This window comes from Vigna unguiculata, chromosome 2 (assembly GCF_037176805.1).
Source record: "Vigna unguiculata cultivar grain cowpea cultivar isolate G323 ecotype 2 chromosome 2, ASM3717680v1, whole genome shotgun sequence".
NCBI lineage: Eukaryota > Viridiplantae > Streptophyta > Magnoliopsida > Fabales > Fabaceae > Vigna > Vigna unguiculata.
Genome location: NC_140793.1, coordinates 8492491 through 8564579, shown reverse-complemented (window position 1 = coordinate 8564579; position 72089 = coordinate 8492491). Strand labels below are relative to the sequence as shown.

The 72089-nt window shown below is 34.8% G+C and overlaps 2 protein-coding genes and 3 pseudogenes across 2 annotated transcripts; 4 read left to right on the top strand and 1 right to left on the bottom strand.

Moving 5' to 3' along the window:
* Positions 1-13013: 13013 nt before the first annotated feature.
* Positions 13014-37677, top strand: LOC114173647 (ARM repeat superfamily protein). The gene is made up of 9 exons (XM_028058148.2): positions 13014-13326; positions 14537-14887; positions 14976-15191; positions 16034-16683; positions 20719-20815; positions 20914-20953; positions 21053-21149; positions 21278-21474; positions 36872-37677. Exons 1-9 carry the CDS (start codon positions 13138-13140, stop codon positions 37510-37512), a joined length of 2478 nt encoding a protein of 825 aa, XP_027913949.1. The 5' UTR covers positions 13014-13137; the 3' UTR covers positions 37513-37677.
* A 2229-nt stretch (positions 37678-39906) lies between these two features.
* On the top strand, positions 39907-40751 carry CRR3 (chlororespiratory reduction 3). Its single transcript, XM_028058814.2, has 3 exons — positions 39907-40143; positions 40221-40351; positions 40448-40751. The coding sequence occupies exons 1-3, from the start codon at positions 39938-39940 to the stop codon at positions 40570-40572; spliced, it is 462 nt and encodes a 153-aa protein (XP_027914615.1). The 5' UTR covers positions 39907-39937; the 3' UTR covers positions 40573-40751.
* A 13874-nt stretch (positions 40752-54625) lies between these two features.
* Positions 54626-56471, top strand: LOC114174425 (uncharacterized; annotated as a pseudogene).
* Positions 56472-60461: 3990 nt separating this feature from the next.
* Positions 60462-62108, bottom strand: LOC146888301 (serine/threonine-protein phosphatase 7 long form homolog; annotated as a pseudogene).
* A 3831-nt stretch (positions 62109-65939) lies between these two features.
* On the top strand, positions 65940-68673 carry LOC114174424 (uncharacterized; annotated as a pseudogene).
* Positions 68674-72089: the final 3416 nt, after the last annotated feature.

Sequence of the window (72089 nt, the reverse complement as noted above, 5' to 3'; positions counted from 1 at the left end):
TATGTTCTAGCCACACGACATGGATCAACCTTCAGTTGCTATAAAATTTTGGCTTTTTATGCTAGAGTTGGAAACTCATAAACCAATAATGTTCATACCCCTCTCAAACTTTTGACATTTCCACACTTCGACAATGTTCTGAGTATAAAATCTTGTTATATATTCAAACCTAGCAACATAGAGTTGTGCATGAATATCCTCCCTTGATGCAAGGTTATGAACTATGTCCCTCTTTCAAATTTAATGTTGTTTGGAAAATACATCTCCAAGAATATCTCATTGAAGTTTCCCCAATTTAGATTCTCGCCTTGAGCTTCTATCATTTGTTGGATACCGACCCACCAAAACTCAACTTCTTCATTTAGAAGCTAGGACGCGAACCCCAATTTCCTTTCTTCAAGGCAAGATATATGCCTAAATATATTCTCTATCTTTGTGTTTTAGGAATAAACCTAGTTTGTAGTTATAGGACCCGTAAAATTTAATTAATTAAATAAATAAATAATTAATAAATGTAGGTAGTGGAAGCCTTTATGGCATTAAATGTTAATTAATGTGATGTGGAAAAGTACTAACTCAAATGGTTGAGAGTACTTGATTGGGTGAAAGGACTTGGGTTCAAGTCTTATGTATGCCATTTATGCATTATTTAATTTATTATTATTTTAATAATATGTTGGCTCATGAAGAGTGATAAGACAATCTTATATTTATAAGAATTATCACGAAAAATGAATTGGTTAAATGGTTGTGCATTGATTTGACATTAGCATAGTTGTGGGTTCAAACCTTGGTGAATCCAAACTACATTCTCTTTGGTTGAGGGCTACCATTGTTTTGCATATTGGAGAGAAAATTCAGAGTGAAATTGGTGTTGTTGAGTGAAGTATAAAGGCTAAATTGGAGAGAACTAAGGCAAGCCATTGGGAGCAAGGAAGAATCAAAGACTATTCAAGTTTAAGCAAGGATTTCCAAGTTAGGGGTCTTGGAACCGTTCTTTTGGGTTCCTGAAGGGGAACCGCAGGGCGGCATGGCCTTGGCCGCTAGGCGACACGTGTTTGTCACCCAATTTTTTGGGTTTTATTTGAATTGCCTGGCAGTGATGAACACCCGTCAGGCTTGTTTGTGAGTGATTTAAGTCAGAATTTGCTGAATTATATGTAATTGAAGGTTCGATTGGATGAAAAATTGTATGAACATGATTTTAAGGTTGATGATTTGGGATTGTCAAAGTTGCACTAAATTAAGTGGTAAATGTTAATGGAATTTCGTATATTGGAGGTTTTAGGAATGAACCGTGAACCTAAACACATGAGTGCATCCTATTGGGTCGTAAATCGATTAAAACCAGAATAGTTGGGGTTGGTTAAGGTTTGCAGGTGCAGGGAGATGTTTTGGGTTCTTGGAACAACAGGAACTGCCTGGCGGCACCCAGTTTGCCGCCTGGCGCTATACCAAAGTTGTGACTTTGTGAGTTTTGGTGTATAGTGGTGGTTGGGAAATTAATCTGGGTCATGTGAAGTATAATTTTTAGGAGTTGGGAATATTTAGGGATTGGCCTAAGTTGAAAACTTGTGGTAAAGGTTACTAAGGTTTAGTTATGATGTATTGGAATATGGATGATTGTAAGTAATGGGGAATTGTACTTATGGGGGATTAGTCAGATGATATGGGTAAATCATTGTAATGGACGAGTGATATAAAAGGTAAGAGTTCATAAATACATATTGAAGAGATTAGATGGATAAACTTGAACTTGTTAAGCCATGGGATAGGTCAAGGTCTTGAGATAAATCAAACCATATTATGACTAGAATTATATCTGTAGTGTTCCTAATTAATTGTGATGTTGGGTTCATATCAGTGGTATAAGCATAGAATTAACTTAAGGTTATGTGTGGCTAAGGATCTTAATGATATGATTTTGATTGAGAAATTATTGATATAATAATTATGATGGTGGTAGTATATTGTAGGCACTCTTATTGAGCAAAGATATGATAATTGGACTGGTTGAGTGACTATGTGACTAAGGGTGTGAACAAACTGTACCTGAACCCAAATCAGAACCACTATTGCGCGAGTATTGGTGTGGTGCCTAGCGACAATATGGGAACCGCCAGGTGATAGCTACAATTTTAGAGGACAACAAGAATTTGTGGCGCCTAGCGGTGAAGGTAGTCCCGCCAGGCGATATCTGCAGAGGCAAAGTGTGTGGCGCTTGGCGCTTGGCGACACGTGTTCTCTGACAAGCGGTCTGGAAGCGTGGTGCGCTTGGCGATTTGTGAGCTACATCAGGCGATACTGTTGAGGCAAAGGTTTTTTGCTTGCTTTGGGTGTGCGTGGTGTACAAGGCTTTGGTGATACTTCAAAGGTCGGCTTGTTGGTGTTCCTTGAGTTGTGGCTCAGAACGTATCCCTTGAGTTATGGCTCAAGTTAGGAGTTAAGCACGTGGCTCAGGATGGTGGATGAACACGAGAAACTCTTGAGTTGTGGCTCAGGTTAGTGAGTGTTACCGATGTGAGTTTGCATGTTGTGGCGCGTACGTGTGGGTCCAGTTAGATTGCTCTCCTTGGTATTAAGTTGGCGAGGTTGGTAGTCTTGGGACGTTACAAATGTTATTCGTATTGGAAATTGCACCTGACATTACAGAGTGTGGTCCGTAGCATAGTTTCCCACACGTGCTCTACTAGTTGTGGCTGGTAGGTGTAGCAACAAGACATCTTGAAGTACTCATTAGAAGACATAGAACATGGGTAACATGGTGGTGGCCATGTGGCATGAAATCAAAGGATGGAATTCCTTTGGTATACTTGTATTGATATCTAAATGTCTTATATATATGATTGTTTGATTGTTAGCTCACCCTATCTGCTTGTGTTTGGGGATGATCGTGTACGCGGTACACAGGAGCATATGATGTTGCAGGTGGATCTGATGAGGCCTAGAGACAAAACGGGGATAGACCAGGATTTATCAGAATCATTATGATTTTACTATGTTTTGATTAGATTGTAACTTATCAGACATGGATAATTTATGTGAGTTTTATAAGTATGGATTTATGGTTATTTACAGTAAAATAAAGTTTTAAATTTCTCGCGTTTTTGGAAAATGAACTGAAATAAATGAGGTATATTTATTATGTTTTTCTTTTATTATTTAAAATTCGCAATATCTAGATGAGATGTTACAATAGTTGTCTTCTGATAACTCAACTTCTATACTTTCATATTGAAGCTTATTACACTCCCTTAGCATCTTTGTTTTTATTATCTTTCAATTTTAGCATAGATTTACAAATTTTAGGAAATTTTAGTAGTTGCAGCACTACCCAACTCCATTCATTCGCGCCTAATGCGTTTCTAAACCTTGCTCTCTGTCTTAGTATCACTTAGCGCCATTTATTGGCATCCAACGCAACTAAAAAGGGTGACTCCTTGTTTCTTTACCGCTCGGTGCACCCAAAGTGGCACCTGACGCAACTTAAAAATGCAGAATTTTGAGTTATGACCTTTGGTAATTGTTTTTCTCATAAAGTGTCCAATTGATTTGATTTTTCTCATTGAATTTTAAATTTAAAGAGTTTTAATTTGATTTGTAAAACATATTTTTTGGAGCTTTTTTCTAGTTGCAATTCCCGTTGGGAGATGAAAACATTTTGCAAAGGGAAGGACCAAAGTAACTCATTCTTGTTCCATTGTATTCTAGACTTTAAATACTTCAATTTGCATACTAGAACATATTTTTTTTGAGGTCCAAAAAAGACATAGTTTAATTTAGAAGTTGGTGGTAGTGCAAGAGGCTGACACTAATTAAGGATTTTCTTTGAAAGTTGTTGCAATTAGCAAGGTTGGGATAGACTTCTGTCAACCTAATGAGAAGATGAGCTTATCAAGCATTGGCCCAAGAAAGTTGAGATAGGGCAATGTAATCATCCATGCCAGATCAACAAACAACAAAGAAACCAAATCTATTTTTTGGCAGCAACTCACTCTCAGAAAAAACAACTTTTTGGCATATATATAGCAACTTTTTCAACTTATTTTCATAATTTTGTTAGGGATGTTTTATTTTTAGTTTTTAGTGCAAATATTCCTGAGAGAGGAGGAATGCAATAAGGTAGGGATAGTTGCTTTATTTTCGGAATGTAAAGAGGAGAAAAGACATGTCTCTAGCTTCTCTACAGGGCCATTTTTAATTTCCTAGTTTGACAATGTTGTAGTCTTGGTTTGTGGTTTGTTTTCAATTCCATATATTTAAGTTCTTTGTAAGCACCGCTGTAAAGTGAAGGACGAATAGATTCCAAAGATAATCTGCACTTGTATTATGGTGATGGGTTTCTTACAATGTATAAGAGGAAAGCTATAGCTTCATCAACTATTAGCTAGTACAAATTCAGAAACATAAGACTGAGAAAAAAAAGAAATGACTAGCAGAGAAAGAAATAGACAGTCAGAAAGGAAAAATTCTATCTGCCCCATCTCTCCCTATTCTGTTGCCCTATTTCTATCATGGTACCACAAAATCTTGCAGCAGAGAATTTGTTATTTTCTTCCTTCCAATCTTACGCACTCCCACGTGCCTTGGATCTTGTGCCAACTGTTTATTCTTTTGTTGACCATCATTTTTACTACTTTGCCCTGTCTCTAAATTATCCAACTCATGTTCTTTGTTAGAATTACTCATTACTGGATCTGTTACATTGCCCCCTTCTTTCCAAAGAACCTTGTCCTCAAGGTTAAGATTTGGATAATTCTGCTGCATCACTGCCAGATCCTCCTAAGTAGCCTCGTAGTCTTTTAGTCCCCCCCATTTAACAAATACTTGGGAAATATGCTCCCCACCTCTCAAAATCACTCTAGAATGTAGGATCGCAATCGGTTGCAGAACTGAGCTGTCCTCACTTGTTATCAATGATAAGGGAACATACAGATTAGAGTGGTCCCCTTTAAAAGGTTTCAACAAAGATACGTGAAAAACTGGATGGATTTTAGCTGACTCGGGTAATTGCAGTTTATAGGCCACAGAGCCCACCTTTTGTAACACCTTGAAAGGGCCAAAATAGTGCATGCCTAACTTGTTGTTTGTCTTTTGCAAGATTGACAATTGCCTGTATGGCTGGAGTTTCACTAAGACCATATCACCAATGTTGAATTCCAGGTGGGTGCGCTTTTTATCCGCTTGGAGTTTCATATAAGCTTGAGCCCGCGTTAAGTTCAATTTCAGCTGTGCCATAATTGTATCCCGCTGCTGCAACAATTCTTACAAATTGGGTGGATCCAGAGCATCCCAATTATACGTAGTTAACGTCGGGGGATCTCTACTATAGACTGCTTTGAACGGGGTCATTCCCAAACTGCCATGATAAGTTGTATTGTACCAATACTCCGCCCAGGCTAAAACCTTGAACCAACTCTTAGGATTTTGAAAGGTGAAGCAACGAATGTACATTTCCAAACATTTATTCAATACCTTTGATTGACCATCAGATTGTGGATGATATGTTGATGACATGGCTAATGTACTCCCCTGGGTTGTGAACAAATGTTGCCAAAATTGACTCAAATACTTTATCTCGATCGAAAACTATGGATTTGGGCATACCGTGAAGTTTCACAATATTTAACATAAACACCTCAGCCACTTTCTTGCTATTATAATTCGCTGTCAACGCTGAAAAATGTGCATATTTTGAGAGTCGATCAACTACCACCATTATAACTGAGTATCCAAAAGAAGTTCGTAATCCAGTGATAAAGTCCATTGCCACGTCTTCCCATATCAGATTTGGGATTGGCAAGGGTTGAAGCAACCCTGCAGGGGATGTGTTCATCGATTTCGCCTATTGACAAATAACACAGTGTTGAACAAACTTCGAATATCCTTTTGCATCCTTGGCCAATAAAATTCTCTTTTAATTCTTGTCGTGGTTCGAACAATCCCTGCATGTCCCCCAATTGGCAAACTATGAAACTCTTTCGATATATCCTTAATTAAGGATGCATTAGCGGGAATCACTAATCGTTTCTTCCAATACAACAGTTCATCTTTAACGGAAAAGTGAGGGTTGGTGTGTTGATTAGCCAAGCATAGTTGCAATTGTTTACTAACTTCACCATCATTTAGCACAGCTGCCTTGACTTTGTCGAGAAAGTCAGATTTGGTTTCGGACCATGCCAATAAAAACGAACGAGATAGAGAATCCGCAGCCACATTCTCCTTTCCCGGTTTGTACTCAATTTTAAAATCAAAGCCCAGAAATTTATACAACCACTTTTGTTGTTCCGGGGTTTGAAGGGATTGATCGGTCAAATGTTGGAGGCTTTGTTGATTTGTGCGGATAATGAATTGATGACCCAACAAATAATGGCGAAACTTGGCTAATGCTTCAGTGATGGCATACATCTCCCTGGCATATGCCGACTGATTCTGCATCCGAGAAGACAACTTTTTGGAGAAATAAACAATGGGGTGTTGTTGTTGACTCAAAATGGCTCCAATTCCTATACCCGAGGCATCTGTTTCAAGTATAAATGGCTGGGAAAAATTTGGGAGAGCCAGCACCGGAGCATGAGTAATAGCAAACTTTAATTTAGCAAAGGCATCTTGAGCTACTGCAGTCCAACAAAACCCATCCTTCTTTAACAAATATGTCAAAGGTGAAGCAATAGTAGCATAGCCTCGGATAAACTTTCTGTAGTACCCCGTGAGGCCCAAAAATCCCCTTAATTGCTTAACATTACAAGGTGCTGGCCAGTGTAAGATTGCTTCCACCTTAGTTTTGTCCATAGTAACACTTGTTCCAGTGATAGTGTGCCCCAAATAATCTACTTCGGTCAACCCAAACGAACATTTAGACAGTCAAGCAAATAATTGATGCAACTGGAGTACTTGTAAAACAAATTCGAGGTGTCATAAGTGTGAAGCCCAACATGGGCTATAGACCAAAATATCATCAAAAAAAACCAAAACTGATTTTCTAGATGCTGCTGAAAAACCTTATTCATGAGGCTTTGAAATATAGCTGGGGCATTGGTGAGCCCAAATGGCATTACTAACCATTCATAATGCCCATGATGAGTTTGGAAAGTCGTTTTCATCCTATCCTCAGGTTGCATCAATATTTGGTGATAGCCGGACCACAAATCCAGCTTAGAGAAATAATGAGCGCCACACAATTCGTCCAATAATTCATCGACTGTGGGCATGGGAAAGTTGTCTTTAATTGTGATTGCATTTAAAGCCTGGTAATTAGTACAAAATCTCCAAGTCCCATCCTTTTTTTTCACCAAAATAATTGGAGAAGAGAAAGGGCTTGTACTGGGCTGAATGAGGCCTTCATGCAACATATCTTGTACCATTTTCTCAATTTGTGTCTTTTGGCTATGGGGATACCGATAGGGTTTAACCTTAATTGGGTCTGAGCCTGAAATCAAAGGAATGGCATGGTTTTGCTGCCTATTAGGGGAAGGCCCCTTGGTTTAGTAAACACAGTACTGTATGAGCGTAGTAATAAGGCTAATTTGGTCGAAATATCTGTGAGGAGTTGTTGGAATTCCTCATCAATAGAATCCGACATGTGCCAGTGCATCATGAAAACTTCTGCAATGGAGTGTGTGTGGACCAGCCTCTTAAACTGATGGAATTCTGCTTGTTGGGCTTCCATATGTTGCTCTCCTTGCAAGGTCACAAATTTCCCCTTCATCATGAATTTAAGGGTCAAAGAACTATAATTAGCTACATGAGGCCCAAGGGTCGCTAACCAAGAAGCACCCAAAACTAGGTTGGCACCCGCAATCGGTAATAACATAGCAGATAATTCCAAGACTTGATTTTGCGCTTTAACTTGTAATTGTCTGACGCAACCTTCCGCCTTTAACACATTTCCATTCCCAACCATAACTTGAAATTGAGGAGTAGGCTCTATCGGTAGTTGTAAGAAATGAGCAATACGCGGCTGAATAAAGTTGTCACTACTGCCACTATCCAATAGGATTTGGAGGTTGACCCCTTGGATTTGGCGTTGAAACTTAATGATGCCCAGACCATTGGCTCCTTTTAATGCATTATACGACAGATGATGGTATGAGTTTAGCTTTGATTTGTTAACTGTGGCACTATCCGGGGGATCAGGGTCAGGATCTGCACCTTCCTGATCGTTAGTTTGGAGCAAAAACATATATTTGTTGGGACATTTATGAGTTGGGGTGAACTTCTCATCACATGTGAAACAAAGTCCCTTTTCTCTACGGATTTGCATTTCTGCATTAGTGATTCTCTTAACATTGTTGGATGTGAAAGGTTGGGAGAAAGGTTTAATCGAGGGTGTGGGTAATAAGGGTGGTAATGTGTTTGGGCCAATCGTTTGGGTGGTGGTGGTTGTCAAGGGTTGAGGTTTGGAATGGTTGGGTGTAAAGTAATGATATGGCTTCTTAACATATTTCTCCTCAAATAATCAAGCCAGAGATATGGCCTTGAGAATGGATTCCGGACTTAAAGCAAGAACATCATGGTGTAAATCTGGTTTTAAACCACTCAAGAAGCAATCCAACAACGCATCTGCCATTAACCCTGTAATGCGATTGGCTAAAGCTGTAAATTCTGCATAGTATTGATTAACAGAATTCGTTTGGCATAGTTTAAAAAGGGATGACCGAGGACATGCATACGGGGAAGGGCCAAACTCTAGCTCCAAAGCGCACAAAAATCCTTTGCAAGTCTGAAATGGATCTGTTTTAAGCCTCATTTGGAACCAGGGAACAACATCCTTGTCCATGTGCACGGCTGCAATAATTAAACGTTGCTCTTCCGGAGTTTTGTAATAATCAAAGAATTGTTCCGCTTTAAAAATCCAATGTAAAACTTCAGTACCGTCAAAACAGGGGAAATCGAGTTTAACATTGCGGACATGAAAAGGTTGGATTTAGGGTTGTTCTGTAACCGAGCTCGTCTCAGCATGGGACTTTTGTGTGTAAAGATTCGCAATAGCCAACTCCAAGTGTTCGAAACGCTTGGTGTTCTCCTCGTCACGTTTACGAGCTTCGAGATCTCGAGTATTCATCATCTCCAGTAGTTTTTTAATATCATTTTGAAGCTCTTTCAAACCCGTGTTGTCAGCCATGGCGACAATGAAAGCACCAATGTAAGCACCCCTGTAAAGTGAAGAACGGATAGATTCCAAAGATAATCTGCACTTGTATTATGGTGATGAGTTTCTTACAATGTATAAGAAGAAAGCTATAGCTTCATCAGCTATTAGCTAGTACAGATTCAGAAACATAAGACTGAGAAAAAAAAGAAATGACTAGGAGAGAAAGAAATAGACAGTCAGAGAGGAAAAATTTTATCTGCCCCCTCTCTCCCTATTCTACTGCCCTATTTCTATCATGGTACCACAAAATCTTGCAGTAGAGAATTTGTTATTTTCTTCCTTCCACTCTTACGCACTCCCACGTGCCTTGGATCTTGTGCCAGCTGTTTATTCTTTTATTGACCATCATTTTTACTACTTTGCCCTGTCTCTAAATTATCCAGCTCACGTTCTTTGTTAGCATTACTCGTTACTGAATCTGTTACATTCTCCCTTTTATTGTTCCATTGCTTTAAGAAACTATTAATTTTCAGCTTGGTTTGATAGCTTAAATTAGTGTTTCAACTAGTGTAGCTTATTTTCCTACAAGTTGTGTTGCTTAATCACCATCCATAATCAATTTATGGTTAACACAATGTCTCTAGTTTCCTAGTTCAACCCATTCTTCCAGTTTTAATTGCATATAGAATTTGTTCAACTGAAGCAAAAATCTATCTTTTTGCTAAATTCATATTAAGTCCAAATGGTTTTATTCATTGTAGTTTAACTACTACTTTGCATTTCTTAAGTTAGCTTAGCTCTAGTCTTTAGTTAATATGATGGTTTATTGCTTTGATTGTTGTCCAAGTTGTTAATTTCATTTAATTGCATAATTTTTAACTTCCCTTAGTATAGATTCTAACTCTTTGCAATAGTATTTTGCTATGTTTCATTCCTTGTACATTTTATTGGTCTATGTTGCTAGAGCTAGTCTATTTTTAATGTTGCAAAATTTCTAGTTCATTTTCCCCTCTTGTTTGTTCTTGTTTGCACATTAGGTTAGTTCACGCTACTTTAATTTATAGCCTATAATCTATTTCGTCGCTTGTTTTAATCACATTGTACTTACCTTAAAATCTTTATGCCATTACCTTTCTTATTTCTTTTTTTTTTACCTTCAAAAATCCCCCAAAACATTTTTTTTTTCATTCAATCCACTCGTTGCACTAGCATATTCTTGGATTGACCTAAGTTGAATCTTATACTACATTAGTAAGGGGTTTAATTTAATTTGTTTGGGAGTTTAGGTGAAAAAAGTTTGTCACCACCTTCCCATTAAACTTAGTGAGATTATGTCTCACAAATTCGTCTAAGTTAGGATAATCCTTAGGTTCAATAGTATATAACATTGGTCATCATTTCAAGCCTTGGTGACTCCGTACATCTCATGAGCGGGATAACTACGAGTACGATTTAGGTTATTACCTCTACGAGACTTACTGAATACACAAAAATAAAGTTAGAAGAAAAATAAGAAGCAAAGTAAATCAGACAAAGAAAGATGCACAACAAAAAAACAATGAGTTCAGTCCCAACAACCCTGTAGAGAATCATAACCTAGTTATGATACAAAAAACGTAACACTTTTATTAAGGTGTCACGCTAATTAAAAAATCACCACTTACTAACTCTGATGCCACCAACTTGATAACGAAAACTAAAAACTTTATTCATTAAATAAACTCAAATCTCAAAATGTATAAATTCTTAACAACAACTGAACCAAATGGTTAGACCAAAATAAAAGACATTAACTGTTGTTATTTTCTTGAATTGAGATATTTAATGATGGTTCACCAATAACCTTATTAAAATAATTTATAACAATATATAAAGGGGATTTCTCTTTTTTGTCTACTTTTTAAAATATCGATTTTACCCTTTAAATTTAACAATTTATTAAATTTTTAAAAATTAATCGTTACTTTTACAAAAATTTTATAAAATCATATGTTTCTGCTTCTTCTCTTCTTCTTTATTTATTAATGGTTATTTTTTTATCTGTTCTGATATATTTCACTTTATTTTTAATAAATATAATTTTAATATCTATAACAATATATAAAGGGGATTCCCCTTTTTGTGTCCACTTTTTAAAATACCGATTTTACCCTTTAAATATAACAATTTATTAAATTTTTTAAAATTGACCGTTACTTTTACAAAAATTTTATAAAATCAGATGTCTCTGCTTCTTCTTTATTTATTAATGGTTATTCTTTTATCTGTTCTGATATATTTCACTTTATTTTTAATAAATATAATTCTAATATATATATATATATATATATATATATATATATTAACTTAATAACATTATCATATTATCACCTACTAATATAATATCACGTATATTTAAAAAATATATACACACAGGTGCGATAGCGCCTGTGTTACGCTAGTTGTTTTAATTACAATTTTGTCATATTTGTTTTTAATAAATAATTTTTAATCATCTTTATTTATGATGGTTGAATGCTGATTTTGCACTAGTAACTCTATCATAAGTTGAGGGAGAGTATATAACAATTAGAAGTTGTTATATTTAAATTTTGTTGCTAAAATATGATTTGAGATTAGCTGATATTCCTTTCTCAAGTGATAATACTGTTTCGGGTACAGGGATCAAACACCTATCTCCAACACTTAATTTGTCCTTAGTCTTTTCGTACAATCCTCCACTGTTCGATCTCTCCTTTCTCCCGTTCGATTCCTCCTAGTTTTCATTCGCTCAGTTGTCTCAACAATCGGGGTACCTGTCTATAAGGCTCTGATGCTTAAGTCAGTTCAAGTTCGTTCGGGTAAGTACAATTAATGTTGTAATAAATGCGAAGTAAAAGTCTTCACCAACTTACATTGGACTCCTATTTATAATTTTTGACATGGGCCCATGATTAGTATTTTCTTAATCATAGCTTAATTGATTTTTAAACTTGATTACTGACTTGTATTACTTTAATTTACTTAACTTACTGATTTAGTTTTGGTGCAGCCGCTCGACCGGAGGGTCGTGCGTCCTAACGGAGGTCTTCATAACTATGATATGGAGACAAAGTTCAATTGGAATGAACGGCAGAGGTCGTTCGGTCGTGAGCTCACTTAAATTACTCCGAAGAGATTGCAACATCAATAACCCAAAGGATCGTCCGCCTATAGCAGACGACGTTGGACCACTTATCCTTGGATCGCCTGACCAACTGTCTGACTAGAGATGACAATAGGCCATACAGTACAAATACTAATGTTACTATTCTCATCAAAAATCTTATTCAACATTCTACAATCAAGTGTATGAAGTACTATTCAACATTGTACAACCAAACATTAAAAAAAAAAGTTTGACATTAAAAAATCGTGTTAAAGTGATTGTTATTGGATTCATTATTGCATGTAATTAATTAAATAATGTTTTCACTTAATCTTTAGCAAAATATGGGTTTTAGTAATTAAAAGTAATGAATTAAAATATTCGATAAATATATCATATATTGAATTAATTATAATGTCTCTATGCTTAAAGCGTCTATATCAAATTTGATTTGTGTTAATGTGTTGGTTTTGATTCAAAGTTAAATTACATCTTATATGGTCAATTTCTTTATCTTATTTAAATATTCATATTGTAATCATTAAAAATATAAAAAGTTTAGTCTTTCTTATATAATGTTATACAAATTCCAAAAAGATAAAATAATTTAATTAAAAATAACCCTGTAAAAAATCATCCCTCTACATAACAAACGAAAAGTTAAAATGTCATCCTTCATATAATATTGTAAATATTTACTTAAATATAAAATAGTTTAATTAAAAATAATAATAAAAAAAAAGACATGAAAGAATTTGATTCCCTTAGATGAATAGCACATCAAACAAAACAATATTGCCACAGTTCCAGAAAAATCTATCTTGTTTTCGCGAGGGAACCCCCGACACATATATTCCTTCTTCTCTCTTCACATTGGTTCAGGCAGTGTATCACAGTTATCCACTCTGGCCAAATCATGTTGGCCTCCACACTCCTACCTTCCTCCAAGCTCCACCCTTCTCATTTCGTTCCTCCCATCACCGTTGCAGAAGCTCCTCCGAGAAACAGAGTCGCAATCTTTTCCAAATCCACCCCCAAACTCGCTTTCGTTGCCAGGGCCACCAATGACGCTCGTGACGGCGCCGTTGACGCAACCTCTTCGCCGGTACGCTGCAGATACACACATCGTTTTGTTTTCACGTCCCTTTCCTATGTTTTTTGTTTAATTTTGTTATTTAACCGTTCTCTTGGTGCTTATTGGGAAGTTTTATTGATTTCTGATGTATGTGTGCTCCGGTCGATGATTACTGGTTGATATTATTTGGTGTTGTAATTGAATCATTGGGTTTAATACAGAAGATGCTCATGCGTAGATTGAGTGTGTCTGGGAACTTATTTTACAGAAATAATAAATGTTCTTTTTCCTCCTGCTTTAGATATTTTTTTGAGAAAAGAATAAATATTCGGTTTAAAAGGTTTGTCAAGGTTGTTGGATTATCTCATCGGTTGCGGTTTCGTAGCATTTCTTGATATTGTAGGAAGTTATGGGCAAGAGGAGTGCTTGGAAGACATTTTCAAATTTGAAATTGACTGGAAAAGACAAAAATAGGGGAGAGAGAGAGTGAGTCGTGTATAAATTGTAGGACCTACTGAATTTTGTGATTTCCTATAATTTCAACCAATGAGAGAGTCTCTTTCTAGATTTTTCTTATGGACAAATGTGACAGATATGATCATATATACACCAGCCAGAAATCTTGATGTAGTGGCCACAATTGCGGTTACAAGTGGTTTAAACCCTTCATGGTTTTTAATCCCTGTACAAATGGTTGTTGATGTAGGGTGTGCATATGCTTGCGACATCACTACTATAGGAGTTGCTTACAAAAATAAATTAACGTGGAGCAAAGCCAATACAACATTTTTTGAAGGATTTAAATTAAAATGTGTCGTTTTCGTTGTAATTAAAAGTGTTAGAAGTGAGTTTTAAGCCTAACTCAACCCCATAAAACCATCTTGTAAGGTGAGGTTTGAACCTCACTCATATATTATGAAATTGCTTTTTCTCTAGTCGACGTGGGACTTCCAACAAAAAGCATATTTACATAAAAAAGTATATCTCAAAAAAAAAAAAAAAAAAGACTTGCAAACATGTTCATAGTTGGGTTTGATTGTTGGTTGTATATTGTTTTGAAAGTAGTTTTGGTGACTTTTGATATTTGTCTGAGATGTTATGCTTTGTGACCATACAGGGGAAGCAGAATTTAGGCAGCTACAAAATAGATTTTCAGAAAACCTCTCTTGGCCTTGTATATTTTTATAGTTAGACAACAAAACGTTTCATGTGATGTCAAATGATTAAATTTTGCTTTCAGGGTGTTGATGCAGTAACAAGTACATCTTCTGGCCTTGGTGATGGTTATGTGGCCTTGTTTGTTCGTATGTTAGGCCTTGATCGTGATCCTTTGGATAGAGAACAAGCTATAATTGCCCTCTGGAAGTATTCACTCGGTGGAAAGAAGTGTATAGACACTATAATGCAGTTTCCTGGTTGTATTAATCTTGTTGTGAACCTCCTCAGATCAGAGTCTAGTTCAGCATGCGAGGCAGCTGCAGGCCTTCTGCGATCATTGTCTTCAGTCAATCTGTATAGAAATTCTGTAGCTGACAGTGGAGCGATAGAAGAGATAAACAGATTGCTGAGACAATCTTCCTTGACTCCTGAGGTATGGAATTGGGTATACAGAAATTTGGGTTCATGTGCACATATTTCTTTGGTGTAGAAAATTAGAATATCTAGAACCATTTTTGCAGGTAAAGGAGCAGAGTTTGACTACACTGTGGAATTTATCTGTTGATGAGAAGCTCTGGATTAAAATTTCAAAGACTGAGATCCTTCCTGTAGCTATTAAGTACCTTGAAGATGAGGACATTAAAGTGCAGGAGGCTGCAGGGGGCATTTTGGCAAATTTAGCACTGAGCCGTGTTAACCACAGCATCATGGTTGAAGCGGGTGTTATACCGAAATTGGTGAGGCTTTCTTTGGGTTTAGTAAATTGAAGTTGGTTATCTTTGCATGCTGTACTGGTTTACATGCTTATCTATCTACGAGCAGTATGTAATTTCTATTTAGATTAATTCTACTAGAGATAAAGCAACAATTCCTAGGTTTGGGCCTAAAACACTACGAGTTTGATGATATACCTCTTCATGTTGTAGCCTCATTGGTCAAGTGATGAGTCCCATTTCACATTAACCTGGGTTCCCAAATTATCTATGAACTGTGTGTGATTCATGTTAAGATGAATTCTGCTAGGAGTAAACAATAATTCCTGGATTTACACTAAACTATTAGGATGATACAGTTCTCAGCATGGTAGTCTCTTTTACAAATTGGTGGGGAGTCCCATTCCATGTCAACCTAGGTCCTCTACTACTCCTTAGAAACATGACTTAATTCTTTGCAGAAAGACACAAGTTACCTTATATTTGGAATTTGTGAAAGAATTTTCGGTCCTATAAAAGGAGGATATGTGTGGAAAATATTGAATAATTATATCAGATCAGAGATAAAAAAGAATGGCTCAACCTATTAAGTAAACAGTGAATAATTAATTACAATTATTCAGTTTCTCATTAGTATAGAAAGAAATATTATATATACTGTTTTTATTTTATTTTTTAGTCTTTTTCGTTAATCCCTAGCTTTCAACTTAGTAATGTCTTCCAATAAAAGTTGAACGGAAAAAGAAGGAAGAATTAGAAGGAATTACATATTGAAACTTATCGATATTTGCATTGTATTTAGCAAAGTTCCTTTCTCTTAATGCTTACAATAGCCAAGAATGTGATTATGTTTAATGTTACTTCAGGCAAAGTTCTTAACATCTAATCTGGAAGGATCTAAAGTTCTTAGGAAGGAAGCAAGGAACACATTGCTAGAACTTTTTAAGGACAATGATTATAAAGTTCTTGTTATGGAGGAAGGTCTGGTTCCTGTGCCATTAATTGGTGCTGCAGCCTTTAAGTCATTCAACCCAGGCTTACATTTGTGGCCCACATTACCTGATGGTACAGAAATTGAAAGGACCTCTAGACAGCCATCGCGATTTGGTGCTTCGGAATTACTTCTTGGATTAAATATTGATGACAAGAATGCTAACTTAGAGGAGGCAAAGATCAGTGCAATTGTTGGACGAACCCAACAACAATTCCTTGCTCGTGTTGGAGCCTTACAAATGGAAGAAAAAATTATACCTAATTCTGATTGCTCAAATGATCAGAGGTTTACACTTTTACCTTGGATGGATGGTGTTGCTCGTTTAGCACTGATATTAGAACTGGAAGACAAGTCTGCATCAATTAAGGCTGCAGAATCAATTGCCACTGCATGTATCAATGAACATATGCGTATTGCATTCAGGGAGGCTGGAGTAATTAGGCATTTAATAAGGCTTTTGAACTGTGATGACGAAGCAGTCCAGTTGGCGGTAACACAAGCTTTGGAAAGGCTGTCTGTTAGGTAAAATAATCAAAATATAGGTCATAGCTTTATAATTGCAGCTTTAAGTTTGTATTCATGATATTGAGAACTGCCTCTTGTTTTCGCTGAATATAAATCTGTTCATTACTATTTAAAATATATGATATTTTAGGATTCTCTTACTACAAAGGCTGTAAAGAACACCTTCCACTGTAAACCATGAAATTTGGGATATGATTGTTGTAGTTAGTGATAAATTATTGTTCTATTATAGATTGAAAATGTGTCAAATAGTTAATATCAGTGTATAGTAAGAAGTTAATTCCTACAAGGTACAAAATAGACCCTGTGGTAAAGTATGTAATTTTTGATATAGCATTTAGGAAATATACATGGAAAAGAAAATAGGAAAAAACCAAAAGTAACGTCATATGGATAATGTTCATGAAATGAGCAAAGCACAACTTTGAGTGGAATAAGACTTGCTTGTGAAATTGTTGTTATTAAACCTTAGGGAAGTGAGAAACATTGAGTTGAAACTGTGTTTTTGAGACAACGTGAGGGCTTTATTTATATTGAGAAAAATGAATCAGTATAGTTATTAGAATACAATAGAATAAAAGAAAATAAGAGATTTTTTTTTCTATCTCTGTATGTTTCTGTTACATTGTTTCTCTCTGTGGTTTGTTATTCCCAGCTGTCACTTTTTGGTGAATCTGCCAAATAAAATAATTTTACAACCAGTCTCTGATACATCTTTTTTTCTATTGCTGATTCCTCTTCAGCCTGACATAACTTGTGATTAGGATCCATTGGAGTTGACACCGGTCTGCACCCAAGTTTCCCAGTTACTACCACCAAATTAGTTATATACTTCTGTTGAGATATGAAAATTTCGTGGTTAGAGTAGGCTACTTCAATACCTAAAATATACTTTAGTCTTAGTAGCTCTTTTAGTTCTAATTCTCTTACTAGTCTCTGTTTCAAGTCTTCTTTCTCTTTTTCATCATTTCCTATCACTATAATATCATCAACACAAAATAGAAGTACTGTTACCCCTTTCCCTGCATGGTTAGTAAACAAAGTGTAATATCTTTTGACTTTGTTTATAGTCAAATCCCTTCATAGCTTTTTGTGAATAAACCAAACCAAGTTCTAGGGCATTGTTTCAGTCCATAAAGAGCCTTTTGTAGTCTACACACTTTATTTTTTGAGTCCTTCCAACCCAAGTGGAATATTCATGTAGATTTCTTCAAATTTTCCAAGGTGAAATGCATTTTTAACAACATATTATAGAAGTTTCCAATCAAAGTGGGCAGCTAAGGGCAAAAGAATCCATATAGTATTCATCTTAGCAACTGGTGCAAAAGTCTCCTGGTAGTCTATTCAATAAGCTTGAGTCTATTCCATAAGCTCGAGTGCATCCCTTGAGTCTATTCCATCAACCGTATATTTTGTTGTGCATTTCCAATTGCAATCAACAATATTCTCTTCTTTGGGTTTGTTAATAATTTTCCAAGTACTGTTCTTTTTCGATGCATCCATCTCCACTTTCATGGCATCTCCATTCTTTCTCTGTCAGAGCTTCAGTAACAATGTTAGGGATAACAACAAAATTCAAACTAACAGTAAACCTTTTATGGTTAGCCAAGAATCTATCTAGAGAAACGTAATTTGATATAGGGAGGTCGTTTTGTGCAGATTCTTGTACTTTTCTGATGGCTATTGACAGATCAAGGTCACATGGAGAGTTGAGAGTGTTCTCAATTTCTGGTTCAGAACTTGGGTTGGATTCATGGTCTTGCCACATGTCTGGAATGCTCTTCCTTCTTGTGTAGACATTGCTGAATCTTGGAAAGCTATATGTACTAAATCATGGGGCTGAATATCTAATTGTTCCAATACTTTATGGTTGTAGTTCAGTAGCATCAATGATTTTATCAGTTACAGTTTCTAATTGTGCCCTAGAATTAATTTGCTTAGCTATAGGTTCATTTTTGGAGGCTTTAGTTTGAGTATATGACAGAACAAAGGGTTCAAGGTGGTCATCACAATCTTCTGAAAGAACTTCCTGGGAGATTGGGAGAAGAAAAGATTTAGTTTCAATGAAGGTGATGATAGTGGAGATATACAATTTTTTAGACGATGGACTGTAACACTGCTAATCCTTTGAGTTGTTGAATAACCAAGAAAGACACATCTAACGGCTAGTGGATCAAGTTTGTCTCTATTTCGGTTGTGGATATGTACAAAAGCTGTGCATCCAAATATTTTGGGAATGATCCCATTTGTGATCTTAAAGTGAGAGAAAAAATTTCTTTAGGTTTCAAGAGGATTTTTGTTTGTCTAGTATATGTGAGGGCAGTCTATTTATCATATATGCAGCAGTGAGGACAACCTTACCCCAATAATTGTTTGGAGCTTTCCCTTGAAAGAGAAGTGCTTGGGTGGTGTTAACCAAGTGCCTATTTCTCTTCTTTGCCACTCCATTCTGTTGGGGAGTATAGGCACATGAAGAGTCATGAATAATCCCTTTGGATTGAAAAACTTAAGAAAAATACAAAGAAATTAGAACGAATTTGAGAGTGTGTATTCCCCTCACTTAGGTTTTCATATTTATAGTAGTTTGAGATGCATTAGATACAATGGATGAGAGGGAAAAGTAGAGAACACTAGAAGATGCTCCTAGGAACTAGGTCTAGCACCAAGCATGCTCCTAGGAACTAGGTTCAGCACAAAGTACAATAAGTCCTATTTAAGACTATTTATTCTAACATTCTTGTTCAAGCTAGAGCATACAAATTGAATGTGTCAAGCTTGGAACAAATAAATTCAATCTGAGGACCTCTCAAGGATTTGTTAATACATCTGCAAGTTGATCATTTGATTTGACAAACTCATTGCAAATTTCTTTGTACAACAATTTTTCTCGAATAAAATAACAATCAATTTCAATGTGTTTAGTCCTCTCATTGTATACAGGATTAGAAGCAATGTGGAGAGCAACTTGGTTATCACAATTCACCTTCATCGATTGAATGTCTCAAAATCTAGTTCATATCTAATTCTTGTAAGAACTGTATCTCTTATGGTCATAATAAGGTTCTGCTTGGTCAAGTACATGTGTGAAACTTGGATCCATTGATGTGTCTATAGAGACTTCAAATTTATCATCCTTTTTTCTTGTAGAATATTGAAAGTGTATTTTCTTTGAGATATGACCAAACCATCCTTTGATTGTGCCACTTCTATACTAAAGAATACCATAGGTGTCCGTGATGGTTTCGATCATATAGCATCGCGAGATAGATCTATACTCAAGGCAACTATCCTCTTCCATAATTCAGTGAAGACCAGGAGCAACAACCCCATTGGGAAACCTTTCACCGTGCCACATGATTCTTTTGTGGAGCACTCATTCAGAGGCACTACTGCCTCTGCATGCAAATAGGATTCAAAGATATTAGGTGACTGAGTGAAAGTGAACAGCTTTGAGCAAATCTTGTAGAGGGGATACAGAGCATACTCGTTGTAGCCAAAAAATAAATAAATGAACACATCTATAATTGTGGGCAGTAAAAAGATGAGGTTCTTTGGTTACTAATGGTGGTCAAGGATAAGATATTACTTTCAGTGGCCGACATTAAGTTTGCATGAGAAATCTGGGAGACTCCACATAGAATGTATGAGTCATTGACAATGTTAAACATGAAGTTTCTTGAGCATGTGGGTAGTAAGTCGCGCTGGAGAAGATGGTGGGGGGTGGGATAGTATTGAGGCACTGTGTGGAGGGATAAAAGAGAGTTAAAGAATCTAGAAATCTAATATCATTTAGAGAGGATTGGCTGTAATTGTCTGATCTGTGCATACGAGTCCTCTTATTTATGATGAAGAAAAAAGATACAATAATAAGGAACAAAATCAATATATAATAATAGGAAATATTTGGTAAGATATTTGTCTAGTGAATCATGTCATATGTTCCTAATTTTTGTAATCAACTCATATCTCTAAAATAGTCAAATCATATCACTAACAAATTGTAATGATTGCTTCGTGATTTTCTGGATGCAGCAATATTGTTTGCCAGGTAATTGAAGCTGAAGGGGTTTTAGGTCCTTTAGTTAGCATTTTGAAATGCTCGGGGACAGTGGGAACTATTGTGGAAAAGGTATTGTTATTTCTTTTGTGTTTAGGTCTGGCAAGTTTCCAGAACATAAGGATAAAAACTGAATGAGGTTTATCTGATGATTTGATATGCCTCTACAGTCTTTGAGTATACTAGCAAGGATATTTGACGCAACTGGAGGTTTGTATTGCACTTCTTTCAGGAACTTTAGAGTTGATTTTTTTTTTTTCTAATTGATTGTCAAGTACATTGATTCCTTTCAGTTTTTTGATGGACCAGTTAATGGATCTGAAAAGGCATTTGGTGGAGCAAAAAGTGACTGTGTTTCAACCGGGTTTAGTAGTACTGAACAAACTGTATCAAAAACATTCTCAAGGTTATTAGAGGGACCGAACCATATTTTTTAGTTCAATATTGATCTTTATGTTGTTGGATCCAGCAACAGGTCATAAGTGTTCTACTTAGTGGTAGTTACACTGACTTTTTATGTGTTAAATTTTTCAGGAATGATATACTGGATTCTGTTTTCATTTCACACCTTGTTGAGATTCTGAAGTCCTCTCCCCCCAATTTACAAGAAAAAGCTGCATCTGTGCTTGAGTTTGTGGCATTGACTGACCCAACTCTGGCCCCAATTTTATCTTTGGATATTGAATCTGGTCTCAGTTCTGCTTTTCAGCAAAAGATTTTGAAAATTTCAGGTAAATAATATCTGCATGCGCTCTGTTACAAGTACATATTCTTTTATTTTGTATATGTGGATGTATAACATGTACATCAAAATGACCAAACCTCATTATCTCTGACTCTAAATGTATGGTTTTTGAGAGATGTGAGGGCAGGATTAAGAGACGAAATTGGATCTCTTAAGTGCTTTTGGTTATCACCGACCATAAGTTGGATCTGATCAACTGGTGCATAGCCAGTAGCATTTGCCATTGTTTATTTTTAACTCCTCTTTTACACACATTATGTTCCCATTTTACTTTATGCTTGATTCATATTTTTCTTCTTGTTCAAATCCTATCTTATCTAATATCTATTGTCATATTGTCATATACAAGCCAGCTTTAATTAATTAGTGAAAAATGAGTCATCATTATTGATATTTCTATTTTATGTCTATTGAATATAGTAAAAACTAGGTATAGGATTAATCTCCCTTATGTAGAAAATACACATAGGGTAATGTATTTATAATAAAGAAAATATGGACCAAGTCCAAAATACAAATAATGATAGAAAAGAGATAATAACATAAACAAAAGATAAAAGATAAAAGATAAGATATTTAACACTCCCCCTCAAGTTGGTGCATGTAAAACGTCTATACCAAGCTTATTACAAATATAATCAATTCTCGGTCCTCATAAAGACTTAGTGAAAATATATGCTAACTAATCACTTGAGTTAACGAATTCAGTCTTGATTTCTCCATGTACAATCTCTCAATTGAAATGATAGTCAATCCCAATGACTTTCATCCTTTCATGAAAGACAGGATTAAAACTAATATGAAGAGCAGCCTAATTGTCACATATAAGTATCATTTGAATGATATTTCCAAATTGCAACTCTCTAAGCAATTGCATAAGTCAAACAAGTTTACAAGTGGCTGAAGCCATAACTCTATATTCTGCTTTTGTACTAGATCTTGCCACAATACTTTGTTTCTTGCTCTTCTAAGAGATCAAGTTACCACCAATGAAGACACAATATTCGGAAGTAGATATTTTATCAGAAGGATATCTTGCCTAATCAGCATATGAATAATAAAGAATTGTTGTATAGTTATTGGAACCATATAACAAACCTTTTCCAGGAGATTAGGGATGACAAAAATACCCGAATTCGTGGCATATAGTTGGTACTCGCGGACAACGGGTAGTGGATATTTTAATATCCATTTATAAATGGGTCGGGTGCAATATCATTGTATCCGTAACCTCGGTTACCAACATAAAAGTTAAAATAAATATTTAATTTATATTTTATTAAATTAAATTTAAAGTTAAAATTTAATTTATATTTTATTAGATTAAATTTAATTAAAATTAAAATTTAATTTATATTTAATTTAATTTAATTTATATTTAATTTTATATTTGTTTGTAATTTTATTTAAATTTTATTTTAAAAATTTATAAAATATATTATTTTAAATATTTGTGGGCATCTACGGCCGCGGGTTTTAAAAAACCTGCGGGTATTTTTTAAATGGGTACTCGACAGGTAACGAGGCGAGTAATTAGTGAATTATTTTGTTGCGGGTAGGCACTATCCGTGTATGACTTAACTTATTGTCATCCCTATAGGAGATCCTTTAATATATGGATGACTACATTCCAATAGTCTTCACATGGGAAATTGAGAGATTAACTCACCACATTGCAAAGAAAATGTTAGGATGAGTAACCGTAAAATAATTCAATTTTTCAACTAATCTTCTATATTGTTTAGGATCTAAAATAGTCTCCCCCCTAATTTGGTAGTAGTTTGGTATTAGGATACATGGGTGTGCATCAGATTTTGAGTTAATTAACCTAGTTTCCTCCAAAATATTCAATGCATACATTTTTGAGATATAACAGTATGATCATTGGATTGTACTACTTCAATACGAAGAAATATGAGTTTGTCAAGATCTTTGGTCTAAATATGGTGGGAAAAATGTTTCATTTTGGAGATGTCATGGTGGTCACTACCTGGAAGAACAACGTCATCACATATACTATCAAATATAGACATCCAATACTTGAGTGACAGTAAAAGACTGAATGATCTGCCTCATTGAGTCATACCAAATTATTAAACAATGCTGCTAAATTTTCCCAACAAGGCCTTAGGAGACTGTTTTAGGCCATATAAAAATTTGCAAAGACGACATACCAACCTAGAACACTCCCTTTGAGCAATAAATCCTGGAGGTTGCTCCATATAACAATGTTGCTAAATTTTCCAAACAAGGCCCTAGGAGACTATTTTAGGTCATAAAATGATTTGCGAAGACAACATACCAATCTAGAAGACTGCTTTTGAGCAACAAATCCTGAAGATTGCTCCATACAAATCACTTTTTGCAAATAGCCATTGAGGAAAGCATTTTTTACATCCAGTTGATAAGGAAGCCATTGTTGAAGAGTAGTCATGGCAATAAATAAATGAATAGAAGCCATCTTTGCCATTGGAGAAAATATATCACAATAATCCAATTCAAAAATTTGTGTGTAACCTTTGGCTACAAGACAAACTTTGGTAGCAAAAGTCCATCTGCAACCTACAACAAATTTCCCACATGCTAATGGGACAAGTTCCCAAGTTCCACTATTCTAAAGAGCACTTAGTTTATCTAGCATGATTTGACGTCAACTGGGATGGGCTTGAGGCATTACTAACAAAATTGGGAATGGACACAGAAGAAATAGTTGAAAGCCAGGTATAAAAAGGTGAAGATAATCTGTGGTAACTCAAAGCAATATAATGTGGAGAGGGATTACGGATAGAATGTAACCTTTACGGATGATAATTGAAAGGTCTAACTTAGCTGTTAGACCCGGAAGAGACAAAAGAGTTGGCACTTGAAGTGAGTCACTTGGTGGTTGTTGGAAACAATGTCTTCGACTATGAACTGAAGTGGTGGTGGAGGAGAATTTGACAGTGGACTTGGCACAATTGGAGGAGCACAAACAACATGAATATCAATTGTAATAGATGGAGAAGACACATCATAAGAAGAAGGACCCTAAAAAAACACATTTGTGTGATCTAGGAGATAAGTTATCAGACTAGAACTAAAATTATGAACAAAACATGTAGACCCAAAACCCTTCAGAGGTAAGGGATGGAGAGGTTCATGAAGAAATAAAATAGAATGAGGAATTTTTTTATCTAAAATCAAAGATGACATGTGATTAATAAGATAACATGGGGTAAGAATAACATCACCCAAAAATGTTGAGGAACCTTACCATGAATTGAAAGAGTGCGAGATGTTTCAATAAGATGTCTATCTTGTGTTCAACCATCCATTTTGTTGAGGTGTGTAAGCAAATGAAATTTGATGGAGAATGTCATAAGAAACCATAAATTGATTAAAAGAATGGGAAATATATTCATGACCATTATCACTTTGCAAAGTTCGAATAGAAACACCAAACTGAATTTTAATTTCGTTATAAAAAGATTGAAATATATAAAATAACTCAAAACGATTTTTCATTAAAAACTACCAAGTACATCTGGAATAATCATCAATAAAGGTAACAAAATATTGAAAACCTAAATTAGACTTAATACGACTAGGTATCCAAATGTTAGAGTGAACTAAGGCAAAATGGGAACAAGCATTGTAAGACACTTCGAAGAAATGAACTATGATTATGTTTTCCTAAGATAACTTGGACAACCTTGGAACAAACTGCTACAATTTAGCTAGACTAAGATGACCTAATTGAGTATGAAGGAGAGATGGAGACTCCCATGTGTAGAAGGGCGGGAGATGATAAAGACCATGATACTCACATCCGGTGCCAATCACTTATCTCGAATTCCAATCCTGTAAACAAACAAAATCTTTCGTAAAAGAAATAACACAATTCAGAGAATGGGTTGGACGATTAACAGATAATAAGTTAAAAGGAGATCCAGGAGCATAAAGAACATTATCAATGGATAAAAAAGAAAAAAGATTAATAGTCCTAACACCCTGAGCTAAAACCCTAGACCCATTAGCCATTGTAACAGAAAATAAATTATTTAGAGAGGACAAAGAATAAAACAAAGATTTGTTACCAGTAATGTGATTTGTGGTTCCTGAGTCGAGAACCAAGGACCAAGAGAAGAAAATTGAGTTAGACTAACAAAAGATGTACTTGTGCGTGCAACAAAAGCATTGAACTAGAGGGTTGACGATGCTAACACCATTTGAGAAAATCATTGAAAATAGTCAGTGCTATCAAATGGAGGAGGATCCACAGTAGATGATTATGAGGGAGGTATTAGAAGAGGCAGCGGAAAGAGAAAAAACCCTAAAAATCCAAAGAGGTTCGATCAAAGCAACAAGGCTTGATCCAAAAAGAGGAGGCCACAACGAATCTAGTGACAGTGATTGGTGTCGACGAAGATGACTCACGCGTCACCATGCACGATTGGTAAAAGTTGTGTCTGTGAAACTTTGATCGGCGCATTGGAGCGTGTCTGAACCTCGATGGCTGCGATCTTCATGGTGTGGTTGTCGCCTAGCTGAGATGAGCAAAACCATGTGGTCTCTTGGTCAAAACTGAAACTCCAATGACGGAGACAATTGTTGCAGTGGCAGGGGTGACGAAAAAATTTGCCAAAGAACCCTAGGCTTCAGATACCATATTGAATATAGTAAAAACTAGGTATAGGATTAATCTCCCTTGTATAGAAAATACAAATAGGATACCGTATTTATAATAAAGAAAATATGGGCTAAGACCAAAATATTAATAATGATAGAAAAGAAATAATAATAGACATAGTATCAAACTCGCGAGTTAACTCGTTAACTCGTCCGAGTTTACGTTTCTACTTATCCTGAGTAAGTTGACTCGGAAACAAACTCGTTGTTAGAGTAAACTCGGTAGACTCGTCGTGAACTCAGTGAACTCACGAGTCCACAGCCGAGTTGGCGAGTCAAGAGGATTTTTTCTATAAACCTAAAACACCTAATTTTCTTGTTAGGGTTCTTGTTCTTCGATGTTGCTCGTCGTCGTTGCTGCATTTCCTTTGGTCATAGTCGAGTTCGTGGCTGGTTGCAATCGCAGTCGAGTTCATGGGTGGTCGCAATCGCAGTCGTGTTCGTGGGTCATCACCCTTGTTTTGCTCGCCCTGTTGATTATTGTTCTTATCGCTATTCCCCATTTTCTTTCGCTAGTGGAGTCTTAAATCTAGGGTCAGAAGGAGGCACATGAAACTTTTCATTTCCTATCTACTGCACAGTAGGTTCTTTATGGAGATTTAGGTTTTTTCATTGCATTTGGGCCTCCACAAAAGTTCAGGAAGCTCAGGAACCTTTTGTTTTTATAAAACTTAACTCAATATATGTACAATTAATTAAAGTTATTATAAAAGAATAACAATATCACAAAAATATAAAAAATAATTAAAATATACAATATGATAAAATAATAATACTAATATTTTAGTAAAAATATATAAAAAATTATTTATCACATTGTATAATATTAAATCATTATATTATTTATAAATATTTTAATTTTTTTGTTTGAAAACTCTTACGAGTTTATGATCTGAGTCTACGATTCGAGTTTACTAAGCTCTCACAAGTCTATGTAAACTCTCGAGTTTGACAACCTTGATACCAGATAAACAAAAGATGAAACATAAAAGATAAGATATTTAAGAATATTTATAAGTTTGAGATTATTTTGTAACTCCTGCACCTTTTCCACTCTCTTGGAGATAGAGATAGTTGTGCTTTCATTTTGTTGTAGTAAAATATCTTTTCTCTGTTGTCAATGTGAAAATAATATTTATAATAGAGAATAATACTGAAAATATGGGCTAGGCCCAGATATACATAATATTGTAACTAACATAAGATATTGTAACTAACAATATCTAACTTCCCCTCTCAAATGGATGCATATAAATTATATGTACCAAGCTTTTTACAAATTTAATCAATTATTGGTCCGCGTAAAAGGACTTGGTGAAAATATCTATTAATTGATCATTTGAGTTAACAAAATCAGTCTTGATGTCTCCAAATACAGTATTTTCTCGAATAAAATAACAGTTAGCCTCAATGTATTTGGTTCTTTCATGGAAGATGGGATTAGAGCTAATATGAATAACAACCTGATTGTCACATATAACTGTCATTTGAGTGACATCTCCAAATTGTAACTATGAATGTACTATTAAAGTAATTGTTTAAACCCAACAAGTTCACAAGTGCTTGAGGCCATAACTCTATATTATGCTTTTGCACTAGATCTTGCCACATTATTTTGTTTCTTACTCTTCCAAGATATCAAGTTACCTTCGATGGAAACACAATATCCGAAAGTAAATCTTTTATTAAAAGGAGATCTTGTCCGATCAACATCTAAATAACATCAACATTTTCAGCAAGAGGAACTAGACAACCAATGCCAACCAATTCATCAACAATAGACTTGACACTACTTAAGTAATCATGCATTGTCTTAGTGCCAAGGGATTGATTGCAAAGATCAGTGTGGAGTGTGGAGTTGATGAAGGATTATCTTGTTCCTTTTTAAGATTATTAAATATGGTGTGAGTTGATTAAGAAAGCTAAGTGAAATCCCCACTGGACATTAAGATAGCAAGCTATCTAGATGTGAAGGTTCCTTTCACAAAGCTCAAGAGAAGAAGATGATGGATTGATTCAAAACAAAAAGGAAATGGAAAGCACATAAACCATAGAAAACCAAGAACAATTAAAGGAAGAAGAAAACATAAAATGGAAAGGAAAGGAATGGTAAAAATGTGAGAAGCACGCCACTACAAGGCTAGGCTAGAAGCCATGGCAACCTTGAAGATGAGTGGATGTGTGCCGCCACTTGCTATGCAAGATAAGGCTTAGAAGTATTCACTCCCAAGGGAGGAAACTCTCACAAATGGTTGAGACACAAGAGTGTTTTTACTTCAAAATGTTCAACCCTTTTACATGTCTAGGAGCACCCCTTATATAGAAGAGTTTAGGGGCCTCTAAGCAAATAAAAGATACCTAAGGATGTCTCTACAAAAACCTAACCCTAGCTTCTAGAAACTAGGTCAAATAAGGTTACAAAAATGAGAGACAAAAGAGCCAACTATGGTGTGTGTAAGGCTAATTTCGTTCTAGCACAAAAGGAGACAAAGAATGTGTCTCATATGTCTCCAAAGAGTGGCCAAAGTGTGCTAAAAACAAAGGAGACCAAAGGTACATAGGTACACTTGTTTTATGCCATTTACTTTATGCTTTATGCCTTTACTTTACTCTCTCATCCACATCATTTATGCTCCCCAATCACCATGCGCCACCTAACATTGGTTTCTTACTCCTAATTAACCTACAAAGCCAATAAATATAGATTAGCATGTTGGCTTAAGTCAAGTCAACTATAGTCAACAAGTCAAACCTAGTCAAAGGTCAACAAGTCAACTAAAGTTGATTCAACTAAGTCAACTTAGGGAATCAAAAATAACAAACACAAATGAAAAGGATGAAGGATTAGTGAACTTCCTTTCTAAACATGCTTAGTCTTCTTAAGCATGTGCCTTCATCCTTGGTTGGGGTCAATCCTTCATCATCCTCTCCTTCTTGGAGAGAATTTGACCACAAATTCTTGAAGCCTTTATGGATGGCACTTGACTTGATTTGGGGGAGGATTTGTGCCTCCCTTTTATGAGCTTTTGTTCCATCCTTTCTAAGGGTATTACCCCTAGCTTTGGTTAGGCCATCTTTATTTTCTAGACTATTCTTCCTCTCTTGCTTGTGCTTTGGGCTTTCCTTTTTGGCTTGGGAAGAGAAGGAAGGGTGATGTACATCTTGCTTTGGAAGAATTTTTTTGTAGGCAAGTAACACCTTAGTGAAAGCTTGCCCCTTTTGTTTTTCTTCTTTATCTTTTCTTATTATATTTCTATCCTTATTAACTTCTTGAGGTGATAGAGGTAGTAAAGTTATCTTTTTCCCATTTTTGAAGAAAATGTATTGGTTGGTATGGCCATCATATAAAGTTTGTTTATCAAATTGCCATGGCCTACTTAGTAAGATATGTGTGACTTCCATGGGAACAACATCACATAGCACCTCATCTTTGTAGCTTCCTATAGAGAAGTTAATTAAGACTTGTTTATTGACATCTATTTCTCCCTCTTTACTTATCCAAGCAAGCTTGTAGGGCTTAGCATGAGGAATGGTCTCTAAGCTAAGCTTTTCCACCAACCTTGTGCTAGCTACATTGGTACTACTTCCTCCATCAATAATTAGAGAGCAAACCCATTTGTTAATTTTGCATCTAGATTGAAAAATGTTTTCTCTTTGAGTTGGCTCAAGCTCACTTTGATCTTGACCTATCATGCGCCTTAATAACATAGGGTCTTTCTCAAAAATTTTAGTTTTACTAGAGGAAGAAGATTCTTTTGAAAGAGAATAGGGAGATGAGTGTTCACTTTCAACATCATTACTCTTCTTTAAGATCATGGTCCTTTTGGTTGGGCAATTTAAAGCAATGTGATTATAACCCAAACATTTAAAACATTTAATGGAACTTGATCTTTGAGAAGTGGAATGGTGAATGTGATCACTTGGTGACTTACTTTTACTTGGTGGTTCTTGATGAGAGTTAGAAGGGAACTTATCATGTTTCTTTTTATCCTTTCCCTTCCATGAGTGACTAAAGTAGTGGTTGGGTGAGTAACTCTTCCTTGTCCTTCTTTTTCTTTTCAATTGAATTTCAATACCAAGGGCAAGTGTGAAAACATTTTCAAGAGTGGAGTACTCATACAACAATACTTGGTCTTGTATGTCTCTCCTAAGACCACTCACAAATCTTTTTATTTTCTCTTTGTTAGTTTCTTTTATTTCAACCCTACGCATTTAAAGAATAAGAAAACTTCAAGTTAACATATGACATATGACTCAAGCAAAAGTTAGGCACATTTAAAGACTCAACATGACATACACAAAGACACAAACATGTAGCTATCATGCATTTAAACTCATGGATTTGAGGCTCAAAGAGTAAGCATCAAAAGACATGTTATCCAACCACATTTAGGAGCAAAAGAGTCACAAAGCCGAAGCCAAAATTGCCACAACATAACCTGAAAACGTTGTTTTTCGTATTCTCGGCAGCTCTGACCTTTGCTCACTCATTTGATCATAACTCTCTCCACAGAACTCCAAATGCGTTAATTCTTTTTTTGTTGGAAACTAGACTCACGGAGCTTTCTTTTGATATAAAGAACGTTACTTTTGGACCACTGAGCTAGCTGCAGTATTTTTTGCAAAATTGCACACGTTGCTGCCAGCACTGTTTTTATGTGGACCATTCAAAGATAGCTACAGAGGACAAGGTTAGAACATGAAAACACCATATTCAAGGACAACCAAAGCTCTGATACCAAATGATGAAGGATTATCTTGTTCCTTTTTAAGATTATTAAATATGGTGTGAGTTGATTAAGAAAGCTAAGTGAAATCCCCACTGGACATTAAGATAGCAAGCTATCTAGATGTGAAGGTTCCTTTCACAAAGCTCAAGAGAAGAAGATGATGGATTGATTCAAAACAAAAAGGAAATGGAAAGCACATAAACCATAGAAAACCAAGAACAATTAAAGGAAGAAGAAAACATAAAATGGAAAGGAAAGGAATGGTAAAAATGTGAGAAGCACGCCACTACAAGGCTAGGCTAGAAGCCATGGCAACCTTGAAGATGAGTGGATGTGTGCCGCCACTTGCTATGCAAGATAAGGCTTAGAAGTATTCACTCCCAAGGGAGGAAACTCTCACAAATGGTTGAGACACAAGAGTGTTTTTACTTCAAAATGTTCAACCCTTTTACATGTCTAGGAGCACCCCTTATATAGAAGAGTTTAGGGGCCTCTAAGCAAATAAAAGATACCTAAGGATGTCTCTACAAAAACCTAACCCTAGCTTCTAGAAACTAGGTCAAATAAGGTTACAAAAATGAGAGACAAAAGAGCCAACTATGGTGTGTGTAAGGCTAATTTCGTTCTAGCACAAAAGGAGACAAAGAATGTGTCTCATATGTCTCCAAAGAGTGGCCAAAGTGTGCTAAAAACAAAGGAGACCAAAGGTACATAGGTACACTTGTTTTATGCCATTTACTTTATGCTTTATGCCTTTACTTTACTCTCTCATCCACATCATTTATGCTCCCCAATCACCATGCGCCACCTAACATTGGTTTCTTACTCCTAATTAACCTACAAAGCCAATAAATATAGATTAGCATGTTGGCTTAAGTCAAGTCAACTATAGTCAACAAGTCAAACCTAGTCAAAGGTCAACAAGTCAACTAAAGTTGATTCAACTAAGTCAACTTAGGGAATCAAAAATAACAAACACAAATGAAAAGGATGAAGGATTAGTGAACTTCCTTTCTAAACATGCTTAGTCTTCTTAAGCATGTGCCTTCATCCTTGGTTGGGGTCAATCCTTCATCATCCTCTCCTTCTTGGAGAGAATTTGACCACAAATTCTTGAAGCCTTTATGGATGGCACTTGACTTGATTTGGGGGAGGATTTGTGCCTCCCTTTTATGAGCTTTTGTTCCATCCTTTCTAAGGGTATTACCCCTAGCTTTGGTTAGGCCATCTTTATTTTCTAGACTATTCTTCCTCTCTTGCTTGTGCTTTGGGCTTTCCTTTTTGGCTTGGGAAGAGAAGGAAGGGTGATGTACATCTTGCTTTGGAAGAATTTTTTTGTAGGCAAGTAACACCTTAGTGAAAGCTTGCCCCTTTTGTTTTTCTTCTTTATCTTTTCTTATTATATTTCTATCCTTATTAACTTCTTGAGGTGATAGAGGTAGTAAAGTTATCTTTTTCCCATTTTTGAAGAAAATGTATTGGTTGGTATGGCCATCATATAAAGTTTGTTTATCAAATTGCCATGGCCTACTTAGTAAGATATGTGTGACTTCCATGGGAACAACATCACATAGCACCTCATCTTTGTAGCTTCCTATAGAGAAGTTAATTAAGACTTGTTTATTGACATCTATTTCTCCCTCTTTACTTATCCAAGCAAGCTTGTAGGGCTTAGCATGAGGAATGGTCTCTAAGCTAAGCTTTTCCACCAACCTTGTGCTAGCTACATTGGTACTACTTCCTCCATCAATAATTAGAGAGCAAACCCATTTGTTAATTTTGCATCTAGATTGAAAAATGTTTTCTCTTTGAGTTGGCTCAAGCTCACTTTGATCTTGACCTATCATGCGCCTTAATAACATAGGGTCTTTCTCAAAAATTTTAGTTTTACTAGAGGAAGAAGATTCTTTTGAAAGAGAATAGGGAGATGAGTGTTCACTTTCAACATCATTACTCTTCTTTAAGATCATGGTCCTTTTGGTTGGGCAATTTAAAGCAATGTGATTATAACCCAAACATTTAAAACATTTAATGGAACTTGATCTTTGAGAAGTGGAATGGTGAATGTGATCACTTGGTGACTTACTTTTACTTGGTGGTTCTTGATGAGAGTTAGAAGGGAACTTATCATGTTTCTTTTTATCCTTTCCCTTCCATGAGTGACTAAAGTAGTGGTTGGGTGAGTAACTCTTCCTTGTCCTTCTTTTTCTTTTCAATTGAATTTCAATACCAAGGGCAAGTGTGAAAACATTTTCAAGAGTGGAGTACTCATACAACAATACTTGGTCTTGTATGTCTCTCCTAAGACCACTCACAAATCTTTTTATTTTCTCTTTGTTAGTTTCTTTTATTTCAACCCTACGCATTTAAAGAATAAGAAAACTTCAAGTTAACATATGACATATGACTCAAGCAAAAGTTAGGCACATTTAAAGACTCAACATGACATACACAAAGACACAAACATGTAGCTATCATGCATTTAAACTCATGGATTTGAGGCTCAAAGAGTAAGCATCAAAAGACATGTTATCCAACCACATTTAGGAGCAAAAGAGTCACAAAGCCGAAGCCAAAATTGCCACAACATAACCTGAAAACGTTGTTTTTCGTATTCTCGGCAGCTCTGACCTTTGCTCACTCATTTGATCATAACTCTCTCCACAGAACTCCAAATGCGTTAATTCTTTTTTTGTTGGAAACTAGACTCACGGAGCTTTCTTTTGATATAAAGAACGTTACTTTTGGACCACTGAGCTAGCTGCAGTATTTTTTGCAAAATTGCACACGTTGCTGCCAGCACTGTTTTTATGTGGACCATTCAAAGATAGCTACAGAGGACAAGGTTAGAACATGAAAACACCATATTCAAGGACAACCAAAGCTCTGATACCAAATGATGAAGGATTATCTTGTTCCTTTTTAAGATTATTAAATATGGTGTGAGTTGATTAAGAAAGCTAAGTGAAATCCCCACTGGACATTAAGATAGCAAGCTATCTAGATGTGAAGGTTCCTTTCACAAAGCTCAAGAGAAGAAGATGATGGATTGATTCAAAACAAAAAGGAAATGGAAAGCACATAAACCATAGAAAACCAAGAACAATTAAAGGAAGAAGAAAACATAAAATGGAAAGGAAAGGAATGGTAAAAATGTGAGAAGCACGCCACTACAAGGCTAGGCTAGAAGCCATGGCAACCTTGAAGATGAGTGGATGTGTGCCGCCACTTGCTATGCAAGATAAGGCTTAGAAGTATTCACTCCCAAGGGAGGAAACTCTCACAAATGGTTGAGACACAAGAGTGTTTTTACTTCAAAATGTTCAACCCTTTTACATGTCTAGGAGCACCCCTTATATAGAAGAGTTTAGGGGCCTCTAAGCAAATAAAAGATACCTAAGGATGTCTCTACAAAAACCTAACCCTAGCTTCTAGAAACTAGGTCAAATAAGGTTACAAAAATGAGAGACAAAAGAGCCAACTATGGTGTGTGTAAGGCTAATTTCGTTCTAGCACAAAAGGAGACAAAGAATGTGTCTCATATGTCTCCAAAGAGTGGCCAAAGTGTGCTAAAAACAAAGGAGACCAAAGGTACATAGGTACACTTGTTTTATGCCATTTACTTTATGCTTTATGCCTTTACTTTACTCTCTCATCCACATCATTTATGCTCCCCAATCACCATGCGCCACCTAACATTGGTTTCTTACTCCTAATTAACCTACAAAGCCAATAAACATAGATTAGCATGTTGGCTTAAGTCAAGTCAACTATAGTCAACAAGTCAAACCTAGTCAAAGGTCAACAAGTCAACTAAAGTTGATTCAACTAAGTCAACTTAGGGAATCAAAAATAACAAACACAAATGAAAAGGATGAAGGATTAGTGAACTTCCTTTCTAAACATGCTTAGTCTTCTTAAGCATGTGCCTTCATCCTTGGTTGGGGTCAATCCTTCATCAGGAGTTGCCGAGCACGAACTTTAGTTTGTGTATAGAAATGTTCATGAATATGCTCCCAAACTTGATAGGAGTGAATGACACCAATAACACGAGATAAGACACCCTTGGAAAGGTAGACTGCAACCATGCAAGCAAGATTTGGACTTGGACTTCCCACTCTTCATAAGGAGGAATGACAGGTCCGAAATCACTATCATGTTCATAAAGAAACTAGGGAGGAATAGTGGCACTAACTACAAACCAATGTTTGTGGCCCTTGGTGACAGGTCCAAGTGGAGATAATTGGAATCATCCAATTTTTATAAAATATAATAAATTAAAATTATGATAAAAGAATAATAATATTAGAGAAAAATATTTAAAAATATATAATATGATGAACTAGTAATTCGTAAAAAATAATAAAAGCTATTTATAACATTATAAATATTAAATTGTTATTTATAAATATTTTTATATGAAGTAAACTTGAAGTAAACTTTTGCGAGTTTACAATCCAAGTTTACTAAGCTCTCACAAGTTTATATAAACTTTCGAGTTTGACAAATAGTGTAAAAGCAATACTTAATATTAAGTGTTGAAAGATTACAATACATTTTGTAGTTCTACCATACAGAACTTGTGTAAGGAAAGAAAGAAGTTATGAGCAGTTATAGGTAGGTAATGACAAACTAGTGTATTACAAAAAAAAAAGAAAAAAAAAACAGAAAAAAAGATAGAACTGTATTACCAAATAAGAAAAGATAAATAACATTAATACGAAGATGATATACCAATCTAGAAGACTCCCCAAGCAACAAAACCTGGAAGTTGCTTCATATAAATTTCTTCTTGCAAATTCCATTAAGAAAAACATTTTTGACATCCAGTTGGTAAAGAGACCATTGTTGAAGAGCAACCATGACTATAAATAAGCGAACAAAAGCCATTTTGGCTACTAGAAAAAAGGTATCACTGTAATCGGAATAAAAACTTTGTGTAACCTTTGGTCACAATATGAGTTTTGAAACGATCAATAATACCATCAGAACCTTTGATAACAAAGACCCACCTACAACCACAATGAAATCCCCAAATGGTAATGGGATGAGCTCCCAAGTTCCACTATTCTAAAGAACATTGATTTCATCAAGTATGACCAGATGCCAACCAAGATGGGCTAAGGCTTTTTTTTAGGATTCTTAAGATCACAAAATAGCAAAATCACAGTTTAAACCAAAATTTACCAAGATCTGAGTGAAAGATTTGTAGAATTAACATCATGTACAGCCCGGCAAGTTTTTCTTTATTCCTTCTGAAGAGTCATCATCCACGAGCACCCTTAATTCTTCAACCGCAGTTTGAGCTTCAACAATATGAGAAGCCATACCATGATTGGTTTGTTTAAGAGAGGCTAATTTTTGTGCAGCACCATACAAACATTGAACATCATTAACATAGGTCCTTTCAGCCTTCTTCCAGAAAGAGCAACAAGTTTAAAAGGTTCTAACGGTTCCCAAGAGGGTTCTACAAATTGCCATTGCAAGGCACATAATTGAAAAATTAACCTTCTTCCATTGAGCATAACTCTCTGTTGATCCTTCAAATTCTTCCTTCTCTGTATGGTAAATTTGGTGCAAGAACCAAAGTTCCATGGAGGTAGCCCATGATAACATGCTATTTAGTGTGAAGTTTTTTGTCATTAATAAATAATACCATATTTATTGATTACATAAGCGTGAAAAATTTAATCCCAAATTTAGCAACTATAAACAAATTATCTTAAGAAATCATAGAAAGATAGCATATTTTCCCTAATGGTCAATACTCTCTAATGCACCAAATATCTTCACCATATTTCCTCATTATCTCAACACTCCTCGGGATGGACATGTAGTGTATATATCACATGCGTTCAGCTCTTCACAATATATTCATATATTGTTCTAGGTCTGTGCGAACGTATGTCACTATTCTTCTTCAGATTCTACTCTCTGTACGTAAAAAGAAAAAAAAAAAAAACTCAATATTTTACGCCTATGCAGGGAACATGGAATCTGATGCAGAAGATCAGTTTTACGAAGCATATGCAATAGAATTTGAAGAAGCTGGTCTGGCAATATCTGCAGCATCGCGATTATTGACAATACTGCTCGATTGCGAGCAGTTCCGCAACAAAATAAATGCCCCCCACTTCATTGATTTGCTTCGCGGAATCCTCAGGTCCAATATTCCTCTCCGCAGCAAAGATTGGGTAGCTGCATGCCTCCTTAAACTGAGTTCTCTCTCTGGCTCCATCACCAGTGTCTATCCAATCAACGTGGAAGTTACACTTTACGAGACAATCCCAAGACTTCTAGAACAGATCAAAACTTCATTCTCCCCAGAAGCACAAGAAACGGCTGTGGTAGAACTCAATAGAATAATATCTGAAGGAGTGGTAGATTCCACAGACGAAGCTATTATTTCAGAGGGGGCAATAAGCTCATTGGTGATGCTGCTTGAAGAAGGTAGTGATAGGGCTGTTGAAGCAAGCTTGGCAATACTGCACAATCTGAGTATGAACAATGAGAACCATTCAGCACTGGTCGCTGCTGGAGCCGTGCAGGTCTTGAAAAGAATTGTTCTGGCAAACAGACCACACTGGGAACGGGCACTTCTTTTACTCAGGATTTTGCAACCGTGATGAGTTCAAGGGTGCAAAATCTTGAAACAGTTTCCTCGTAGTATAATCCACTTTTTTTTTTTGGTTTAATTGTATAATTTAATACTTCAAATGTGTAAAAGAAAATTCTATGCTTTCTTATAGACAGAACGTATTTGAAAGTATTCTGAGTTTTGCTGTCTTAAATTTGATCATGTCGTGCAGTTGTCTTTATTTTTTAAAAACAAATGTATTGAATACAAATATTTATTCTTTTATTTTTGCCTAATTTAAATAAAACAGTAAATATGATTCAAAATAAACATGGTTGGTCAAACAAGTTGAAAACTTACAACCTATTTGAAAGTTTAGATCAGTATTTTAATTCTTGTTTTATAAAGATAAGAATCTGAGATAATGATTAAGAAAGATTTTATTGAAAATAAAATATATAATGTCTATACGTTTTAATCATGATTTTGTGGTAAATTATTTATTTACTAGTAATAGTTACCATAAGGGAGTTTGGTACTAGATCATACATGAAAAAAGTGTTTTTTTTTTTTAAATTATAATATTTTGAACTATGAGAGTTTAGTTGACGAAAAATATTGTTGAAAATATTTACATAAGTTTCTTCTAATTTAAAAAGTAATATTCAGTTTTATTAAAATTTTAAACTATTACCTCGTTAAATAATTTAATGAGAATAATAATGTTTTCTTAAGTAAAGATTTTGTTTCTTTTTATTATTACCTTTTTTTTAGTCATACTAAAACTATTATTAAAAACAATTATGGTTTTAATGTTATTTTTCACATATAAATTTGACATGAAAAGCACATTTTCAAAAGTCTCTTTTTTCAAAAAAGAAAATCATTTTTACCTAACATTTGGAGTGATTAACAATTATTAATATAACAGTAAAAGAGTTGAATATGTTTTTGGTTCCTTAACTTTTAAAAAAAATTGAAATTAATCCTTTTTTAAAATTTTGGATCAATTTAGTCCTTCAACTTTAAAAACGTATGAATTTTAGTCTTTTAACTAAATTTTGTTAAATTTATTTAGAGGTTTTAAACACATTTCTTAGTTAATATTGAAGTAGTAATGTGTCAAAGAGCATAAATAATCCATACTATCATAAAACGTGAAATAAACTCAAAATTTTAAAAATGGACTAAATCCAATTTTCACCGAAAGTTAAAAGACTAAAAACATATTCAATTCATAATTGAACGATAAAAGTTAGAAAATATATATAAAAGCTAAAATTCGAGTAATTAACAATTATCGATTGTTAGCACTCAATTTTTCGGTATTTTTCATTTCTAAAAGTTTTTTTTAATTTAAATAAAATATGATTTTTATTTTGAATTAACTAGTTTTTTATATTTGTTTAGGAAAAGTGAGTTTTGATAAAAAATAGGATAAAAAGAGTGTTTTAGCAATCTTTGATTTCTAGTTATGTTCCTTTATAATTTTTCTTTGATTAAATCATTTTAGAAGTTTCCATTCTTGTAAGGAAATCTCAAGTATGTTCCTTTATTTTTATTTGACTTAATTGGGTTTTTATTTTAGAAAATTTGTTGCAATTAGGTCATTTTCATTAATAGTACTCTAACGGTGTTAACTATGTATCATGTGTCAGCACATGGTTTTTTTAATTTTTTTTTAGTTTTTTTAATTTTTAAAATTAAAAAATAAAAATTGTCAGGGGTCAATTTGACATTGGTGCCACGTGACAGAGACAATGTGATGTGGTAGTGGCGAAACCACGTGTCACTATTAGATATAGAAAGTCTCAATGTAATTCTTAGTATTTATTATTTTGTCTCAATTTGATCCAAATTTATTAAAAACTGAATCAATTTCATGCCTAAACAAATTTAATTTTTATATAAATTTTACGATGATATTTTTATTATAATTGATATTTTTAATAAAATTAAGTTTATTTAAATGTGTATTTTGCATTAGATTTTATTTAAATTTTGTTTTAAATATTTATATATCTATAATTTATAAATAGATATTTATAAAATTATTATTTTTAAACTAACTCTAATATTTACTCTAATATTTGAATGCAAGGTAAACAAACATGAATTTGAAATGTGATTTATTCTTCAACATGACATCCATTGAAGTATTTGTTGCGCTTTAATCATTTTTCAAATCCCCCAACAAAGAATGCAAAGCAAATTAAGGAAACAGTAAAATACAGAAGAAAAATAAGTAAAAAAAACTCGGAGACAATTCAAATGTGATGTTTATTAAGTAACCACCTTTCATTATAAACATTTTTGTCACTTGAAATAAAAATTATTTTCAATATGATAAAGAAACGATGAGATATTTGTTATCTTTGTGTATGGCTTGTAACGTATGAGATATTTTGAGGGTGTCGTGGTCTTATCCGTATTTTATATATGACTTTGGGTGAAAAATTGAAAGAAGGAAAAGCATGTTTTGCGTGTGCAGTGTATCCAAACCCACAGTGGGGAGTGGGAACATTCCCCAAATCACTGATTCAGATTCAGAATCTCTTCCAACGAAACGTTTTTCCCGCCGAAACAGGGTTCCGAACGAGCCTCCGAAACCCTCCGTTATGCAGATGCAACGCATTGTCGGCGCCGGAAGCTTCAGAGACACCGAACCCCTTCCTCTACCGTACGTTCCTCTCTTCTCTCAATCTTCGCCTAATAGCTTCATTTGTTCCTGAAAACGTAGTTGATTTTGATGAACAGAGGCTCCGACATGCGAAAGACGGTGATGGACTTGTTCCTGGGCCAAGCCATGGAAGGGAAAGTGCAGAAGAAGATGAGAGAGACCGGAGAGTGGGTCGCCGATAATGCCGAGGCCAAAATCACTTCTTCCAGTACCTACCTTCTCCTTTCACAGCTCCATTTTCATCTCTCATTTAATTGTGATTTTAACTTGGTTCTTCTCTTCCCTCTCTCTTCTGTTGTTGCAGGAAAAGGAATCTTACTGTTCATGGTTCAATGGATGCTACCGATTTGGACAATATTATTCCTAATAGCTTTTGGTGCCATCAAATTACCGTTCAGCAGCCCCTTCCTTGATGATCTACTCATGTGACCACACATCAATTATATGTATCATTCTCACAACCTCTTTCTTCTTCCTTTTTGGCTCCATTAAGTAGCTTCAATTACATGAACAATTTATATATTCTTTTTCTTGTGATATCAGTGTATACATGTTTTATTAGTATAAATTCTGACCTTTTGATATTAATAAATAATGTGTTCCAAGAATTTTTTTTACAGTAAAATAGCTTTATTAATTTTTAAGTAACTTGTTCGGATCCATATTATCTGCAGATACAGCAACACCAAGAGGACTAAAATAATCTTAAGTTATAATTTAATTTTCAGGTATATAATTTTTCCTCATCCGAAATTTTAGTTTTTTTTTTCTCTTCTTTGTTGCACACACTATCTCAAATCACCTGACAAACTGTTGCAGGTAATCAGATTTTTCTTTACCTTCTAAATTTTATTAATATGAAAAACTCTTGTTTACTTAATTTTGAAGGTTCGTAGATTAGATAATTCAAAAATAAAAAATAAATGTTTTTTAATGCTATTGATCGATGATTACGGATTTTTTTTAATTATCCAATTATTTTTATTATAATTAAAAGAATAATTAAAAATAAAGTGAATTTGTTTTAATCTATTTTTTATTTTAAAATAAACAAAATAATTTTTTTATTATCCAAATCAATTAATTCGTTCACAAAACTTTATAAATTATCCTCTCGTTTCTTATTATCTTTTTCTTATTCTAAATAACTTCACATGTCTCTTTTCCTTTCGATCCTTTCATTTTCACTCAACAAAATTCATTCTTAATCGAAACACAGTCTTAGTGTGTGGCTATGAAATTGGTGAATAGAGATAAAATGAATAAAAAAAAAACTTGATACATTAAAATGAAATAATAAAGAAGTTTAGTTTTCTTTTCGTGCACCCATATATTATTAATAACTGGACTCTTATAGTAATAACTCGCACTTCCATTTTCCATTGCATCGGAAGAGAAAGAAAAAAAAAACTAGTTACGGAAAAAAACTAATTCCAAAACTGATTTTATATATTTTTAAATTTTATTCCGGAAAGCTTGTTACTAATCTTACAAATATCATGTCATAAAAAACGTGTTCTAATATACACGAAATTTTAAAAAGTTTTCTAAAAAGAATATAAAAATCCAAATTGACGTCACACTTAATGTTAGATTCAGATAAATTTATAAGTGTAAAATAATTTAATTATTTAATTACGATACAAGTTAAGATTTAAATTAAATTAAGTTGAGTGTTGGTTGAATAATCTGTAAAATTATTTAACTAATATAAAATATGAAAAATCGTAATCATTCATGATCATTATCTATTAATTATAACAATAATAAATAACTTTTATTTTAGGGTTAATTATGTTTTTTGTCCTTCAACTATTAGTGATTTTTGGTTTTAGTCTCCCATTTAAAGGTTGATCCATTTCAGTCTCTAATATTTTGAATTGCATGAAATTAGTCTCCAATTTTAAACTTTGTTAGTATTAATTGACACCTGGCTAACATATGGTCACGTCAGGATCCTATTTAAAGGTTTCTTTTGATGACACTATTTTGCACGTTTTACTTATACATTAGTAATGGTTTTAGGTCACGTGGTAATTAAAGAATGGGAAAGTAACCATTAGATGCAGGGTTCTATTCAAATTAGAAAGGGGTTTTAGCTAAAAACCCTACCGATTAAACTTGCGCTGCTGAATGACGACAAAAGTAGTGATTTCAGTCAGTCTGTAATCCAAAGGTAGAAACTTCATTCAAAGAGCAAAGAAGAAGTGGGTTTTGTGGTTTGCTTTGAACGACGAAATCAACATTTGTGAAGTGAGGTTAGTTATATTGTTTACAAATTTTGTTTCATTGAATGTTTGCTTTATTGTCGTTTGGTTGTTTTTAAAGTCCGATTGCAGTGACATTTCATCATATGAGTAGGTTTGAAAGGAATAGGGGATTGAAATACGTTGGGGGTGAAATCCACGTTGTTAAAGGGATCGATCCAGATTTTTTATCATTCTTTGAAGCATTAGGCATCGTGAAGGATTTTAAATACGCTGGAGATGTTAAACTTTGGTGGAAGGGCTCAAAACAGAAGTTGTTAAACAATATAAGATTGTTGAGTGATGATAAAGAGGCATTAGCTTTGGCTAAGTATGCAGAGGATAGGAACGAAGAGGTTGATATATTTGTTCAACATATTCCTTATCAGTATGAAGTGGTGCATTTTATTGTTGGTGCTGGAATGGATGAAGAATTGGGTCAGCCAGAAGTGGGGGGTGAAGATGATGTGGTTCCTGAGGCACATGTAGGGGGTGAGACTGATGTAGTTCCTAAGGCACCTGTAGGGGGTGAGGCTGATGTGGTTGTGAGGCAAAAGTGATAGGTGAGGCTAGAGTGGTGAGTGAGGCAGAAATGGGGGGTGAGGCTGATGTGGTTGGTGAGGCAGAATTGGGGGGTGGTAGAACGAGGGGTTGAGACAGAACTTGGGGGTGAGGAGGATGTCATATGTGAAGAGGTTGAGTCTGAAAACAGGGAAGGTGATGTTGTAGACAAACTGGATGATAGTGAAGAAGAAAGGGTGGCAAATGATAACAATGGATTTGGTATAGACATTCAACCACCCGTGAGAAATATTGGGTCTTTTTGGATAGGTGGAAAGCAATGAAACAAAATCCAAGCATAGTGAGGACTAAAAAAGATGTTAGAGAAGGTTCATTTGTCACTAATGCTGAAATTGGAGTACATTACATAAGTGAGGAGTACGATACTGATGAGTTGGAGTCTGATGTTGATAGTGATGAGGGTGTGGTTCATGATGGGCCTAAATTTTCCAAGTACAGAGCTGAAGATATGACTAAAGACTTCAAGTTCAAATTGAGAATGGAATTTTGTTCTTTGAAGGATTTTAAACAGCCATTGATGGAACATAGTGTTTTGAATGGAAAAGAAGTACAATTTGTAAAGAATGATCAGAAGAGAGTGAGGGTTGTGTGTAAAAAAATGTGGTTTTTTTAATTATGGTGAGTAAGGTTGGAGGTAGGCAAACATTTTAGGTTAAGACATTGGTTGGGCGTCATAAGTGTGGCAGGGTTTTTGGGAATAAAAATGCTAATAAGGACTGGATTGCACAGGTGCTACTAGATAGATTTATGAATGTAGGTGTCATGACAGTGAGTCAAATCATTGATGAAATCAAAAAGACATACAATGTAGGCATAACTCCATGGAGGGATAGAAAGGTAAAACAAATTGCAATGGACTATTTGGTGGGGGATGGACAACGTCAACACGGTCGATTACATGACTGTGTTGCTGAATTGCTCAGAGTTAAGGCTAGAACTTTCAAGATCAAGATAAATCAACCTCAACCCAGTCTGCCCCTAAGATTTGGCTGTTTTTACATGTGCTTAGCGGGCTGTAAGGCTGGTTTCTTGGCAGGGTGTAGGCCCTTTATAGGTGTTGACAGTTGCCACTTGAAAATAGCTTATGGTGGTCAACTGTTGGTTGCAGTGGGCAAGGACCCCAATGACCAATACTATCTGTAACTCTCAATCCATTAGATAATAATTCACTAAGCGAAAATTACAATCTAGCTTCATTATGCAATTAAGCAATGCACACATCCTTAAATTCGTGACAGCCAAGCTACATACATTAAGCATGAACGTATCTTAAACAAAACACATGCAATTACTCTGTAAATTAAGCATTGACAGATTCACCACATGCATTCCACGAATTCAGAACAAAAACATGGCAGATTTCACAAAACAAGCACAACCTCAAAGCTTCATTGCATTTTTCATCAAGGAGTCAATACACGAATTTAGCTAGACATGGAAATGAGTAATTAAACACTTCAAAACTGAAATCACAAAAATCAGAACCAAGAACCCTAACTTATCAAATCTGAAAACGCAATTTAAGAGCAAAAATTGAGATTTCAAAGCTTAAATGGAATGCAAAACGGTGTTATCATATATAAATGCGAAAACCCCATGAATGGGTATTGTTCCAAGTCAATAAAACCCACAAAACGAACTGCCCAAGCAAGAAAACGAATTCAAAACGTAAAACCCTCAATGGGTGCTGTCAAAGATGCATAAAAACGGTAAAAATGAGCCAAAAACGTGAAAAACCGCAATGGGGACATCCATGGAAGCTTGGAGAACGAAAATGGAGGTTTTGAAGAGAGGTTGAAGATGATGGAGCGGCTACTTCCTTCTCATGCAGACCTAATTCGTGGTCATATCACCCATGCCACTCAGAATTACAAAACTGCCATTATGAGCCGCAGAATTACAAAAATGCCACTCTGGGCCTCAAATGTTGACCCATTGACTTTGCTGACGTGGAAATGACATGGAAATGATGTGGCAATGATGTGGAAAGTTTCTTCAACTAAATATTAATGTCCAAGCTCCAAAATTGCTTCACCCAAATACCTAAAAATAATTAAAAACAAAAATTAGGCCAAATAATGTGAAATTAGTCCAAATTCGGAACAGTGGCCCAATAAAGCCCAACAGATAAAAACACTCTAATGATGAACAATTAAGCACTAATCAACTGTCTAATGGGTGCACAAAGGCTAGTGGAATAGAAGAAAATAATGACTCATCACATCCCTAAGGAATATTACTAATATTTAATAAATAATTCTGAAATAAAATAAATACCACATTTATTATAAAACCATTTCCCAAAAATGCGGGAAATTCAAAACTTTTAATCTACGTGTCATAAACCAGGAGTCCATAATTATAAAACTGAAATAAAATTCAATGGCTCCCGAAAGGTTACATAATTATCTCAAAACTAAAATAATAAACATATATACAAAAATCCCATGCTATCCCTCGCTCCGAGTCTAAGCATCTCCTGGCCTACCTGTCAAATCATCTGCTCCCGGATAACAAGTTATCTGATCATCGTCACACACACACAGAAAGGGTGAGCTATGCACAATATATAAACCAATACATGAAATAAATATGCCACCCATCCCTAAAATAACATAAATAATATTTCATGTTTTTCAAATAACCTAACCATGACCTCATAGTCTTTCATGAGTCATATCCATGAACTAGGTCTTAGGACTTCACTGTGCTCCCACGAAACTAACTCATTCGTGGTCCAACCCTATGAGCCTATCCCGCTCATAGTCCTGCCCTACAGACTCCTCATCTGTAGTAAAACATCTAAGTCTTCTCAACTTGGACCCTGACACGCACGCAATCACCATACTATGGACTCCTCGCCCAATAATAGTCGACGGGAACATCACAGTTCCTTACCCATCGTGCGCCCGACACATGTAATCACCATACTAAGGACTCCTCGCCCATTAGTAGCCGACGGGAACTCAACCAGTTCCATGCCCATCATGTGTCCAACCACCAAGCACATCCCAGACCCCTATTGAACTTAGTCCTTCAAGCCCAAACACCACACCACATGCATATACTTCCTATACTTAGGATAAAGCAGCCAAATCACACCTACAAACACATACAACATGGAAAAAATAACATAAACTCGCTTAAGCCAGGGACACTCGCCCAAGCTAAGCCCTCCATCTCGCTTGGGCTAGCTCACCTCGCCTGTGCAAGCTTAAAAAAGTAGCATCAACACATCATCTCGCTTAGGCGAGATCTCGCCTGAGCGAGTCACACCTTCGCCCAAAACAACACACAAACCTCGCCTAGATGAGTATTCGACAAAACACACATGAATACGCTTCGAGAACTCGCTTAGGCGAGCCACTCTCGCCTAGGCGAGAGTGTTGGTCGCTCAAAACTCAAAACCTCTCGCCTGGGCGATATATCGCGCTCAAAGCTCTCAGGTTTCCTCGTGACCTCGCTCAGGCGAGTGCCTCTCGCCTGAGCGAGAGACCATGTCGCTCAACCCTTTTCCTGGTCGCCTAGGCGAGAACCACGAACCAGGACCCAATGTGAGACTCTGCAACTCTCGCTTAGGCGAGGTGGACCCGTTTAGGCGAGACTTGCAGGTTTTCGAGTCTGTTCACGCACTCAAATCACCCACCTTTGCCCAATTCACATAACTAACAATACTAAAACACAATTAACACATTACCAAGCACAAATAATGTCCACAATCATCAGAACAGGTCCTATATCATCCATTTAAAATATCCCAACTCGAAACTGAATCATCTCTAACCATTCCATACCAAAACCCTCATTATACCCAATATAAGCATAAAGGCTTTGCACCTCAAATGTCAAGCCAACCAATTCACAATTACAGTACATACCACACAATTCCATGACAACAACTTATCCAATTCATACACCTAAATAAAAACACGAGAATTAAGATCAACTCCCCTAACTTATAATTTTTGGAATGAGATTAAGACAAAGAGGAAGTTCCTTGTTCACCAATACCTTGCTTCAACCCTTTGCACACCTAATTCAACCTCTCACTCTCCAATTTCGCTCTCCCCTCAAGCTACCACAAAACAATTGCAGAAACCCTTCTTTCCACATAAAATTTTCCTTTTATAGGTGTCCTAATGTTGGATTAAAAAGCTGAAACGAAATTGGGCCTTATGGTGTGTTAATTCCTATTAAAGGGTCATTATATGGTGGTTTCCAGCCCCTCTTGGTTGTGCCCCTCTAGGTTTTCTTTTGCTCTCTCCTATTCCCTCCAAAACTACACTTTTTTTTTTGAAAAAAAACAAAGTTCCAATTTCATTCCCAACCAAGTTTGAACCCATGACCACTTAGTCACCACTCAAATGCATAACCAATTCAACCAATTCACGTTAATCATACATTCCAATCATGATAAGCTCACAATGCCAATTCCATACCCATACATATTATTAAAAATCAATAATAAAACAACAACACAATATTGGCATACATAGGACTCGAACCCAAATCCTCTCACACAATCAAAGTACTCTCAACCATTTGAACTAGTACTTTTTCACGTCACATAAACCAATAATTAATGCCATAAAGGCGATTTCTACCTGCATTTATCAATTAATTAATTATTTAATTTAATTAATTTTCGCGGATCTAACACTCTCCATTGGCATTTATTGCGGTTGAGACTGAATGGAAAGAGACCTAAAGGTGATTCCTAACACTATTGCTAGAGGATATTAGAGATGTTGCAAATCATCGTTGGGTATTCATCTCAGATCAAGAAAAGGTAATGTAAATTCATTAACTTTTCCTTTATACAATCACAATTAATTGATTTTTGTGCTCTTATTTAGAACTATTGTTTTTTTACAGGGATTTGTGACTATATTTGATGAAATTTTGAATAGGGTGGAGCACCGTTTCTGCTTGAGGCACATTTTTACGCTGCTTGGGAAAAAATGGGTGAGTTAAGAAATATTAACCCTGAAGCATATAATTGGTTAGTTGCCATTCCTAGAAGTTCATGGTGTAAACATGCATTCAACATTTACCCTAAATGTGATGTTTCAATGAATAATTTGTCTGAGTCATTCAATAGTACTATTTTATTGGTTAGAGATAAACCAATCATTAGTATGATGAAATGGATTAGATCATACACAATGAGTAGATTTGCTACACTTAGGGAAAAGTTGATTGAATATCCGGGTAATGTAATGCCTAAACCTCAAAAAAGGCTTGATAAGGAAGTGGAAAAAAGTGGGAATTGGCTTCCAGTATGGGCAGGGGGTTCTAAGTTTGAAGTCACACAAAGGTTCACTATAGGAAAGTTTGTAGTTGATCTAAGTAAGCGTAGTTGCACTTGTTCTTTTTGGGATTTGGTGGGTATTCCTTGTAGACATGTTGTGGCTATAATCAACTACAAGATAGAAAATCCTGAGGCATAGGTTCATCCATGCTACAAAAGAGAAGCTTATCACGCTTGTTATAGCCTAGAAATTACCCCAATAAATGGATAACAACTTTGGCCCAAAAGCAATCAACCTGAACTACTCCTACCCATATACAAAACACCCCCTGGTAGGCCCAAAAAACTTAGAAGAAGGAAAGCTGATGAACATGTTAGTCATTCGAAACTTTCAAAGAAAAATCTCATCATGAAGTGTAGTAGGTGCAAGCAAATAGGACATAATATCAGAAGCTGCAGAAGGGGGATGAGATCCAGAAAGGTAAGACATCATGTTCTTTACTTTTTAATGATTTTTCTTTTACAAAATAAAAATTTAAAAATTGAAAACATACTGAATTGACAGGGAAACACACAACGAACTCGAACTGCCACTTGAGCTACCAACGCTGCTGGACCATCAAACCAAGCCTGCAGTAGAACAAGATTCACACCCATACTTGCAGAAAACGTGAACCAAGGAGAAAGAGCACCAACAACACAAAAAAGAAGCATGGCAGTACAAACATTGGGGTCTCAAGCTAGTAGTACTACAACTTGTGCACATCCCACGTGAAAATGAATGAAGATTCCTACTTTTTGTTGCTTTATTAAAGAGATCTGTAATAGATTAAGACTTTTATATCATTGGGCATAATGATAATGGACCACTATTTTGTTTTGGAGCAGTCGTACTTCAATATTTTAGTTAAAGTTATGGACCACTTGCCTACTTTGGACCACTTTTTGCATTATTGTATTCAATTCAAGGAAACACTTTTGCTATTGCTTTGGACCACTTGTTTGGCATTATTGATCAATGACGTTGGTGATGCACTGTTTGAATGAAACGTGCACTTCTATTTCTTATTCGCCATACATTGTATACCATTCTTTCAGTCATAATTTTTCATTCCAAATTACTTTGTGATAGTACCAAATTAGTAAAACAGGAGACTAAATCAGAAAATAATTCATGGAATCCATTATCACCAAACCATTTCCAAATTGCAATATTTCATTCACATATTATGCACATAATTATCATAACTGATTACTTTTATAATGCCCTTGAAGTGCTTTACAACATTAACCACCAACACAAAACACTTCCTCCTATTCTGACCAATAAAAAACACTTCCTCACGATGATCATACAAGCTTAACGGCACATACCTGCCGGTTGTGCTCGTTAAGATCGTCAACATGGCCCAGCACGACCCGACCCAACTCGACCCTTCTAGGTCATTGGCTCAGCTGACCCCACTAGGTTGTCAAGCCCACTCAACCCAACTAGGTTGTTAGGCACGCTTGTGTCATTGGGCCTACCCGACCAATTTGTGTCATTCGATTGGCCCAAACCAGCTACGTCGTTGGGTCGGTCGGGCATGTCTAGGTCGTTGGGCCGTTTGACCTGTTTGGGTCGTTGGGCCGGTTCGACCCGTCTAGGTTGTCTGGCCCGTCCAACCCATTTGGGTTGTTGGGCCCGTTTCTATCATCGGGCACACCTAGCAAGTTTGTGTCGATGGGCCGACCCAACTTGGCAAGGTCGTCAGGCTCGTCTAGGTCGTCGAGTTAGTTGGGCTAACTAGGTCATCAAGTCAATCAGGCTTGTCGGGTCAACAGGTCGGTCAGGTTGTTGGGCCTGTTCGACACGTTTGGATCATCAAGCCCGCCTGACACCTCTAGGTCATCGAACCGCTAACTCGTGTGGGTTGTCAGGTTAGTTCGGCCCGTCTTTGTCTTTGAGCCCACTTGACTCTTCTAGGTTGTTAGTCCCATTTGGGTCATCGAGCCCACCGACCCGTTTATTTCTTCTGGCCAACCTGGTCGGTTTGGGTCGTTGGGCCAGCTCGACACATCTTGGTCATTGGGCTCACTCGGACGGTGTGGGTTGTCGGGCTTGACCGACATGTTTGAGTTTTCAAGCCCGCCTAACCCGTATGCGTAATTAGGTGACTCGGTTCGTTTGGGTCATCGGGCTTGCACGACCCGTCTGGGTTGTTGGGCCTGCTCAACCCGTTTATGTCGTCAGGTCGGTCTGATCTGTCTAGATTGTATGGCCAGCCAACCGGTCATGATTGATGGGTTTTCCGGGTCCGTTTGGGATTAAGTCCAGAGTGTGAGGTTGAGTGAGAAGAATTTCAAATTCCACCTTTTTTTAGAGTGTGTTTGGATAGAGTATTTTAATGAAGTAATTCATTTTTTTGAAGAATTTAGATTGCTTTGTAATGAAATGCTTTGTTTGGATACAGAAATTAAAAAGCATTTCAAATGCAAGCATTTTTTTGAGGGATTTCAATTAGCTAAATTAGTAGAAATTCAAATACCCTCAAAATAGGTGGAATTTGAAATTCTTCTCACTCAACTTCACATTCTAGACTCTTTGGTAGGCCCGATGACACAAACGGGGTCGACGATTCAGACGGATCCGACGACTTGAATGGGCTCGATGATCCAGACGGGTCTAAAGATCCAGACGGGTCCGACGATAGGGGTCGCAAAACAGGCCAGCCCAGCCCGCTTGTGGCCCGAAAAAAATGGATCGGGCTGGGCTGGCCCGCCATCAATAAATAGGCCGAAAACTGTAACCCGTCCCGACTTCGGGCGGCCTGGCCTATCTCTCTTTCTTTTTTTACTTTTTTTTTAATTTATTTTATATAATATAAAAAAAGTATTATTTTTCGATTATTTTTAATTTTAAACATAAAAAATTAAAAAAAAAAGGGTTGGCGCACTGTCCCGCAGGTTGGCCCGGTAAACTGGCGGGCTAGGCGGGCCGGGTTACAGCGGGTTGACAGGTTGGAATTTCCAACCCAATCCACCCTTTTTTGGGCGGGCTGGCGGGCCTTGCCCATTTTGCCATCCCTATCCAACGACCCAGACGGGCACGATGATCTAGACGGGCTCGTTCGTCAACCCGGACGGGCCTTACGACCAAAACGGGCCCGACGACTCAGACATGGCAGACTATCTGGACAAGACCAATGATCTAACGGGCCCGACAATCCAGACATGTCCGACGACCAGAACGTGCTCGACGATCCAGATGGGCCCGACGACCCAAATGAGCCTGACAACCCGAACGGGCCCTACGACACAGACTGCGTGATGACCCGAACGACCCTTCCAAACCTTTGAGCCCGACGACCCAAACGAGTCAAACTATCCGAACGAGCCCGACGACCTAGATGGGCCCGACCGTTTGGAAGGTCCATCCGAGTCGTCGGACCTGTCTAGGTCGTCGACCCGTCTAGGTTGTCGGTCCCGTCCGAGTTGTCGGACTTATCCGTGTCGTTCGACCCTTCTTGATCGTCGGGTTTCCAAATTTATCATAAACTCAAAACATAATTAAGCCTAAAATAAATATTGTTAAAATTAAATTTTATCTCACAATAAATTCCATTTTTTTCCAAACAAGAAATTGAAATGTAAGGTATTTTAATTTTCTTATCCAAATAAATTATTTAAAAAATGAATGAAATTTAATTGCAAGCAATTCAAATGCAAAGTATTTCAATTTCTAAGCATTGTTGAAATGCTCCACCCAAACACAAGGCTAAGGTATTTGAATTTCTTCTAATTTAGCTAATTGAAATACTTCAAAAGAATGCATGCATTTTAAATTCTTTTTAATTTCTCTATCCAAACAAAGCATTTCATTACAAAGAATTTCAAATTCTCCAAATAAATGAATCACTCTCTTGAATTGTCTCATCCAAACACACCATTAAGTAATTTGCTCCGATCCATATTATTTGTGCATATAGCAACACCAAAAAGATTAAAATAATCTTTAGTTATAAATTAATTTTGGATTAAATATATTTTTATTCTCTTATCTTTTAGTAATGAAAATTAAAATTAGTTTCTTTTGGAAATTTTAAACCAATTTAATCTCTCATCTTTTTAATATGTTTCCCAGTTAACATTGAAACGAAAATATGTCAAAAAATATAAATAAACTCAAATACTATCATGAAACGTCAAATAAACTTAACAAAATTTAGTTTAAAAAACTAAATTCACATTTTTTTAAGTTAAAGGACTAAATTGGACCAATATTTTCAAGAATGATTAATTTTAACTTTTACTAAAAGTTAAATAAGCAAAAACATATTTAACCATAAGTCATAAACATACACTATTTAAATAAATTTAAATAATTTCATTAAAGTTATACAATCACCTATGTTACCTATATTTTTAGCATTCTCAAGGTAGCATAGGGAAAGTCTTGAGACTTAGAACTTGTTTGTTTTTGCGACGGAAACATTTATCGATAAATTATAGATATATAAATATTTAAAACAAAATTTAAATAAATATCAGTGCATAATGTATTTAAATAAATTTAATTTTGTTAAAAATATCAATTATAATAAAAATACCATTGTAAAATTTATATAAAAATTAAATTTGATATAGGGATGAAATTGATTCAGTTTTAAAAAAATTAGGACCAAATTAAGACAAAATAACAAATACAGAGACTACATTGAGATTTTTTACATCTAATAGTGACACGTGGCATTGCCACTGCCACATCACATTATCTATGCCACATGGCACAATGTCAGATTGACACGTGGCAATTTTAATTTTCTTAGAAAAATTTAAAAAAAATTTAAAAAATTTAAAAAATTTAAAAAAAAAATAAAAAATATCACGTGATGACACGTGACACATAGTTAACACCGTTAATGCACTACAAACGGAAAAGACCTGATTACAACAAATTTTCTAAAATAAAGACTCAATTGAATAAAAAATGGGAACCTCTTTAACCTTTTACTTTCCATAAAACAAGAAACAATATCGATTTTTTTCCAAAAGAGCACTGTTGGCTCTTTTATTTACCAGCATAGCACACTCTGCCTTAAATTTACATGGATAGCATTGTTTTTTTTTTTAGTTGGGAATTCGGTCCTTCGAGAGCCGAATTCCAATCGTTAATGTTTTATTTTTTTTTCAATTCCAAGTTAGAATTCGGTCCCTAGGGATCCAAATTCTGAACTTGTTTTTTTTTTTAAATAAATTAGAATTAATATTTTTTAATTTTTTTGATAAAATATATATAAGAGTTATTTTTTGTTTTCTTTTTGTAAAAAATTTTACATTAAAGGTTGAATATTTTTTTTAAATAGATGCAGTATTGTGCTTTTAGTTATTTTAGGTATTATTTGAAAGAAAAAAAATAATACTTTTTTCTTTTTGAATTTGTTGATTTAAAAATAAATTTTGTATTGTGTAGTAAGTTTTTTTATGTGTAATTTGAAAATATAAACGTCAATTTAATTTAATTTATTTTAATAATTTGTGTAGTATTAATTTTTTTTAACAGGAGTAATTGGGTGTTGGTTTGGAATCTTTCCTTCGTGGACTTTCATTTCATTGTGGGTTCTGTATGTGGGGAGTAATGCTAGAATAAGTGGGGAGTTTTTCTTAATATTATGAACATCGCTAACAGTTTTGTTAATGTAAAATATGAAACTTGAGTGTTAAGACAAAATGTTCGTTGTCATTGTATCATAGAAAAAAACTATTTTCATTACCACGAAATTGAAAAGCAGCTTTTTTGGATGGTGTAATGAAAAGATGTCCCTTAAAGTATCTATGAGGTATGTGAGGAGTCTTGTTGGATTAAGTTGTGAGTTATTCTTATTATTTTGAACATCAGTTGCAGTAATTCAATGGAAAGTATAAAAATGGAAAATATAAAACTTGAGAGTCAAGAGAAAAATGTTCATTGTAATCATATGATAGCACAATAATATTTCTAAGACTACTAAATGTTAATTGAATGGAGATAATGGAAAAAGGTCTCATAACTAATGAATGAGGTAGGTAGGGACTAATGATGGATTAAGTGGGGAGTTACGATGGACATTTTGATCTTGAGTTATGAACAACAAAAGTAAATTATTTCCATGACGACAAAATTGAATAGTAGCTTATTTGGATGGTGAACATTACAAATTATCCCATAAGTAACGTAAATGGTATGTGGGGAGCCGTGTTGGATTAAATGGGGAGTTATTGTAAATTTTTTTTATTATCGGTTGCAGTTACTGAAAATATGAAACAAAAACTGGTATTAATGACCAAAATATCCAACATAACTTCCCACTTAATTGTTCTTCACCCCTCAATTTCGAAGATAATGTGACTCGAAAATTCTAAAAAACCCCGTGGCCACCAAACAATGTTGCATGACAACTTTGAGCACGATGTTGGTACACTGACCCAAGGAATGAGGTTTCAAACAAAGGAACAACTTCTAGATGCTTTAAATAGGTACCACATAACAAACCATTGCACCTACAAAACCACACACTCAAACACAACAAGGTTGAGGGTGCAATGTGTGCAACACCTGTGTTCTTGGAAATGTCAGGCAATATTACATACAAGGAACCAAGTGTGGGAAATTAGAAAGGTTGAAGGTGTGCACACATGTGCAACACAACTCATAACACAAGACCATAGACACCTGAGCTCAAGAATAATATTTCAACATGTAAGACAAATGGTGGAGTGAGACCCATCCACACCAATTGCAACAACAATTTCTTCCATCGAGACCTCTATGGGATATAACATAACATACAGAAAGGCATGGTTGGCGAAACAGCAAGCAATTGAAGATGTGTACGGAAACTAAGAACAGTCTTACAACCGATTGTCGTGCCTACTACAAGCCATGCAAATTTATTTGTCTGGGTTTGTATACAAGTTGAAAACCAGTCCAATTACAAATGGGGAGGAGGTCCTAGAAAACCAACAACACTTTCGAAGAGTGTTCTGGACATTCAAACCATGCATTGATGGCTTCCCATTTTGCAAACCAATAGTGCAAGTGGACGGAACCTTCCTTTACGGAAGGTATAGGGGCACCCTTCTAGTAGCTGTTGCACAAGATGGGAGAAATAACATTTTCCCCATTGCATTTGCTATAGTAGAGGGTGAAACTGCTGAAGCTTGGTTTTTTTTCCTTAAAAACCTAAGGACACACGTTACGCCTCAACAAAATTTATGCTTAATGTCAGACCGCCACAATTCAATCAGTGCAGCATTCAACAGACCCAGTAGTGGCTGGACTGAAGGGAACTGTGTCCAGGTGTTTTGTATTCCACACATTGCACAAAATTTTACAAAAAGATTCAAGAATACAACTCTGAAAAAGGACCTTGTCAACATGGGTTAGTTATTACATGTAAATTTCTCTTTTTAATTTTTTTGGCTGTTAATTTTTCACACCCATTATTAGAAAATAAAATCTTCTTATAATTATATGTGTAGCGTACGCATTGACGGAGCCACGTTGTAACTACTACTACAACATCATTAGAGAAGACAACCCAGAAGCAGCAGCTTGGGTAGACCAAATTCCAAGGGAGCAGTGGTGTCTTGCATATGATCAAGGAAGAAGGTGGGGTCACGTAACAACGAATCTGGCTGAAACAATAAATTTTGTCCTGAAGAAGACAAGGAATTTGCCAATTTCATCCATAGTATTGGTCACGTACACCAGGTGCAACACATACTTCACAAAAAGAGGTAGACAAATAACTGCAATGGTCAGTGCTGGTCATGTGTACTCTAAATATGCGACCAAATTCCTACAAGATGCGGACTCCAAGTCAAATACGCACTACGTCGTTGAATTTGATAGAAATACTACAAGATTCAGAGTGGAAGAGATGGTCAATCCCAGAGAAGTATGTCCAGTAGGAAAATTTGTAGTCAGATTAGATGAAAGGTGGTACGATTGTGGAAAGTTTCAAAAAATACATCTACCATGTTCACATGTTATTTCAACTTGCAACCATGCACATCACGACTTCAGCATGTACATAAGTCCGCATTATAGGCTGGATGTCATCATGAAAGTATATAACAATATATTTGGCGAGTTAAGACATGAAGAATATTGGCCACCATACCAAGGGCCACAGGTTTGGCCTCATCCTGCTACAAAAAGGAGCGAGAGGGGTTGACCTAAATCAAGTACAATTAGGACTGAGATGGACATTAAGGAAGGAAGATAATCAAAAAAGTGTTCCTATTGTAGAACTAAATGACACACAAGAAATCATTGTCCTAATAACCCTGGACTTAGATGATCCACATCAAACCACTTAGTTTATGTTGTACTTTTAATTGTGTTCAATAAATTTGCACTTGATTCAATTCAATGGTACATCTTTTCTTATTATCATTTATTGTTACTTATTTTACATAAACCAAAAACAAATAACAAAATTATTTAAAATACAATAATGAAATGCTTTTAAATTATTTTAGTTATTTCCATCATTTTTAAAATATTTTTTACAAATTTTCAAAGTTTATAATATACATTTTTTTAAAATTATTAAAAATTAAAAGATAAATGTAATTTCAATATTTATAAACATCTATTAAAAATAATTAATATTACACAAATTATAAAAAAAATTAAATTGATTTTTATATTTTCAAATTGCACATAAAATAACTTACTACACAATATAAAATCTATATTTAAATCAACAAATTCAAAAATAAAATAATATTATTTTTTTTTCTTTCAAATAATACCTAAAATAACTAAAAACACAATACAAGATCTATTTTAATATATATATATATATATATATATATATATATATATATATATATATATATTTAACCTCTAATGTAACATTGTTGACAAAAAGAAAACAAAAAATAACTTTTATATCTATTTTATTAAAAATTTAAAAAACATTAATTTTAGTTTATTTAAAAAAACAAAAAGTAAATAAAAAACCAAGTTCAGAATTCGGATCCCTGGAGACCGAATTCTGACTTGGAATGAAAAGAAAAAAAACATCACAAGTAGAAATTCAGTTTTTTTTCCCAAAAAGCACGGTTGACCAGTTTTTTTTACTTAAATAGCATACTATAGTTTAAATTTACATAGATGGCACAATTTTTTTTTTCAGTTGAGAATTCGGTCCTCTAGCACCCGAATTCCAACTTATGATGCTTTTTTTTTCTTTTTATTCTAAGTCAGAATTCGGTCCCAGGGATCCGAATTCTGAACTTGTTTTTTTTTTATAAATAAATTAGAATTAATATTTTTAAACTTTTTTAATAAAATATATATGAGTTATTTTTTGTTTTCTTTTTGTAAAAAATGTTACATTAAAGGTTAAATATATTTTTTTAAAATAGATGTAGTATTGTGTTTTTAGTTATTTTAGGTATTATTTGAAAGAAAAAAATAATATTTTTTTCTTTTTGAATTTGTTGATTTAAAAATAAATTTTGTATTGTGTAGTAAGTTTTTTATGTGTAATTTGAAAATATAAACGTCAATTTAATTTAATTTTTTTTAATAATTTGTGTAGTATTAATTTTTTTTAATAGGAGTAATTTGGTGCTATGTTTGGAATCTTTCCTTCGTAGACTTTCATTTTATTGTGGGTTCTGTATGTGTGGAGTAATGCTGGAATAAGTGGGGAGTTTTTCTTAATATTATGAACATCACTAACAGTTATTTTAATGTAAAATATTAAATTTGAGTGTTAAGACAAAATGTTCGTTGTCATTGTATCATAGAAAAAAACTATTTTCATTACCACGAAATTGAAAAGTAGCTTTTTTGGATGGTGTAATGAAAAGATGTCCCTTAAAGTATGTATGAGGTATGTGAGGAGTCTTGTTGCATTAAGTCGTGAGTTATTCTTATTATTTTGAACATCAGTTGTAGTAATTCAATGGAAAGTATAAAAATGGAAAATATAAAACTTGAGAGTCAAGAGAAAAATGTTCATTGCAATCATATGATAACACAATAATATTTCTAAGACTACTAAATGTTAATTAGATGGGGATAATGGAAAAATGTCTCATAACTAATGAATGAGGTAGGTAGGGACTAATGATGGATTAAGTGGGGAGTTACCATGGACATTTTGATATTGAGTTATGAACAACAAAAGTAAATTATTTCCATGACGACCAAATTGAATAGTAGCGTATTTGGATGGTGAACATTACAAATTATCCCATAAGTAACGTAAATGGTATGTGGGGAGCCGTGTCAAATTAAATGGGGAGTTATTGTAAATTTTTTTATTATCGGTTGCAGTAACTGAAAATATGAAACAAAAACAGGTACTAATGACCAAAATATCCAACATAACTTCCCACTTCATTGTTCTTCAGTCCTCAATTTCGAGGATAGTGTGACTCGAAAATTCTAAAAAACCCTGTGGCCACATTACACAACATTTAATGTCATGGTCATGGAAATGAATTTGTACTATGTTAAGGTTAGTGTGAGGAGTGAAGACCAAAATAGTCATCACAACTCCCCACTTACTACCTCTGTACTCCCCACTTACAAACAATATCAGTATTAGCACAATTTCAAAAAGGTCCACCATTCACATAACCCTTTATGAAGTGGTAAAATTATGTATCTTTATTCGCACACTATCCCAATAGCATTGACAAGTCTTGTCCAAATTACAAGGTAAGAGTAAATTTCTGAATTAAATATCAGCCTTGGCACCTCCCAATAAAGTTGACAAGTCTTGTCATAATTAGAAGGTGTAAGTGAGGCCAATTATTTGAAATATGCGTAAGCTTTAGCAGTGGTTAAAGTAAATTTTTTAATGGGCATGTTATCCCAATTGGAGTATCTTTCACCTTTTACAGGAGTGATATAATAAATCATCTTTGGCACCTCCCAATAAAGTTGATAGGTCTTGTCATAATTAGAAGGTGCAATTGAGGCTCTTTATTTCATAGATGCGCCAGCTTTTACAGTGGTTAGAGTAAATTTCTGAGTTGACACGTTATCCCAATTGAAGTATCTATTACCTTTTAGAAGAGTAATATAATAAATCAGCTTTGGCACCTCCCAATACAGTTGATAAGTCTTGTCATAATTAGAAGGTGAAAGTGAGGCTAATTATTTGAAATATGCGTCAGTTTCTACAATGGTCAAAGTAAATTTCTAAATTGGCACGTTATCCCAATTGAAGTATCTATTACCTTTTAGAAGAGTAATATAATAAATCAGCTTTGGCACCTCCCAATAAAGTTGATAAGTCTTGTCATAATTAGAAGGTGCAATTGAGGCCAATTATTTGAAATATGCATCAGCTTTTACAGTGGTCAAAGTAAATTTTTGAATTTGCACGTTATCCCAATTGAAGTATCTATTACCTTTTAGAAGAGTAATATAATAAATTAACTTTGGCACCTCCCAATAAAGTTGATATGTCTTGTCATAATTAGAAGGTGCAACTGAGGCCCTTTATTTCAAAGATGCGCCAGCTTTTACAATGGTGAGAGTAAATATGTTTCTTGGCACGCTATCCAGGTGAAGATAGTCAGTTCTATTTAAGGTTGTGGTTCCTTAGTTTGAAAGTTGTGGAGTGCTATAGTATAATAAGTAAAAATGGTTTTATTTGAGGAGTTGAATGCATATAATTCCTTTAATGCTGCTATTGATTTTGAAGATGGAAGGTTCTCCCTATGTAGACTTCCAAATAAGGTTACTCTTAACCATATGCGCATCATCATAAGAAGTCATTTGATGGGGCCATCTGAGCCCCCACTAAGCCATTTGTGGTACCATGTCCCTCCTGAATTTGTTGCGGAAGGCATTGATGAGTTCCTTTTTGTAAGGAATGACGAAGATCTTCAACATGCCATTTAGTGGCACTCAATGATGGTCCCTACGGTGACAATATATTTTTATGTTAACTTCATGAAAGTTGAGAAGTGTGACAACTTTGTACCTATTTAGTTTTTTTTTTGTATGTTGTAACATTGGTCTTGAAGATCATTGAACTTGTTGAGTTTATCTAAAGAAAGTGTTGTTCGCTATTTAGCAATAAAGCATTTGCAATTATTAAATTTTTCCATTGCTGATCTTCGAAATTGTGTTAAACATGGTAAACTCTTACAAACACATAAACACAACCTATTTCATATGTAATAAAATATTAAACTTCATCTTTGTCCTTTTAATCACCGTAATGGTGTCCAGTTCCACATCATGGTCGACGCCTGTTTCTAGTGGGGTTCCTCCTACGCACTTCAGGTCTAGGTTCTTCTACGTGTGAAGGTTGTGGTTCATGTTCCTCCTGAGGTTGATGATCATCATGCGCAATAGATGATGATGCTTCTGCATATGGATTGTGGATGTAGTAAACTGAGTCTTCTTGAGGCTGATCCAATCCTTCTAAGAAATTTGGACTTTGAGGATATGTACGCAACCATGGTTGTGCAGAAGGTGGTGTTTCATCATAATTTGCAAACATACTTCGTATGCCTAGTTCTGTGTTTGAAGAAATTGAATTCCTTCTTCCCTCCATACCTGATGGTGGATGTGGAGTGTTGAAGTCATGCCTAGTTTGTTGTGGTGGAGGTACATTTGCTGATGTCGATGCACGATGCATTCTAGGATCATTTAACATTTGTGGAACTAACAAATACAAAAATGAGTTTTAAATGTACCATGACATGTACTCAATTGTGTGTTGAAGTGGCCCAAACATCGGTAATCCATTCAATGTTAGGTCATGCCGGTTATTCCAAACCTCTATCCATTGCGCATGTCTAGTAACCCAGTTCTCATCTTGTCTTCCCCTCATGTCTAATTTATGTAGATGATCAAGATTGTTGGGTTCTCCAAAGATCTCTTGTGATAGCCGAAATTGTAACTTCACCTTGTCTGACTGGTGCCACTCCACAATGGCAAAACAAATTAAAGTAGTGCATGACGTCCATATTGCTTGGTCCCGATATGCTTCAACATCAATAATAGAGCCCAAACCCTCATAAGGAACCCAAATAAACTACAAAAAAAATTGAAAATGTTAGTCATTCATTTACAACCATTTGTCAATATAGAAATGGTAAATGTTACCTGATTTTGTTACATGTGATCTATCATTGCCCGGTATCCGACTAAATCATTGTGAGGGACATTTTTGTAGTTCAGTACTCGACCACCGCTCCATTGGAAAACTAGTGGGAAAGTTGGTGGAACTCTTGAAATGGGTGCAATAAAGGGCATCCGAAACCATGCTCATGATTGTAACAACGAAGCACATCCACCCATAGTCCTCGCACGTCCATCCGTTGCTCTGCACATCTCCCTATACAACACAGCCAAACACGCCGAACCCCAACTATATCTCCTCATTCTTCGAAGATTAGTCAAATAGTTCAAGTACATTAAATGTACTTTATTCCCAGTCTTATCGGGCATTAAAACCCCTCCAATAAGTCCTAATATATAAGCTCTAGCATGTGCATGAATGACCTCAATATTGGAATTTTCATCTATAGGAAACAAATTATCCATTAACCATTTTAGTTTGATCATAGAACCGAAAATCGATTCTCCCTTAATCGGTATTATACCTAATAAGGTTTCACACATCTCGTCCCAATCCAACATAGTTGGACCAATGATAGGGGGTCCATCAACAGGAAGCCCCAATTGAAGTGAGACATCTTGCACGGTTATGGTGCATTTTCCAGTTGGAAAATGAAATGTGTGTGTTTCAGGCCTCCACCTTTCTACCAAGGTAGCCACTAAACCGTGGTCAACCTTTAGATGTCGCAATTTAGCCACACCGTCAAAACCATGCTTCTTGTATTATAGGCACAATACTTGGATGAGGTTCAGGCATGGAGTGACAGTAAGACGACACAATGCTCCCTTCCGTGTCCTAAACAAAGAAGTAAAATATGTGATTACATAAAAACTTATGTGTGTTAATAAGAAATGAAGTTCACATACCCGAGAAGAAATGTATGCAGCCCTATGCTCTTGTTGTCTCCATATATAGCAACATTATTTTTCACTCTTTATAGGTTTCTGTCGATAGCAAGAATTGAAAACAATAACATTAAACATTTATAGACAATGCAAGACTTCATGGGGGAAAACATAGCTGTTGGATAACTCAAAGGAATGACATCCCTTAGATTGAGGTTGGTGCATTGTCATGTCAATGGTCATTAATGTGAATCTGACAATCTGTCATGTGCAAAGACCTTTTCAGACTTAATCTTACATGTTATTTGCACAACATGATGGTGACTAAAGCTTGTATGAAGGTGACTACACGGTGCACACACCTTTTCAGAATTCGGGCTCAAAGATAAAAAAAATCGTGAATACCAATAAATTTTATACATGTGAAGATAAATTAACCAAACAATAGTTCCTCAGTTGTGAAAAAGGGTGGAGAATGAAGTAAAGTGAATGTCTTTGACAATTTTATTTGTGGTCTTAATGATGGGATAAATACTTTTGTCTGTTTAATTTTTTGGAATAGAGGACCCAAAATTTGAACATGCAAAAGTTTTATTTGGATGACATTGAACATAAAGGTTGAAAATTATGTGGAGAGTAATCCGTAAGTGGTGAGTCAACCATTAATATGTGGGGAGTGAAGTTGAAAATTATGTTCCAAGGTTGCAGCTTTTTAAAAAATTGAATAATCGAATTGTGATCATGCAATACAATCAATTACTCAAATTTTGTCTTCCAAATTCCATGACCAAAACACTGAATATTGACCATCGTGGGTCTTCATGGCTATTTAAAATTATCAAAATTTGCAAGTCATCCGTAAGTGGGGAGTCAACCATTAATATGTAGGGAGTGAAGTTCAAAATTATGTTCTGAGGTTGGAGATTTTTAAAAATAAATAAAAATGGTATTACAATCACACAATTCAGTTAGTTACATAAATTTTCTATCCTACAATTTCCATTCACTAACAGGGGTTCTTGTCTTACTTAAAAATTGTCAAAATCCTCAACTCATCCATACATGGGGAGTCAAGCATTAATATGTAGGGAATAGTGTTGTAGATTCTAGACTGCATTTTTTTAAAAATTTAAAATATCGTATTGTCATCACACAATGTAGGGATTGACACACATTTTCTTTCATACAATTTCCATAACCTAAAAACTGAATATCCACCATCAAACGTGTTTCTGGTGCTTCAAAATTGTAATATCTTCAACTTATCCGTAAGTGGGGAGTAAAGAATTAATATGTGGGAAGTACCATTGTAAATTCTGGACTGGACGTGCATATTTAAAAAAATTTAAATATGGTATTGTGATCACACAATTTAGTCTCTTAAACAAAATTTCCATCATATAATTTTTGTTATCTGTCGTAGGTGCTTGTCTTACTTAACAATTGTCTAAATCCTCAAGTCATCCGTAAGTGGGGAGTCAAGAATTAATATGTGGGGAGTAGTGTTCCAAATTATGAATTGCACTTGCAGGTGGTAAAAAAATTAAAATATCGTTTTATGATCACACAATGTAGTCACTGACACACATTTTCCTTGATACAATATTCCTAACCTAAACATTGAATATCCACACACATTTTTCTTTTTTTAAAGTACTACAATTGATGACCAAAATATCCAACATAACTCCCCATTTCTACCATCACATAAGTCATAATTAACTTATGAGACTTTTTTTCATGTACACCATACAAAGAAGACACTATTAAACCAATGACATAAGTTTCAGATACGACAACAAATATTAATCCATACATAATGTCATCGAAAAATAGGTACTTAGTACTTAAAAAAAAGTTCAAGTAAACATAAATACTTCGTTACATTGAACACACTAAAGTCGTTAATGGAAATTAAGTACTAATCATAAATATTACTAAACACACTATTCAAACTTCCCTAAACACATAAAGAACTAAGCTTTAGTCATCGATATTATTGCATGTAGCTGAGTTTATTGCATCCATGTTGTCACTTTCAGGAGGATGTAAGGTCACTGAAAGCTTCATTGGGAGATCATGTGGGAGTGGAAGGAAGAAGGCAACCAAGTCGCAAACATCATCATCCGTGAGGAGCTTAATTGTTTCATACTGCTCCCCTTCTCCTAACACGGGCTTATGAAACCATACATCTTTGACTCTTCTTCCTTGACTGCAGCAACGATAGCTTGCAATTTCTTCTTTCAACATTTGTAAATTCATAGTAGTAGACACATAAAAAGCACAATTAATGCGACCTTCATAATTAACAGCAACAAGAAAACTATTGTGAATGTTATTCTCGTGATGGATCACCATCCTTGTTTTGGTAATAAGCAGCTATGGTTATGAACTGAACGACCTAATAATTTATAAGCGGATTGGTTACTTGATAGTCAAAAAAAAATCTTGACCCCTGCATTAAAGTGGGTTCACGTGACAAAGTAAAGTGGGATAAAGCCTGATTGACATTCATCGTGCAATGTGTATATTAACTATGCATGTGATGTTGGTATCACATGATGACATTGACTAAAGCCTACCACTCATCAGGTCTAGTGCTTTTAATTTTAACCTGACATATCACATGCCAAATAATTAAAGCTGCAACACATAGGGAAAATCACTACATCACAAACCACTATGATAAAAAATCCAAGCTTTTTCTACAAAGTGGATCTAAATCTTGTGCGTTGGATTAGTCTACTTTAAATCTAAACCAATAACATAAACAAACAAAAATTGTCATTGTTGTAACCCACACTGAGCCATTCAGGCTATAAATAATGCCCTTCATCAATTCATTCATCAATCTAATCAAGTTAGTGCAAACTCCTACCCCCCAATGACATCTACAGCATTCACTGTGTTGGTGTACTTCAATGGCAGCATCTATGTTGAAGATAACTATTCCGATAAATTCATTAGCTCCAACACGGCATGGGTGACCATAACAAATACCATGACGTTGTCCCAACTTAAGCAGGCAATCCTCAAGGAATTCAATTGTGCAACATTGGACGACTATGAAGTAGACTTACGTTACAGGTTACCGATCTTCATATCGGGTGACATTACACACAACCGATCTTGTACGATGTGTGGAGATGACGATGTTGAGTCCATTTTTTACATGGGAATGACAAAAGCATGTCATCTTCCAGTTGAGATAATGGCATTTATTACAGCAAGGCAAAACAACGCAATCCCTGACGAAGTTTATTTTGATTTTTCTAATAACTTCAACATGTCCCTCAATTTAGATTGAGGTTTATATTTTCTTATTTGAAGTATTTATTTTTAATTATGATGTTCTTCTTCATCAAATGTTTATGCAGCTTTTAATTTCAATGAATTTGAACTTACAAAATGGTGGTAATGAAATGTTAATCTCTTATAAAATGTAGTCAAGTCACATGCTAACATTAGAGGTCATGCCAGTCACATGGGTTCATAATAATTCGTGTCCCTCACATGGGTACATAAGAAGTCGTGTCAATCACATGAGTACATAAAAGCTCGTGCAACTTACATGATAACATTAACTATCGTGCAAGTCACATGTTCACATAATAGAGAGTGGCATGATAACTTTAATTTTGGTATAAAAGACTACCCTCACTTTCTAAACTCACAATCTTAATCTTGCAATTTCTCTTCGCTCTGAAAAATCATCAAAAGTCAGATTCAACCACAACCTCAGATGGAAGGGTCAATGTTTGTCTGTGTATACGACGATGGAGAAATCGCCAGTGACGCTCAAACTGGTGTCTACTTTGCATCTGCAAAGATAATCATGATCTGCATCCATAGAGGTTTCGGCTTGTCTAAACTTATTCGCATAATAATGGGGAAGGCAAATAGAGATCCAAGAGATGGAGTTCCACTTATTCACTTCAAATTTCCGACTAAAGTTTGTGGCCAACATGTGACATACACAACCACTCAGATCCAAGATGACGATGACTTAGATGGCGCTTTCGACATGATACAGGCCACCCCAACTGTTACATCTATTGAACTATGCACCACCTACAACTCAAGTACGAGACCTTCTGAAAATATTTCTTTAACACATTTTGATGCACATCATCCACATCCAAACACCGAACCGCAACAAGAACTATTTGACCTTAACACTACCTACCTAGGGGATTGGGGAAATGATTTACAGTCATATACCGAACTACTAACCGGTCCGTCTACCTCAAATATTTTTCAAACTCCCGCACATCACAACACCCAAAGGTCCTCTCCTCCAGCTATCATAGAAGTTGAAAACCTAGGTCTACCTACAACATCCTTAGACGCGCTTAGCGAAGATGAGGACAATATACTTTTTGATCAACATGATGACCATGACCAAACCCTAGATGTCCACCCCATACAACAACAACACCCTCACCCTCACCCTCAGACACATGTCCCCTATAACCCACCACAACACTTCCAATTATATGAAGAATACAACCAGACCCCACACCAGGAATTCCTAAATGCTTATGACCACCACACAATGTTGCATGACAACTTTGAGCACGATGTTGGTACACTGACCCAAGGAATGAGGTTTCAAACAAAGCAACAACTTCTAGATGCTTTAAATAGGTACCACATAACAAATCATTGCACCTACAAAACCACACACTCAAACACAACAAGATTGAGGGTGCAATGTGCGCAACACGTGTGTCCTTCGAAATGTCAGGCAATATTACGTACAAGGGACCAAGTGTGGGAAATTAGAAAGGTTGAAGGTGTGCACACATGTGCAACACAACTCATAACGCAAGACCACAGACACCTGGGCTCAAGAATAATATCTCAACATGTAAGGCAAATGGTGTTGTCAGACCCATCCACACCAATTGCCACAATAATTTCTTCCATCCAAACCTCTATGGGATATAACACAACCTACAGAAAGGCATGGTTAGCAAAACAGCAAGCAATTGAAGATGTGTACGGAAACTGGGAACAATCTTACAACCGATTGTTGTGCCTACTACAAGCCATGCAAACGTATTTGCCTGGGTTTGTATACAAGTTGAAAACCAGTCCAATTACAAACGGGGAGGAGGTCGTAGAAAACCAACAACACTTTCGAAGAGTGTTCTGGACATTCAAGCCATGCATTGATGGCTTCCCATTTTGCAAACCAATAGTGCAAGTGGATGGAAGCTTCCTTTACGGAAGGTATAGGGGCACCCTTCTAGTAGTTGTTGCACAAGATGGGAGAAATAACATTTTTCCCATTGCATTTGCTATAGTAGAGGGTCAAACCGTTGAAGCTTGGTTTTTTTTTCCTTAAAAACCTAAGGACACACGTTACGCCTCAACAAAATTTGTGCTTAATGTCAGACTGCCACAATTCAATCAGTGCAGCATTCAACAGGCCTAGTAGTGGCTGGACTGAAGAGAACTGTGTGCAGGTGCTTTGTATTCGACACATTGCATAAAATTTTACAAAAAGATTCAAGAATACAACTCTGAAAAAGGACCTCGTCAACATAGGTAAGTTATTATATGTAAATTTGTCTTTTTAATTTTTTTGGCTGTTAATTTTTCACACCCATTATTAGAAAATAAATTCTTCTTATAATTATATTTGTAGCGTACGCATTGACGGAGCCACGATGTAACTACTACTACAACATCATTAGAGAAGACAACCCAGAAGCAGCAGCTTGGGTAGACTAAATTCCAAGGGAGCAGTGGTGTCTTGCATATGATCAAGGAAGAAGGTGGGGTCACGTAACAACGAATCTAGCTGAAGCAATAAATTATGTCCTGAAGAAGACAAGGAATTTGCCCATTCATCCATAGTATTGGCCACGTACACCAGGTGCAACACATACTTCACAAAAAGAGGTAGGCAAATAACTGCAATGGCCAGTGCTGGTCATGTGTACTCTGAATACGCGACCAACTTCCTACAAGATGCAGACTCCAAGTCAAACACGCACCATGTCGTTGAATTTGATAGAAATACCACAAGATTCAGAGTGGAAGAGATGGTCAATCCCAGAGAAGTATGTCCTACAGAAAAATTTGTGGTTAGATTAGATGAAAGGTGGTGCGATTGTGGAAAGTTTCAAAAAATACATCTGCCATGTTCACATGTTATTGCAGCTTGCAAGCATGCACATCACGACTTTAGCATGTACATAAGTCCCCATTATAGGCTGGATGTCATCATGAAAGTATATGACAATTTATTTGGCGAGTTAAGACATGAAGAATATTGGCCACCATACCAAGGGCCACAGGTTTGGCCTCATCCTACCACAAAAAGGAGCGAGAAGGGTCGTCCTAAATCAAGTAGAATTAGGACTGAGATGGACATTAAGGAAGGAAGACAATCAAAAAAGTGTTCCTTTTGTAGAACTGAAGGACACACAAGAAATCATTGTCCTAATAACCCTGCACTTAGATGATTCACATCAAACCACTTAGTTTATGTTGTACTTTTAATTGTGTTCAATAAACTTGTACTTGATTCAATTCAATGGTACATCTTTTCTTATTATCTTTTATTGTTACTTATTTTACATAAACCAAAAACAAATAACAAAATTATTTAAAATACAATGCTTTTAAATTATTTTAGTTATTTCCATCATTTTTAAAATATTTTTAACAAATTTTCAATGTTTATAATATACAATTTTTTAAAATTATCAAAAATTAAAAGATAACTGTAATTTTGATATTTATAAACATCTATTAAAAATAATTAATATTACACAAATTATAAAAAAAATTAAATTAAATTAAATTGACTTTTATATTTTCAAATTGCACATAAAATAACTTACTACACAATATAAAATCTATTTTTAAATCAACAAATTTAAAAATAAAAAAATATTATTTATTATTTTTTTTTCTTTCAAATAATACCTAAAATAACTAAAAATACAATTCTATATCTATTTCTAAAAAATATATATTTAACCTTTAAGATAAAATTTTTATAAAAGATAAAAGATAAAAAATAAATCTTATATCTATTTTATTACAAAAATTTTAAAAAAATAATTCTAATTTTTTGTAAAAGAAAAACCAAGTTCAGAATTCGGATCTCTAAAGACCGAATTCTGACTTGGAACAAAAAAGAAAAACATAACAAGTTGGAATTCGGCTCCCGGAGGACCAAATTCCCAACTAAGATAAAAAGTGTGTCATCCATATAAAATTAATATACAGTGTGCTATTCATGTAAAAAGAAAGCGGAACAGTGCTGAAAAAAAATCTAGAAATTCGATTACCAGACGAATTCTCAACTAAAAATAAAAACCGTCTCATCTATGTAAATTTTAAGTACAGGATGTGTTGAAGTAAAAAAAGTTGTGAACGATGTTTTTTGGAAAAAAAATCAAACAATATCATAGCAAGCCAAAAAAAAAATGTTTTATACTTTTTAACGCATGTAAGCCAAGAAATGCGAAGAAAGTGAACTTCTTAAATTTTATAATATATTTGACAAAATAAATAATACTTGAATATTTATAAATATATTTTTTTATTATTATAATTAAAAGGATAATTAAAATAATAAATTTATTTTAATATATATGTTTATATTAAAATAAATAAAAATAACTTTTTTCTTATCTACATCAATTCATTCATTCAAATTTTCAATAGCTATCTTCTCATTTTTTTATTATTATTTATTTCTTAATCTAAACAACTTCACCTTTTTTATTTTATTTTTTTCCTAATTCACTCATTTTTACTTCTTTAAATTTATTTTTAATCCAAACACAGCTTAGTGTTTGGCTATGTGCTTGGTGAATAAGGATAAAATGAATTAAAAGAAATCACTTCCCGACTTGTAGATACATTAAAATGAAATAATAAAGAAGTTTAGCTTTCACTTATATTATTAAAAACTGCACTCGTATAATAATAAAAGAATATTAAAATATCCTACTACATCACGCTAATGTTGCTGTTGTGGGGGTGTCATTTCGTCACCACCATTGCACTTCTATTTTCCATTGCAATGGAAGAGGAAGAGGAAAAGAACTAACTACGGAACAAAACTAATTCCAAAACTTATTTCTTTCATATATTTTGAAAAGTTTATTCGGAAAGCTTGTTACTAATCCTAAAAATATCATATATGTTATGAAAAACTTGTTCTAAGATATACCAAATTTGTTCTGAAAATACGGTATGAAAATCTAAATTTTATAACCGTGTTCTATATATAGTATTTGATGTCACGTCTAATGTTAAATCCCTATTATATATACTAGTGTAAATACAGGTACAATAGTGCTTGTGTGTACGATTTTTTGTATTTTTTGAATTATATTAATAATGGATAATATTATATTGTTATTAAGTTAATGAACAAAATAAAAGTATATTTATAAAAATTAAAGTGAAATGTATGGAGAAAATATGAGAAAAATAACTGTTGATGAATAGTAGGAGATAAAAGAAGAAGGAGATAAGTAAATAATTTTATAAAAATTTGTAAAAGTAACGTTAATTTTTTAAAATTTAATAAATAATTAAATTGTAAAAGGTAAAATTGAAATTATAAAATGTTGACACAAAAGAGGGAATCTCCTAATTAATATATATATATATATATATATATATATATATATATAATAATAACTTAATTATGATATAAGTTAAGATGTAGGTTTTTTAAAGGTAAATCAAGCTTAATTGAATTTTACTTTGATAACATGTAAAATTATTTATTTAATGCAAATTATGAAAAATCATAATCATTCATAAGTCATTATTTACTAATCATGAAAATAATAAATCATTTTCATTTTAATTATAAAGACAAAATGAAAATTTAGATTTTATAACATTATTTGCCTATCTGTTGTTACTTTTCAGGTTCAATCAAGTCTGTATATGTAAAATTTACATACATTGTTTGTCATGTTTTTTTTTTTGTGTGAAACCATTGACTCTCGGCTCTGATTGTTTTTAATAATAAATTTGTAGTGTTATTTATTTTAAGAGATAAAGAAAAAATTGTAGTGTTATTTATTTTAAGAGATTGGAAGATAAATTTATGGATGTGATAAATAAAAAAGATGTTCTAATAAAATAAAATGTAATATTATAATTTTATCATAAGGTTAGAGTTGATTTAAAGTAAATTAAATTTGTCAAAATTAATTAAAAATAAAAGCTGGATAAATATTTTTTAGTAAAAAAAAAATTAATAGTTGTAGTTATTATTATTATTATTATTATTATTAAATACACATGCATTTTTTTCTGATAATAAAAATTATTAATACTGTTATTATAAAATTAAATATAAATAATTTTTATTACTTAATTATTTTAGAGATTTTCTATATTTTTGTATAAAAATATTTTTTTTCATGTATATATATTTCTTTTTCAATTTTATTTTTTAAGTAATCATTATTTTAAATTAAAATAATTATCGCTACAACCTTCAACAGATCAATTAGAAGTTACTAAAACATGTAAAAAACCAGAATTTAAGTAAACAAAATATTATTAAGTATTGTATTGATAACATACCTATAAGGACAATCTACCCGAGTAACCGTCCGGTAAAGCTTAACCACATCAACACGCTCGATACTGTAGTTTCCTTGAATGGGCGCAACCCATGGTACAATTGCCAACAATTCACTACAATGGACATCATGAACTGGGTTGTCTTCATAAATATTATCTGGCACGTCATGCAAATTTGGTGACTTTCCATTTCCATCCCCACCAACTTGGGCTTCATCCTCAACTCCACTGTCATCTGAAATATCCACCACCGTGTTACCTTCATTTGGATGACCTTCATGTTCATGAAGTGCACCCAAATCTTCACCCACAT

Excerpts from the sequence above, each read along its gene's own strand:
- LOC114173647 (XM_028058148.2), top strand. The coding sequence starts at position 13,138 with ATGTTGGCCTCCACACTCCTACCTTCCTCCAAGCTCCACCCTTCTCAT. Across the intron at positions 14,888-14,975 it reads AATCTTCCTTGACTCCTGAG|GTAAAGGAGCAGAGTTTGAC; the intron begins GTATGGAATTGG and ends CCATTTTTGCAG. Across the intron at positions 21,475-36,871 it reads AAAGATTTTGAAAATTTCAG|GGAACATGGAATCTGATGCA; the intron begins GTAAATAATATC and ends ACGCCTATGCAG.
- CRR3 (XM_028058814.2), top strand. The coding sequence starts at position 39,938 with ATGTTTTGCGTGTGCAGTGTATCCAAACCCACAGTGGGGAGTGGGAAC. Across the intron at positions 40,144-40,220 it reads ACCGAACCCCTTCCTCTACC|AGGCTCCGACATGCGAAAGA; the intron begins GTACGTTCCTCT and ends TTTGATGAACAG. Across the intron at positions 40,352-40,447 it reads GGCCAAAATCACTTCTTCCA|GAAAAGGAATCTTACTGTTC; the intron begins GTACCTACCTTC and ends CTGTTGTTGCAG.